The sequence below is a fragment of the Lycium barbarum genome, chromosome 1, assembly GCF_019175385.1.
Source record: "Lycium barbarum isolate Lr01 chromosome 1, ASM1917538v2, whole genome shotgun sequence".
Classification (NCBI taxonomy): Eukaryota; Viridiplantae; Streptophyta; class Magnoliopsida; order Solanales; family Solanaceae; genus Lycium; species Lycium barbarum.
The window spans coordinates 156992107-157057541 of record NC_083337.1 but is presented as its reverse complement, the minus strand read 5'-3'; the positions used below and the strand labels follow the sequence as shown (position 1 = coordinate 157057541).

The window sequence follows — 65435 nt, the reverse complement described above, 5'->3', positions numbered from 1 at the left end:
GGCAAAAAGGTCTCTAGACCCGTCATCAGCTGTCGTGAGATCACACTTCTTTTGGCCTGGAGAGGAGTCTGACGTACTTCCAACACTCAGAGAATGCTTAAGAACTGGCCAGCAAACAAAGAGATCTGATGCTCTCAACTGCTAACAGTTCCAAATGCCCAAACAGGGAAGAGGCTACTATAGAGGCATATAATTTTCCGGGTGTTAAGAAAGATATTGAATCGAAAGCGGACCCCTACCTCTGAGTCGAAGCAACTCCGCGCTCTTTTGGCAGATGCCATCAAATAATTGTTCTAAGTCAGGTGGAGCGCTTTGCGCGTATCCCCCTTTTCCGCTTTTCTTTCTTTCATCTTCCTAATTCCTCAGGTAAGCTTCATGCCAGTCTGACTAAGGTAAGGGGGGAAGACCGTGAAAGTGGGTTATGTGAAAGAAATAAATCTTTGTCTATGATGGCAATGGTGGTTTTAGGGAGAAGTGATGGTGGCGCAGTGGGTGTAACGGCGGCGGCTCCGCCCATGAATCTTCCTCCTTCCATTAATTTGATGCTTTGTTTAATAACACAATTGAAAAGGGGCCAAAAATTTGATTAAACTAATTCTTCCTTGGTGACTGCTTAATTAAATTATGAAGAGATAATTTTGATGGTGCTGCTTCCTAATTATTCATTGCAATTTTGATAAATGAGAGTGAGACAACTTTTATATTGCCACGAGGAGAATAAATGTGGAAAAAAGAAAGAAGAAGAAAAGCAAAAATATTTTCTTTTTAAAGGTGGTGGTGATGGTGGTGCAAGAGGTGGAGATAGTGGTTGAAGGAGACCGAAGTGAAATGTCACGACCCAACCCCGTAGGCCGTGACTGACGCCCTACTTGGGCACCCTGACATACCTATCCATATTTGATCACACACAAATAGCATATACGGCCATAATTACTATATGCCGTCTCAAACTATATCAAACTGTTCAAACACATCTCAACGCAACCATATGCGGATATATATGTATAGATGTCAAAAAGCCGGCAAGGCTATCAAATATGTCAAAAGCCGACAAGGCTGTCAAATGGCACAACGGCCCAAAACGCATATACAAATGCACGCCGACAAGGCTGCCACAACATATACAAAATGCACGCCGACGAGGCTGCCATAACGAATAGAGTCATGCAAACACATCCGTACAGAAGTAGGCATACACACCCACAAATACGTCTACAGACCTCTAAACAGACAAACCGAATCATATGGCGGGACAGGGCCCCGCCGTGCCCCTGAACAAATACATATATACATAGCGAACGAATATATACCAAAATGTGTGCTCTGAAATGAGAAGAGCACTCCAAACAGCAGAAGAGGGTGTCCTAAATGGGTAGATCACCAAACTGTGCGTCTGTACCTGCGGGCATGAAACGCAGCCCCCCGAAGAAAGGGGGTCAGTACGAAATATGTACTGAGTATGCAAAGCAGAATATACAGAAAGCAAATCTGAGACATAAACGAAATGGAAGTACCAAACATAAGTGCAAATCCAACATATCAAAATTTGCTTACTTTCAAAAATATGTAAGTAATGCATAGGGTACAGAAGAATATGGTCGCCCACCCGTCGATGGCGCCATAACACAGCATAACACCAGAAAGTTTCAAATCTCCGTATCCCCGTCACATATCACATCACCACATAACGCCATACACAGCATAACACCAAATATAGGTGGAACCCGACCCTCTTTTGCGAGTAGCTCGGTGAACCATAAACACAGCATAACTCCGGAGTATATCAAAGTGCGCACGATAACAGAACCGGCCCGGGAACCGGCGAAAGATATAACAGAACGCACGAGCAGAGTCATGAGTAACCATATGCATAAAATCATTATCATAGACTCAAATATAAGTAAAATGATCATACTTGAAAATCGAAATAATAGTCATAACGAATTCTTTCAAAAGTTCCCGAATTACATAAAGGAAAGTCGCGGGGCCCACGAACGGGTATTTACCCGAGTCGGGCCCGCCTATGGAAAACATACTCATTATATGCCATATAAACTTCTACAAAAATTATTGAAGCAATCCGAGCCTTTCTGTGAAAGATATGGCGTTTACAAATTACGAAATTCTTTAAAGTGAAACCTTTTTATGCAAAGTTCGGAAAGCGATTATTTCAAAGACATAATGGTTCATATTTCATCAAATCATACATAAGAGTGCCAAGGAATATTTATAAGGCTCATAACATGCTCGGATTTCGAATCTTAGAATTTTCCTCAAGGCTTATAATCTAGCCTATTGAAAACTAAGGCATGCCAAAAGAAAGAAGGGTTGCGCTTTACATACCTCGTACGCGCTCCAAGTTTTCCCAACTAAAGTTAATCCCAACCTACGCCTCGGGCTCCCCAAGGCCTATGAATACGCCAACGAATATCAAACATTAGCCATAGGTACTTAAGCCATTCATTCCAAACTAATTCTAAATTCTACAGAAATTTGAGCAGCATTTCCCCTGTAAATAGGCCAACCCGAGAATTTAACTCGTCCAAAATCAACAACAACAACCACAATAACCAACCTAGTAACATTGATAACCAATTCGAAAGGCAAAATAATAATAGTAACTCTCTTTTACATCATTCAACAACTTTCATAAATTCAACTCGACGACTTACCTTCAAGCCAACATCGATGCTTATATATTTAAATACTAACCCGAATCCATACCAACAATACTTAAAGACATTCTAAGCAATTCATACAACATTTCCAACAATCCAAAAATTTTCCCTTCCTTTCCACATAATGTAACTCTTCCATTCTAACTTCACACCATCCAACTAATATCAACATTTTTTTCCATATTCATTAACTAACTCAAGATTACCCAAACATATTTCAATAACATTTTAAACAATATCCAAGGATTCGAACCATTCCGCCCATTTCCATATTCCATTCGAAACTTCTACAATTGCAACGAAACTACCAAATCGCATTGTTTTCTTCCAAATTCATTAATAACAACCATAGTTCACATTTAGCATCTTACTTTCATAATTGCATAAAAATTATATAAAAATCACATAATTTCTCATAACAACATATAACCAATTTCAACACCAACTCAACTCGTTAACCCTTTATCTACGTCATCAATGTCACAACGACACCTCTAACAAGCTAAATAAATTTTAATTCACCATTCTCTTTCATTAATATGGCTCACGGCCACACTCCTCTTCACACACCCACACGACCTCTATAAAGTTTCTAACCATTAATTTCCTTCATTCTCATCAGATAACCCATGATAACAACAACAATAATCATATGAACATAATCATACCCTCAATCCTTTCAATTTAGCAAGGATAGCAATATGTCCATAAAACAACACAAATTTAAATTTAACCATTTAATTCCTACATAATGCTACTAAAATCAATTCCTCATTCTTACTCAAAACACCCCCCTTACACGGCTCAATTTATAATTCAACATCAACATACATAACCCGTTTGTATTCAACACACATCTACCAAGCTATACAAGTCTAAACTACCTCCAAAACATGTAGAAAAGAATTAAATCTTACCTTAGAGACAAGCTCTAATTTTTCACCATGAAATGTCTTCAAGAAAGCCATGGCTACCATGAGCTCCATCTTTTTCCTCCTCTTAATCTTCAAATCTCTCCAATTAATTGTGTAGAAGGGGGCAAAAATGGGCTGTCCGTGAACAGTGGCGGCGTGAACAGTAGCGCCGCCGTGAATAGTCCGCCGTGAACAGTAACGCCGCCCGTGAATAGTGCGCGCGGGAACTTCTTTCTCTCTCTAGGCTTGAGAGCCCTTCTCTCTAAAACCTAATTTGCAAGATTAATTTGTGGAATATGTGATGACTTAGTCATCCACTTATACTTATATATTATCTTTACAAAGTGGACATGTGTCAATTTTCATGACATGTGTCCATCTTTATTCAAGTCCAACCAAATCTCGCCACGTGTCATGGGGGGGCCAACTTTTCGATAATTAGATTAATTAATCACTAATCCCCACTTAATAATCTAATCATGGTAAATTAATCCCAACTTTCCATTAATATTTTTACACTAAGTAAAATTCATAAGCAATTCATTTTCTAATAGAGACCGGAAATTAAAGATTTTTGTTTCGTGCCCGAAAATGATCCCGTCTTTAACTTGAGTCGATTCTCTTGCGAATAACTCGACGTATAAAATTACGGGATATAACATGAAATTTCTACTATATTAGAAGAGTTGGTTTGGGCGTCAACCACCCACTCTTCTAATATAGTTAATTAAAAAAAAATTAAAAAAATAATAAGGTGGGATCTACGTGAAGAAGTAGGAGATGATTGAAAAAAAAATTAAGGCGACATCCACGTGAAGAAGTAGAAGACAATTGAAAAAAAATTAAGGCGGGGTCCACGAGAAGAAATAGGAGACAATTGCAAAAAACAAAAAAAAAGGACACTTAAATAATGATACTAAGTTCAGAAAATTATAAAGATACGCTTAGAGAAAATTTAAATAATAGAAATTCAAGAAAAAAGAAATAAAGATTTAAATTTAACATAAAAACCGCTAAAGAAGTCATAAAACCAAAAGATTTAAACTTATACCTTTGGGTAAGGATAAAAATGCACTAATTTTAGACACATACGTCTCACACAAATAATGAGGAATAACACCAAGAAGATGAAATATAAACGGTCAAGAAACGTATACACATATTTTCTTAAAATGATGAAGTTGACCTATACTTAAAAATTTAATACTACAAGAGATACTAACACGTGAAAGCGTTTTTCAATGTTATTGAGTAGAAAGAGATGATGACATGAAACTCTGTAGGAGAAAGTGTAATTTAAATCTTTCAATTGGAGAACCAAACCAGGAAAGTCATATATGGAAAAGGCGGACTAAGTAGAATAATTTATTGATATTTTTCAATTAATTGAATTATAATACTTTCTATAATAAAAATTCCATAATTATATTACTAAAAGGTGCTCTCTATGTCCTAATTTATGTGACATATTTTCACTAGGCACGAGGTTTAAAAAAGAAAGGAAAGATCTTTTCATTAAAGGTAAAAGGGGAAGTTTTAAGTGAAATGATTTTTAAACATAAAAATATATCATTTTTTGTTAGACAGACTAAAAAAAAATGTGATACTTTTTTTGTGTTGGGCCCGTGCTAGCACGGGCTTTCATCGTCTAGTAATTATATAAAAAAGAAGAAGAAGAAGATTGGGGTCTTCCACTCTCTGAAAGGAGGGTGTACTACACATGTCGTGCCATGTCAGCATAGTGTCCCCAATAGGCACAATATAGTTTGAGTTTAGGGGTTCAATAGGTAAACCTTTTAGCTCAAGTATCTAAATAAAAAAAAATAGACAAGTTTAAAGAGCCACATATGTATGCAGCCCAAATATTAGTAACACATAGGAGTATAAGTTTTTGATTGTTTGTTCCATTATTTTTTAAAGGGATAACTACATGATATAACAAACATATAGTGGGTATTCACATTTAGTAGCTATAGTTTAACTTAATTACTTCTCATAGCAAACATTTGTGTATTAATATCATTTAGTAACTATATATATATATACACACACAAAATAGAATACTCATCCCACTATTCACTTCCAACCCATCCTTCCCATTTCTCTCCCCTCTCTTCTCCCCACTGCTCCGCCGCTGGCCACTACCGCCGCCGGAGCTCCGACGAAAATGCCGTGCATCTTCTCCGGCCAAAATGCCGTCCCTCTTCTCCCCACTGCTCCGGTCAGATCCGGTTAGATCTGGATTCGTCGGAATATCGACGGATCTGAGCATTGTTGGAAGCAAAAAAGAAAAAAAACTAAGATCTATGCCGGAAAAGAAGAAAAAAACTCAAATCTACGTCGGAAAAAAAATGTCCAGATTTTCGCTGTATTCGCCGGAATTTTTTCCGGTCAGATCTGTATTCGCCGGAATTTTTCCCGGTCAGATCTGGATTCGCCAGAATTATTTCCTGTCAGATCAGGAAAAAGTCCAGATTTTCGCTTTATTTTGTTGTATATTTACCGTGTATACAATGTTTTTCGCTTGTATTTGTTGTATACATACCGGAAAATATGGCATCTTTGTTAATTTTTTGGTGTATGAATGTTTTATACTGTATTTTTCGCTTGTATTTGTTGTATACATACCGGAAAATATGATGTATTTGTGTAATTATTGGTGTATATGTATTCAGTTTGTACTCGTTGTATTCATGAATACAACAAGCCAATTTATGAATACAAATAGTTATTTCATGAATACAATGGAAAAAAATTTGTTGTATTCATGAATACAACTAACAAAAAAAAAATTGAATACACATGTGGGAGCTAGGCTGATTTGCTACAAAACGTAAATATTGAAACATTAGCTATGCAGTTTGATTAAACCCCAAATGTTTGCTATTTATGTAAAATGCCCTTTTTTAAATTCCCATGTGTTGTTCCCTACCCCCTCTCGGAACTATTTCAAATTCACACACAGAAGTCCACTTTGAAGGTAAAGTTCTCCCTAAAAAAATCTATTTTCACGACTTTAATCTAAAACTTCTGGTTAATGATAAAAGGGTACTTACCAATCCATCATAATCTTTAATGATAATTTATTATGGTATACTACAACATTAAAAATCTAAACGCTATTAAATTCTACTTTGACTTAAATTTAGTCTTCAAAGCTGCTTGTTCACCTAATTGTGAGGTTTTTAGACCTAACTACTACATACATGTCAAGTTATTGAAAAGCTGTTGGCGAATTTAATCAAAACGTGGAGAAGGCGAAGTCTTTCAAGGAAAAACTACCAAACTATAGTAGTCTTTTACGTGGGGCAAACAAATACTCCTCTCCGTCCTACGTTAGTTGTCACATTTTTATTTTGCAAGTTCCTTAAGAAATCATAATAAAAATATATTTTAATTAATTTTATCTTGATTTATAAGTCAACAAGTATTTCGAGATGGATATTTTAATAAGCAACTAATATGGGAGATATTTTTAATAATCAACTAATATGTGACGGAGGAAGTATATATTGAAAATTTGTCTTAACGTTTTATTTTTATCCTCAAGCTTTTTAGTCTTTTTATTGTCTCATATCATTTGATACCATTCGTATTTAAAGAGTCAAATATTTTTCTTTACTACAAATGTCAAGCATATCCTATTGTTACTATTAACTCCTAAAACACGTTTCATTTCATATTATGTGACTCCAAAATATGTACAAAATAAATTAATAAAGTATGACTCAATTTAAATTAATAAATAAATGCATTAACTTGCGTAATTTGCATCATCACAGAATTTTAAAATCTTTTATCAAATTATATCATTTAAAATAAAAAAATATTTAACTCAATAAATCTATTACGTCAATTCCTTTTTTTTTTTTTTGCGAGGAAACACAAAGGAATTAAGACTATGCCTTATTTTCTCATTTTTATATTAGTAGAGATTTTGGTTTAATTCCTCCCAATTTTGTATACATGTTTTTACTGCTTAATAGTAATAAATTTCTTAAGAAAAAGATGGAAATGTTTATGTTTTCGTTTTCATTTATTTGCCTTTTCTTTTTCGGTGTATGTAATTGAACTCGATTTTGAGAACCCCACAAATTTCAAAGTCCCCCTTATATAAATAGAGAATTCCACGACAGTCAAGTCTTTTCCTATTTGTTTCATTTCAGCCCCCACTACTTTCTCTCACCGTCACCATTTTCCGATTCTACAGTGTCTTTTTCAGTCCAAACTCTGCAAAATCAGTCAAATCTCCATTAATGCTCTAGTCAAACCTCACTGCCCCTCATATGCTTCAATGGGGTTATAATTCACTTCAACAACAACAAGTAATCAACAATCACTAAACCCTATAATCAGCTACTTAGTTTCTCCAAAGATGGTATTTAAAGGTAGATTTTTTTCATCAAAGAAATCCGACCCGTCAAGTCCAGATGGATCCTCCAACAACAACAGTCCAAGATCCATCGGGTCAAATTCCCCGATCCGATCCGATAAGAAGAAACCAAAATCAGCTTCAACTTCAACTTCCAATTCTCCAATCACTCCATCTTCAATTTCACCATCTGCTAAGAAAAAAGATGTTAAAGGTAAAGAAAGTCCGAACCCGAACCCGACCCGTGACCCGGAAGTGAGACCCACATCTGTGACAGTATCACCCATAGTAGCATCATCATTGGGGTTAAATAAGATAAAGACTCGATCTGGGCCGTTACCACAAGAGAGTTTTTTTGGGTATGCTAGTAGAGATAAGGGGAATTTAATAGGTGCTAGTAATTTGTCAAAGAATGTAGGGCCTGTTTTGAGGAAGAAGGAAAATGTAGATAATAATGGGAGTAATTCGGATAGTATGTTGAACGAGAGTGGTCGTTCGAGGGATCAAAGCCCGCGTTTACCTGGCCCGTCGAGGTTGCAGAATGGTGAATCATCGTCCGAAGCAGGTAAAATAGTTGTCTTGCTATTACAAAAGTGTAGTCTTTTTTGCAACTGGCTTGAGCTATGTACAGTTGATCCTTTAAAATGAATATATATATCTGTAGTAAGCACGTAAAGATTAGTTTGTTCTGTGGTAATTAACACCCGCTGGCTTAAAATGTGAGTACTGGAGTTGTGTTTGAAAGGCTAACCTTTTATCACACGGGCGAAGTTGAAAAGAGGCAAATGCTGATCCAACTGAAAAAATCAGTATGTGCTGTTCAGTTACAATAGGAGAGTGTCAGGGGTCGTTTGGTAGGGTGTATAACAATAGTACTGAATAGGGTGCATTAGTAATGCTGGGATTAGTTATGCTGACGTTATTTTTTTATCAACTGTTTGGTTTGTTGTATTAATATCATGCATTGCATAATTTCTAAATAGCACTGAATAGGGTGTATTAGAATAGGAGTAGTACTGGTATTGTTAATGCCACAACTTACTATGTATAAGGCCCATCAAGGTTGCAGAATGGTGAAATCATCTTCTGAAGCAGGTAAAATACTTGTCTTTTTATTACAAAATTGTAGTCTTTTGGCAACTGGCTTCAGCCATGTATAGTTGGTCTTTTATAGTAATGCATATATATCTGTATTAAGCGCGTAAAGATTAGTGAGTGCTGTGGTACTTCACACCCACTGGCTTAAAATGTGGTACTAATAGTAGTTGTCTTTCTATTACAAAAGCTACATGAATTACAGTTGATCTTTTAGAAAGAATATATCTATATTAAGCACGTAAATATTAGTGTTTGTGGTACTTCAAGGCTGCAGAATGGTGAATCATCTTCTGAAGCAGGTAAATTACTTGTCTTTCTATTAAGCTACATGTTGGTAACTGGCTTGAGCTATGTACAGTTGATCTTTTAAAATGAATTTATATCTGTATTAATCACGTAGGGGTCTTTTTGTAGGGTGTAAAAGAATAGTACTGTATAGGGTGTATTAGAATAATACTAATGCTGGAATAAGTTATGCTGAGTGCTGACATTATTTTTTATCGACTGTTTGGCTTGTTGTATTAAATAACATGCATTGCATAATTACTAGATAGTACTGAATAGGGTGTATTAGAATAGGAGTAGTACTGGTATTGTTAATGCACGGCTTACTATGTATAAGATTAGTACTCCCTCCATCCCAATTTATATGACACTTTTTCCCTTTTAGTCTGTCCCTAAAAGAATGACACTTTTCTATATTTAGCAACAATTTAACTCTAAAATTCTCATTTTACCCTTAATGAAATGATTTCTAGCTACCAAAGTTTCTATGGCTTGTTTTAGACCACAAGATTCAAAAGTCTTCCTTTCTTTCTTAAACTTCGTGCTCAGTCAAACATCCTCATATAAATTGGGATGGAGGGAGTATTGAATAGGGTGTATAAGTAATACTGGTATTGATTGTACCAGACTTAAATTGCAACCAAACATTGTACTGAAATTTTATACCAGCATTATTCTTCCTAATACACCCTACCAAAAGACTCCGTAAAGATTAGTGAGTGCTTTGATACTTCACACCCACTAGCTTAAAATGTGAATACTAGTAATTGTGTTTGAAAGGCTAACCTTTTATCACATAGGGGAAGTAGATGTAGAGAAGTAGCAATGCTGATCCAACTGGAAAATTCAATATGTGCTTTTCAGTTACAATACAAGGGTCTTATTTCCAAATCAGTTGAACTTTCTTGGTATTAGATGATCTAACGCTTGAAACACTAGATAGATGCCCTGAAACTCAGTTTTGGACTCTGATTTACTGGGTTACTCCTTTGACTCGCATTAGAAATTGAATCATGCAGACACAACATGGTTTCTCATGGTGATCTTGATTGTTAGAATATTAATCTTCTAATCGAATCGAACTATACACTATTAGACAAGGAGGTAGAAGCTAAGGCTTAATGGAATTGTCAGAGGGTTCTACTTTTGAGTGAGATATCTAGTTTGCAGAGGGCTGTGCTGCTATTGTCCAAATAAGTAATTGTTTAATTGGAGTCAAATTGAAGAAAGACGGGGCCCTTTTTGTTTGTGGAGAAATTTGGTTTGGTTTTGAATTCCATATTATCTCGGTGATAGTTTTGTTGAAGTGCTTTCTGTGAATCTATTGATCTGTCAGGTGATAGTGACAGCTGGTGTGCCAATGGTATTTCGTTTGAGCAAGTTTTCTTCAGGGACGAGGAGAACATGGTGGCTGCAGTGCCTCTCATCTTGTAAACTTTTCTTAGTGCCTTAGATAGTGAAGGAAAATTATGGAGGAATAAGACTTTATTGCTAATTAAATCTGACACTACAACCTAACTTTTGGGGGTCACTAATACAAAGAATTGATACTTTTGTTTTCTGCCTTGTCACTTGTTTCCCAAGTGATTTCCACGGAATAGGAAAAGAGGAATGAAACAACTGTATTTCTTGTTTAGAGTTTCTACTAGAAAATTTAGTGGGTTTCTTAGTTGGCCCCATCCTTTTTTTGGAAGGGGGGGGGGGGGAGGGGTTAGGATGGGTATGCCAAGATCTAATCCTCCAAGGATGATCCCCATTGTTCTAAGCTATTACAATGAGTGGCTAAGATGAAGTGGATGGGGCAGCCCTGCTGTGAACCAACAAGGCCCTGTTGCTCTTGGTTGATCGCACAGGCTGCTCCGCCCTGATTGGTACTTGGTTGAGATGCTGCACGCCCATGCGTGCCACCTCGCCCTGTGCTGTCGCTCTTGTGCGCAGTGCCGGGCTCTCCTATGTGCGTCTCATTGAAATATTCACCCCAGATGTGCCATTGACATAGCTATTCCGCCCACGTCCTTGACATTCTAAGTGGCTGACATGGTGCACCGCCATAAATGATAACACCAATAAAACTGTATGAGGGTAATGCATTGTTATCATCCTAGAGTTTAACTTCTAGTTGTTTTGTGATTTAAAAGACTTCTGTTGCAGTAAGTTGTTTTGGGAGAATCAAGATATACATGTGGACTGCACTAGTAAAGTTCATGTCGTTGCTTGAGGTGTAAGTTTTGTTCTACTTTCTTGTGTTTTGGTTGTTATGCAGGCCGATTCAGTTCATCTTGGGGCTATTCTGGAGGTCTGAGGAGCTCAGATGCTCATACTCCAGAATTGAAGGTACAGAGGATTAACCTGTTGCATTTATCGATTCTTCTCTTGCTATTGCGTTATCCTTACCCTAATGTTAGATGTACTTTCTAGACATCTTTAGAATGCGACAACCCAAAGGAGTCTGAATCACCGCGCTTTCAAGCTTTACTCCGGGTGACTAGTGCTCCTAGGAAAAGGTTCCCCACAGATATAAAAAGTTTTTCACATGAACTAAATTCCAAAGGTGTACGGCCTTTTCCACTCTGGAAACCTCGAGGTTTAAATAATTTGGAGGTAAAATTCAACCTTTTCGCTAAGTTCTTGAAGTTTGTAAATGATCCGCGTACTTTTCTCAAGTGTTGATCTGTATATTGCAATTTCAACAGGAGGTTTTAACGATGATTAGGGCAAAGTTTGACAAAGCAAAGGAGGAAGTGGATAATGATTTGCGTGTTTTCGCAGCAGATCTGGTTGGAGTTCTAGAAAAAAATGTAGAAGCTCATCCAGATTGGCAGGAAACTATTGAAGATTTGCTGGTTTTAGCTCGGAGATGTGCAATGACAACTCCGGGGGAATTTTGGCTTCAGTGTGAGGTCATTGTTCAGGAACTGGATGATAGACGCCAGGAACTCCCCATGGGTACGCTAAAGCAGCTGCACACTAGAATGCTTTTTATACTTACAAGGTGCACACGATTGCTTCAGTTTCACAAAGAAAGTGGATTTGCTGAGGACGAATCTCTACTTCAGCTTCGTCAATCATTGCAGCCTGTTGAAAAACGAAGAGACGGGAAGATGTCTGGTCCTTTGAAGTTCCCAAAGTTGCCTCCTACAAAAAAATCTTACAGTCAGGAACAACATGGCTCTGAATGGAAGAAGAGAGATCAAGCTGTACTGCCAGGTAACCTTCAGACCTCAGAAGCTGAAGCCGAAAAAAAATTGGATTCTCCGGGCAGTAGAAATCGGATGACATCCTGGAAGAAATTTCCAACTCCAACTGCAAAAAGTCCCAAAGAAGTTTCTCCAATAAAGGTGGAGAACATTGATAGCAATATTGAATCAAAACAATCAATGGATGAAAGAGGACCGTCTGATTTAGACATAGCTACTGTCAAGCATCCTGATCTTTCTTCTGCTAGGGATTCACATGCACACTCTTCAGTTCCTTCCAAACACCACCGGAAAGTTTCCTGGGGTTACTGGGGTGATCAACCATGTGCTTCTGATGAGAGTTCAATAATATGTCGCATTTGTGAGGAGGAGGTCCCTACATTACATGTAGAAGACCACTCCAGAATTTGTGCAATTGCCGATCGTTGTGATCAAAAGGGTCTGAGTGTTAATGAACGCTTGATAAGGGTTGCAGATACTCTTGAGAAGCTCATGGAGTCATTTGCACATAAGGACATCCCACATGCTGTTGGAAGCCCAGATGGTGCAAAAGTATCAAACTGTAGTGTAACTGAGGAATCTGAACTTCTATCTCCAAAACTTAGTGACTGGTCTTGCAGAGGTTCAGAGGATATGCTTGACTGTCTTCCTGAAGTGGATAACTCTGTTTTCATGGATGAACTTAAAGGTTTACCTTCTATGTCGTGTAAAACCCGGTTTGGATCCAAGTCCGATCAAGGAATGACAACATCATCTGCTGGCAGCATGACACCTAGGTCCCCCTTGCTGACACCAAAGACCAGCCCAATTGACCTGCTATTGACAGGAAAAGGTTGTTTCTCTGAGCATGATGATCTCCCTCAGGTAGATACAACTGTGATTTTTCAGTATGTTTGCTGCTCAGTTCACTTCTTTTTGGTGATACAACTAAAAGAACTCTGTTGCTGCTAGCAGAGTTTGCATGCATTTGCATGTATTTTCTTTGGTTGTGGATATGTTGGTAAATGTAGCCTTTCTTAAAAATGTTATCTAATGTGAAAAATATGAATTTTAAGTTTAAAAATTTGTGCTCTTTTCTCTTGGTTCAGTCACAGATTTTGTTCCCTATAGTTTGAGAAGCTTTTGCTTAATATGGAAGGTTGATGTCCATATAGTTATAGAAGACTAAATGTTAGCAGCCCGAATACCATTAAGAATATCTAATAATTTTGTATTTCATTTTGCGTGTGTGTGTATTTTCTTTTACATAATGAAAGGTAATTTACGAAAGAACATATAGCATCCAGCTAGAGAGAGAAGGCATAGAAGAGAGTGAGTACTAGAACAGAGAGGGCACAGAAGAAAGAGGGCACTGGATCGGGTACATAAGTATTAGGTCCATCAATTCTGACAATTATTCTATTATTACCTCCTGCCTTCTTAACTACTCCTAGAGACATTTCTGATGATAGTCCTTGAATTATAGCATGAGGAATCTTTTGGAGAGAACCATATTTTGTAGGTTTCTCCTGTTTGATATACTTATTGTATATGGCCAAGTTGGCCTTGTTAATATCAATGAAACCTTTTACTTGATAAAAAATAATAATAAAAAAAAAAAAATAGCATGAGGAAACCTCAATTGCCTAACCCAACCTTTTGGACTGTTCCTCAGTGATGAGGATACTTCCTCCTCCTTCTTTTGCACTTTTCCCTTTCCCTTCTGCTTCATCTCTCCTCCAAGTTACCATCATCGTATACAGGAGTGCCACATTTTTAAGACAAATGCAAGTTCTAATTAGGGAAGAACTGATGGATTTTTCTAGTTGAGTGGAATGAAGTTGCCAGATCTCTAATATTACCTCATAAACCGATGTTGGCGGCGATGTGAATATTTGTGCTCAAATGTCAAAAGAAATGTATTATGGTTTGTGGAAAAAATGCATTGATTTTCCTGCTGTGCGTGCATGCATAAGTCGAAAGAAATGCGAGTTCATCCCTTCTCTTTACATGAATTCTTTTAGTAGTTGGAATTACAGAAGTATTTGAGCTTTTGCAATGTGATAATGATAAGCAACATGTATTTTTTCCCTGTCCCCGCAAAGACATGGAGATAGAAAGCAAGAACCTCTTCCATTGCTCTTTTCTTTCATTTGTCTGTTCTTTTCCTCCCCTTCCCCCTCCGCCCCTCATTTTTTTAGGAAATAAGAGGAGCATAAGAAGGTGAAGGTAGGTACAAAGGAGAGAAGTGGCTAATTTTATTTTATTTTTTTGGGCCGGGGGGGGGGGGGGGTGCAGAATTTTTTTAAATTCCCATTTTTGCTTGTGGAGTTCTCTCAAATCCCCCCCCCCCCCCTCCCCCCCAACCCACACCTCCCAAAAAGAAAAAAGAAAAACTAATAAAAGAGGACTTACTACAATATCCAAAAAAAACTGTTTGACTTCTTTTAATGCTTTGTTCTTCTTCTCTTTTGTTTATTCCCCTGGACGTTTGGATTGACAGTTTTGTGTTGCTTTTTCTGATGTTGCAGATGAATGAACTTGCCGATATTGCTCGATGTGTGGCGAATACGCCTATAGATGACGAACGCTCTTTGTCTTATTTGCTTTCCTGCCTTGAAGATTTAAAAGTTGTGACTGAACGCAGAAAGTTAGATGCACTTACAGTGGAAACATTTGGAACTCGCATTGAAAAGCTGATTCGGTAATTTGACCTTTCTTCTGTATTATCCGTATACTGCTGGGGGTACTCTCAAAAGAAAATGATGAATAGTAAGAACCATGAAATGGAGAGGGGGCTCAGGGAGAAAACATAGGAAGGAATCATGCCTTTCTCTTTTTTCTTTCTACTCCATCTTTCAGAAAGTGTCTTTATCTTAAGTTCACAACTGTCCAGGGAACAGTATTTGCAGCTGTGTGAGCTAGTCGATGATGACAAAGTTGATCTAACGAGCACTGTCATTGATGAAGATGCTCCCTTGGAAGATGATGTTGTACGTAGCTTGAGAACCAGCCCAGTTCATTCCAAAGATCGTACGTCTATTGATGATTTTGAGATTATCAAACCAATTAGTCGTGGAGCATTTGGTCGGGTTTTCTTGGCAAAAAAGAGAACAACTGGGGATCTCTTTGCAATTAAGGTACTATAGTAGTTTGGTGCTTGAGTTTTATTTCAACATTCCTTGAATCATTCAGTATTTTCTTTTTGAAGTGATTTTAGCTTGATCTGTTATAAAGCACATCGAGAACCCCCTTCCATAAACCTGTTCCCTGCCCAAGAGAAAACCAAAAACTATATCTCTATCTTTAAGGGATAGCTCCTTGTCCCATGTCTTTAACATCTATTTCCGTGCAGGTCTCATCTCTAGCAAACAGATATATCGTGTAATTTTTGGGAGTTTATATATAAGGATTACGTTACGGTTTCGTGTATCTTGCAACTTTGCTTTAAAAAGAAAATAACCCAAGGATCTTTTGAAACCTCCATCTCCTATTGCCTTTGGCAATTAATTGGAAAATTGTCCTGTTATAAATTTACTGTATTTGGATATCGACATGTGTATTACATGTACTTTCTGAAAAGGATGTCTGTGTGTGTTTACAGAAGGAGGGGTGGGATTCCTCCAGTTCTAACTATAGGTTTCCCATTTATGTCTTTCATGGTATATGTTTCTTTTGTTAGGTCCCTTAGTTTCTCTGATGAAATCGTGTAATTCAGGGAGGTTTCTGGTCTCTGGTACCAAGTAAGAAACCAAACATTCTGCTGTTCCTCCTGCAGAGATAAGAGAAGAGGAGCTTGTATAATGCACAACTTGATTATTCCCTTAAATTATTGCGGATTAAATAGTGTGTTGAAGAATCCTAACAAAAAAGAAAACATATATTACATTCCTATACTTCTCCTAATCACCTTACAACAGGAGTGGGAGTTCGGGATCCATTCAATATTTACAAGAAACCTAAATTTGATTACTCTTAACAGGCATGGTTCCCTGTGGCCATGCTTCTATATGGTTTAATTCTTTATTGACCATCACGTTATAGGGTTTTTTTTTTTTTTTTTTTTTTTTTTTACGCTTTTAAATATGGAAAGGTTCATCTAGTTGGAGAGTTGTAGTAGGTTAGGTCACAAGAGTCCCTCACTCTTTGTACCGTATTTATTATGAATAAAAATGTTTTGGCTCATAATTATAGAATTTTCAATTTCTATTCATTTCTGGGTAAGGCAGATAGTAGCCATTATCCTAATGGTAAAGCTCTAATCTTGGGTATGCTATAGCATGCTTCTTTGTGGAACTCCAACTTACATGTTTAGTTACAGGTCCTGAAGAAGGCAGATATGATACGCAAGAATGCCGTTGAGAGTATTTTGGCAGAACGTGATATCTTAATATCCGTTCGCAATCCCTTTGTGGTGAGCATGTTGAAATGGCAAAGCACTTTACTGAAGATATGATTGTACCTCTTTTACTGATTGTATTTTGCATTAGGTTCGCTTCTTCTATTCATTTACTTGCCGTGAAAACTTGTACCTTGTGATGGAATACTTGAATGGTGGGGACCTATATTCATTGTTGAGAAATCTAGGCTGCTTAGATGAAGAAGTTGTTCGTGTTTATATAGCTGAAGTTGTGAGTATCAATGTCTCTGTCTTGCTCTCTAAAGTTCTGCACACTATGGTGAAACACCTAAATCTGAAGTTCTGAGGTTCCAGGTGCTTGCCCTGGAATACTTGCACTCTCTGCATGTGGTTCATCGAGATCTGAAGCCTGATAATTTGTTGATTGCACATGATGGTCATATCAAGGTAAAACTTGTGTCTGAAACGTACATTCTTCATAAAATTACATGTATTGTCATATTCCTTGTTTAGGTGGGCGTATTTCATCTATCAGGCTTAGATATAGTGTTTAATAAGTAAGGTGTGTTGGTCTTTCCGAAATCCACCTTGTTTGCTCCTACTTATCTTAATAACTACATATCTGGAATCAAGTGTCAGCATTATCTTTCTTAGCTCAAGGACATGTGTTGGTCCATGATTTAGAATCCTTCATTTATTGTAGAATTTCAAGAGTGACTAGGGTTAGCTTTGTAACTTTTTAAATTTACGTATGAGAAAATGAAAGCCAAAAAGATTTTAAAACACCCTCATTAGTTTGGCATTTTGAATTCCAAATTCGAGCAAATGAAGGCCACAATTTTTTTTTTTTTTTTGAAACTGGTAACTATATCTATATTCCATAATGAGCCAAAACCATATTTACAAAAGTACTCCAAAGTTCTACTGTCCTGTTCTATATTGAATCTAAAACATCAATGATAGAGACAGTATCATTTCAGTATAGCTAATTACACCAAAAACACAGGATCAAAATACAATTCAGTTTGATCTTCTGCATACTATTCTGGGGAGCAGGTGGGTCAATTATGTTCAATTAGAAGCTAGTGGGACAAGAGGGGGGATAGTAATTATGTGGGACAAAAGGGATTGAGAAGGGGTGATCAGTAGTGAGGGCATGTACTCTGTTTCTTGTAGTTTCACTGGAAAGAGTCAAGATTTCAGTTGGAACATGACTGGAGTTTATGCACCAAATGATAGAATGGAAAGGGAGGAAACTTGGGGGGAAATAGGTGCAGCAAGGAGTCTTATTCCGGGGCCCTGGGTCCTTTGTGGTGACTTTAACACAGTTAGATATCCATCTGAAAAGAAGAACTGCAGAAGAATCAACAAGGCAATGACTGATTTTTCTGATTTCATTGAAGACATGGAAATGGTGGACTTGTCCCGGACAGGAGGGAAGTTTACTTGGAAGAAAGGAGACAGACACAATATTGCAGCAAGAATTGATAGATTCCTGATATCAGAAGAATGGGATGCTAGCTTTAGGAACATCAGGCAGTCCATATTACATAGGGTGACATCTGACCATTCACCTTTGTTACTTCAAAGTGGAGAATGGGAGAAAACCAATTCTTATTTTAAATTTGAGAACTGGTGGCTAAAGACGGAGGGTTTTAATGACAGAGTGAAGACATGGTGGGAATCCTTCAATTACAGTGGAAAGCCAGATTTTATACTGGTAGCAAAGTTGAAAGCTTTAAAAGGAAAATTGAAAGAGTGGAGTAAAACAGCACAAGGGAATTTGGGAGTGCATAAACAAGTGGTATTGGCTCAGCTTGCTGAACTGGAAGAGATACAAGATCATAGAATCCTGAAAGAGGAGGAGATAACTTTTAGACTGGCCCTCTAACCATGGAATTTGAAGACATTGCTAGGCATGAAGAGACTGCTTGGAGACAGAGATCAAGGGCAACTTGGTTGAAAGAGGGAGACAGAACACAAGTTTCTTTCACAGAACAACAAATGCACACAGAAGGGCAAACACTAAGTGAAGAGTAAATGGAGAAATTCTGGAGGATCCTGGAGAAGTGAAGGAAGAAATTGTGTCATATTATGAGAAGCTGTATTCAGAGACAAAAAACTGGAGACCACAATTTAATATGAGGAATTGTCCTAGGTTGGATGCTGAAGATAATGCAACTCTTATGGCCCTTTTTGAACCTCAAGAGATACTGGACTCCATCAGGGCATGTGCAGGGGACAAAGCTCTAGGTCCTGATGGATACTCTATGGCTTTTTTCAATCAGTGTTGGGATATCATAGGGATAGAGCTTGTAGCTGCTATACAGAACTTTTACTTTGAAGGTTATTTTGAAAAAAGTTTGAATGTCACTTTTGTGGCTTTGATTCCAAAGAAAGCTGGAGCTATAGAGCTCAATGATTTCAGGCCTATTAGCTTGATTGGGGGAGTCTAAGATCATTGCTAAATTACTGGCAGAGAGGTTGAAAAAGGTAATACATAAACTGGTGGACAGGCAACAAATGACATTTATTAAAGGAAGACAGATCATGGATGCAGTTCTTATAGCTAATGAGTGTGTGGAGGCTAGACAGAGGAGTAAGAAACCTGGTGTTCTATGCAAGCTAGACATTCAAAAAGCATATGATCATCTGGACTGGAGCTTTCTAATCAATATGTTGGAGAGAATGGGGTTTGGAACTAGATGGATCAAATGGATAAAACATTGCATTAGTTCAGTTAAGTTCTCAGTTTTGGTCAACAAAACTTCTTGTGATTTTTTTCCTTCTCAAAGGGGATTGAGACAGGGTGATCCTTTGTCCCCTTTCTTATTTATCCTGGCAATGGAGGGCATGAGCAATATGTTTCAGACAGCTAAGGTGAATGGCTGGATAAGGGGATTTCAGGTGGGTGCAAGAAACTTGGAGATTACTCATCTGCAATATGCAGATGATAATCTTGTCAATTGTGAAGCACTGGAAGAGAACATTTTAATCCTAAGAACTATCTTCATCATCTTTGAAGCAGTTTCAGGATTACACATTAATTGGGGTAAAAGCTTTATTTATCCAATTAATGAGGTTGCAGAGGTGGAGAGCTTGGCAGAGAATTAGGAGGTAAAGTAGGGGAGCTTCCAACTACATATTTGGGCATGCCTTTGGGAGCCAAGAGCAAGTCAAAAGGAATATGGAATGGAGTTCTAGAAAAATGTGAGAAGAAGCTGACAAACTGGAAAAGCCAATATCTTTCTCTTGGGGGAAGATTGACCATGGTCAATAGTGTGCTAGATGCCTTACCATCTTATATGATGTCTGTATTTCCAATATCTGTCAATGTAATCAAGAGAATTGATACCCTTAGAAGGAACTTTCTGTGGCAGGGCAATGAAGATAAGAAGAAATTTCACTTAGTCAAGTGGGAGGAACTGACTGTGAGCAAGAAGACAGGGGGATTGGGTATCAAAGATTTGAAATTGCAAAACCAAAGTTTGATAATGAAATGGCTATGGAAATTTGGTACAGAGGAAAATATGCTATGGAAGGAAGTCATTACTGCTAAATATGGTTTGGAGGACAAGTGGATGGCAAACATGGTTAATACTCCGTATGGATGCACTGGAGGGCAATCAGGAATCACTGGCCAATAATGTTTGCAAGAATTAGATGTAAAGTTGGTAATGGTTTAAAAATATCCTTTTGGAATGATATATGGTTGGGTGACACAGCTCTAAAGGTGAAATTCCCTGACTTGTTCATTCTTAGCCAAAAGCAACATGCTACTGTTGCTGAGATGTGGACTGGACAACGGTGGGATCTGGATCTGAGAAGACACTTGAATGATTGGGAAATGGAGATGGTAGCAGAATTCCACAATACAATGGCAGCATTCATCAACTTAACAGGGGAAAGGGATACTCTGGAATGGAAGAAGGATAGCAAAGCAATTTTTACTGTAAACTCAACATACAAAGACCTGAATGTATCAAGTTTTCAAGAAGAAGGATGGCCATGGAAGATGATATGGAAGACAAAAGTACCTTATAAAGTGAACTGTTTTAACTGGCTGTTGGCAAAAGAGGCAGTGTTGACTCATGAAAACCTGAACAAAAGAGGTTTTCACTTATGTTCGAGATGTTTTTTGTGTGGGGATCATAATGAGACAATCAGTCATCTTTTCTTGCACTGCAAATGGACAGACCAGCTGTGGAGGATGTTTATCAACCTGAGGAAGATCAGATGGGTGAAGCCTGGGAGCATAGAAGGAGTGTTAAATTGCTGGAACAGGGATGGGAATGTAACAAGAAAAGAGGAGAGATGGAAGATTGTCCCATCATGTATCTGGTGGACTGTTTGGAAAGAGAGGAACCAGAGATGTTTTGGGAACAAGCAGAACAATTTAGAGAAGTTAAAGATGAACTGCCTAGCTCTTTTTTATTTTTGGTGTAAGCAGGAAATTCTAGATCAGACAGAAGATATTTTTGATGTGTTAGATCTCTTATAAGAATAGAAAACTGTAGAGATCAATGCTGTTAATGTAACCTTTTGGAGGGGGGCTACATATTTTGATGTAGTACACCTGTGGATATATAGATTAACTGTTACAAGTCAAAAAAAAAATAAAAAAAAATCTAGAATTCCTCTCCTTCCAAATTATCCACCAGATGCAAGCAGGGACAATTCTCCATCTACCTCTATTCCTAGCCTGCAAACCTGCTTCCTCCCAACTCTGAAGTGCTTCTGTTAACTTTCCAGGCATAGTCCATGATATTTGCCTTTAAGATTTAAGAATAATCTCCAAAGTTGTCCTGGGACCTATTCTGCAGTGTAGGAATAGATGGTTAACTGTCTCTGCTTTTTCGCCACAAAAGAAACATCTGGAGCATAAAGGTATCCCTCTCCTCATCAAATTATCTTGTGTCAGGACTGCTTCCTTAGCCAAAAGCCACACAAAGCATGCAACTTTGTGTGGGATTTTGGTTTTCCAAATGTTTTTCCAAGGCCAATTATTCAGCTGTTGATTGGAGCGGTTCATCCTGCTTTAAGATAAATTCACCTTGAAAGGGCCTTTATTACTATCCTGCCACCATAAAACATCTTGCCCTGACTCTAGTCGACTGAACTACTCAATTGTGCTGAAAAAATCAGCCACTCGTTGGATTTCCCAATCATTAAGCTGTCTTCTGAAAGTAAAGCTCCATCCTTGAGGTGTCCACAAATCTGCTATAGTCCTTTGTTGATGTAGGACTAGATTGTGAAGGTCGGGAAAAAGCAATTCCAGATTGCCTGCCTCATGCCAGTCATCCTTACAAAGGTCATTCTTTGTCTCCCTGCTACAAAAAGTTCCTTCTGATGCTATCCAACCTACTGATAATCCCTGTTGCTACAGGCAACAAGAACATCATACATGTTGGAAAGGCATCAAGAACTGAATTAATGAGAGTCGATCTACCACCCAGAGACAGATTCTAAGTCTTTCATCTTGCCAATTTCTTTTCACACTTCTCAGTCACATTATTCCAGATTTCTGTGGATTTAGATTTAGCTCCCAGTGGCATTCCAAAGTAGATTGTTGGTAAGGTACCAACTTCACCACCTAAGACTGCATTCAGAAGCTCAATGAAGGCCACAATTTAAAAAACAATGAAAATGAAAAGGACTAACTTTTTCGTTATTGCCATTTCAAAAAGAAAAAGCCCAAGTTTTTATTTGGATAATTGTTGCAGATATGTAAAGAAACCCTAGAGCTTCAGTACAGTGATGTAGGTTCAGATAATTTTATTGTGGCAAAATTAACTGTGTATTCTAGATGGTTACAAAATTAACTATTTATTCAAATGAATATAACTGTGTATTCTAGATGGTTACAACAGCGAACTGGATGCCAAAGGAGACTTTGCGTTATGACGTCAAGAGTTTTATGTTTTACACAAAAAGGTCGTGGTTCATGTTGACATAATGACCGGTAACTTGTCAAATCATGTTGCAAATAGTGGTTTGCCGTTGTTGTAAAGCAATTCATATAACAACTATCCCTCAATCCCATGCAGCTCATCATTGGATAAAATTGCTCTAACTGTATTCATTTATGTTTCTGCTTCATTGTTGAAGTTCTTTTCTAGCAATTTTAAGGTGTCGTCAAGCTTGCAGTGGTAAACATGTCGATGACCGTTTTCTTGTGCTTTCTGCTTTAAATCACATTGGTTTCAAGCTGATGAATAAGTTTTTAATTGGTGTAATTTTCTTCAGTTGACAGACTTTGGGCTTTCTAAAGTTGGTCTTATCAATAGCACAGATGACTTATCTGGTCCAGCTGTCAGTGGAACATCCATGATGGAAGATGATGATTCTCAGCTATCTGCATCTGAGCATCAGCAGGAAAGGCGGAAGAAACGTTCTGCAGTAGGTACACCGGACTATTTGGCGCCTGAGATCCTTCTAGGAACAGGGCATGGTTTGTATCCTTGTTTTTCCCTTCTTTCTTCATTGACAGTGAATAGCTGATTATCTTTCTACTTGGCAGATGAAGCAATCATTTTAAGTGATCAACTTGATAATGTTGCCAAATAAATTCTCTTTTCCCTGTTCTTCACAATTCCCAATTCAGCAAAGGAGGATTGCAGTATGTTGAGTGTCAATGTAAAAAATAATCTAACGACGATGAATTCCCTGAATACTGAATTTGCTGTGATGATGTCTGCCTAGCCACGTAAAACATTGCTACTTCAGTGTAAATTTTAATATACGAGGAGTTCCATGGACGTGACTCTGAGGGATTATAAGGGTTCTCACACTATAGAAAGTGGAGGGTGCAAAATAGTTAGTATCAACATCTAGATGTGCTAGATAGATTTTTTTTCCTCGTATCGTATGGGGTAGAAAGCTAAATGACTTCATATATATAATTAATCCAATTAACTTGGGGTTGATTGATAAAAATGGATATCGTACTATACATGGCTGTTTAGAAGACCTAAGAGAAATATGAGAGGTCGTGTGGGTTGGAAAGGTTAGAGAATGACTTTGTACATTTGAGTAGTCTTATGTCCATTGTTAGTTTTGGTGCATCCATGAGACCCGGTTTTGTATAGAAGAATGGGTGTGTTTTGGAGAGCCATATTTTTTTAGCAGGCTCTACTTTTTGGCATACTACTTGTATCTGAGCCTTTTTTCACATCAGTAAATTGTTTACTGTGGTGAAATAAAGTAGATATGGTACTATGCGCTCATGCATACCATAGAGGTTAAAATATCTTGGAACGTAGAAGGGAGCAAGGGTGAGTTGGGCTAGTAACTCGAATATATATCTAACCTGGCATTCTAATAAAAACAATTTGGATTTGACAGCATCTTTTTTTTTTCACCCTTCTGTTTCCTATTTAGTTCTAATCATAGGTTACATACATTCTTTTCAGGTTTCACGGCTGATTGGTGGTCCGTGGGCATTATTCTCTTCGAGTTGATTGTTGGCGTTCCTCCTTTTAATGCAGAGCATCCTCAGGTTAATATGTTGTTTTCTTATTTGTATCTTTGTCCTTATTCATCCGTGTAGTTTGTTGTCCCTGAGGTCATAAGGAGTTGTACTACATTACCCATTTAGCTTTAGATTAGTTTATATAAACAAGAAAAAGAAAAAAAGCCACTAATGTTGCTTATGCTTTCTATTAAGGGTTTTCTCTTAAACTTCCTAAAATGTTTTAAAAGATAGTACAGTGTAAGTTTTCTCCCTGCAAATGCACCAAATATGAAGCCTTCAAAGAAAGTATGTAATGTTGTAAATCCTTTTGACTGATTTATGCACATTAGCTCTTTCTGGATGTGGATACCAGTTCTCTATATGCGTATGTTTTGCATGTGTGGATTACTTGACGATTATAAAGCTAAGTAGCCAACTTCTATGCATAGTCTTTATGACTAAGAGGGTGTTTGGATTAACTTTTTTAAAATAGCTTATAAGCTAAAAGCTAAAATCCATAAGTTGGAAATATCCAACTTTTGGCTTTTAGCTTGACTTTGTACGTTTTTGGCCTAAAAGTGAGTGCTTAAAAGCACTTTTTATCTTTCCCAAACACCACAAACAGTAGAAAAGAGCCCAAAAGCCTAAAAGCACTTAAAATAAGCCAATCCAAACTCCCTTTAAAAATTAGTGCCACCTTGATTCCTGTTTGGGTTATGAGATTCCATTGATACAAAGCTGATCCCAAACAACTCAATGAGGGGTTGTGCTGGCATGCTTTGAATCAACTATAGCTAAATCCTAAGCTACTTAGATTTTTCTATAAGAAGCTCAGTTAAAATCAAAACCAAATACTATTATAGCTTTGGATATTACATGTCAGACCAATTGGAATTGACTTATAAATTTGCGCTCTATGAGATGGGTGCTTAAACCACTGAGATACGGATGCTCGATGGCAACCTCGTACATGGTGTGAATAAACAATTCAATTGAAATGGAATCTTTTGTTTAAGTCAACGCAATTAAGGAGGAATCAAGGAAAGATGTTGACTCAAATCTGGTATTTCGATGGGAGCGTTCGGAAAGGAAAAAAAGTGGGTTAAAACATAGATCTTCAGTTTTACCTCTTTTATCTGATGTCGAGCAGTTTGATGTATGTAACATTGATATCATTATCAAAATGTATGTAGCACTTGGTATATGCTTTTTTTTTTTTTTTTGCTTACAGTAGTATTCTGTGAGCAGTTTCTCTCCTCTAGATGTACTATGTTGATGAAGTTAATATTTTATGAAGCACTTCTGATGTCGTGCTGCTCTTTCTATCTTTTTTTTTGGGGTGGTCATTTTCAGAAAATATTCGATAATATTCTCAATCGTAAGATACCTTGGCCACTGGTTCCGGAGGAAATGAGCGATGAAGCACAAGATCTGATTGACCGGTAAGAGAATCATTCTGGTTGTTATTTAAAGTCCCATTTTCATCTTCTTAGTTTTCAGTTGGCAAGTTCGTTTTCCAAGAACCTTCAGCTTTTAGCCAGTTCTCATTTATGGGATGAGGAAATATAGATGGAGGCCCTATGTTACTAGGCATGCTTGAATTATGAGGAATTAATTTGGTGAATTTGAGAGAGGCCGTGGATCACTAGAATGCACTCGACTTTTGACTAAAAAAGCATTTTCAGTTATAATGAAAAGCTTGTCTATAAATACTCTAAAATCGATTAACAATCTTGACCCTCTATTAGATGCCAAAAGCTTTTAGTTAATATTTTTCCATTCAGGAATTCTTCTGTATTTACAAAGAGTAGACAGTACTTCCATCTAGCGTGAAGAAAAACACATCCTTCCCAATGGAACAGACGAAGAATCTTCTATGAAAAGGATAATCGTGATAATTATATATTTGGAGTGGATCTGTTCTGCCAAAAATGTGAACTGGCTCGGTTTTGAACAATAATTAGTTGCTGCTGAATTGATTCTGGAATTTTCAGGTGTTGCTACTAAGATTTGCATCATCAGGCTTTAGCAATAATAAACACAATATTCTTATCTTTGTAACTTATCTATTGTAGAAATTTTTGTTTGTTTCTCAACTTTTGAAAGCTGCTATCGTCGTAAATTTCAGATTACTAACAGAAGATCCTAATATGAGACTTGGAGCTGGAGGAGCATCAGAGGTGATGTTCTGTTTTACAACTAACTTTGATATTGAACCTAACTCTGTTCATTCGAGATCTCGAGAATAAATTGTAGAATGACTATGACCCTAATGCAGGTGAAGCTGCATCCATTTTTTAGAGATATTCACTGGGACACACTTGCTAGACAAAAGGTTTGACTGCGATATACTTTATTTATAGAAGTGATTCATTTCCATTTAACTGTAACTGTACTAGCAGATGGTTCCTATTGCCGAGACATGAAACATAACTGACCCGTGTTGTTGTCGTAGTTGTATTAGTAGATGGGTCAATCGAAATTTTTTCTACTGATTCGTGTTGCATCAATGCTTGTACTTTTTCTCAGGCTGCATTCGTGCCTGCATCAGAAGGTGCTACGGATACTAGTTACTTCACAAGTCGTTTCTCTTGGAATCCTTCAGATGAACAAGTATATGCAGCCAGTGAATATGAGGATTCTAGTGATGATGGCAGTGTTAGTGGTAGTAGTAGCTGTCTAGATAATCGCCAAGATGAACAGGTGTGTTGGTTATCACCCACAAAATAAATAAAAATAAAGGACTGGCATGTTAAGTCTCAACGTGTCTTGATCTCTCTTGATTTTTCATTAAGTAGGTTTAATTTTGATGAAATAATGTGCAGGGTGATCAGTATGCTGGTATTGCAGAATTTGAGTCAGGCTCTTCTGTCAACTATCCTTTCAATAACTTCTCATTTAAGGTTGTTTCTTGTTTTATAACATTTTATTCATGATTGTCTACTTTTGATGGGTGGATGTTATCGGGGTGAAGATGCCACATCAGTTAGAACTGCAACACTTTAAGGCTTGAGTGAATACATGAAAATTGTCAGGTTATGGCTGTCTGCAGTTGCAGCTGTTGGCCTTGCATTCTTAAATCACTTTAACAGGATGACATACTGTTTCAATGTTTTCTGGATCCACTTTGATCTTCGTTTTACCTTTGTGCTGCAGTTTGTTGCTTATGATTAGGAGATTACTAAGTTTGATAGCTCTAATAAAGAACTTATAACATTTCAGCATCCTCTAACTTTGTTCTCTCATTTGTTTTCTGCTTTGGTTAACCAGATTTTACTTATCTTTAATTACATGTGATACTTTATTCGGTACTCAAAAAAGTTGATGGTATTGGATTTTAAAATCTAATTTTCTTCAACAGAATCTGTCTCAGCTTGCATCAATCAACTATGATTTGCTTACGAAAGGTTGGAAAGATGATCACTCGTCAAATCCCAATGTATAGCTCCAGGAACCGTGCCTATGAGAATATTCAAACTTTTGTTTCTTTGCTGGTAGAATCAAACAGAACACCTGCCAATCATCTCCCTGTCTTTACACCTTGTAAATGTATGTATCTGACTTATCTATGCAATATATCTTATAATTACTTCTTTTCTCTTAACCGGTTTTAATTTTTCCTTTTTGTTCCCCTGCAGATATAGAAGCAGCTTAAAGATCATGATCGCGACTAGTGGGGATGTGATGTGTTTTCATGATACAGAGAAATCTCATGCTGTGAGGTTGTGCTTTGAATCGTTTTATTTAGTGTGACAACCTTGTATCTCTTTTTGTTCTCATGCATGGCCATGAGATGCCTTGTGGTTTTTGACTTCAGGCTTTTGATTGTGTTTGTAATTGTCCCCCACAGCAATGAGAACACATCTCCTGTTTTGAAAGGGATTGGACTTGTTGCCTCAAATTTTGGTGTTTACACTCTTTTCCATTCCCTTAATACTAGTGAGGAAAGTAAAGTGGTACTTTCAACCATCACCTACTTCTGTTTCTTCTGTGAAAGTATCTGCTAATTTTGCTGCTCTCTCTTGGTGCTGGCTAATTTCTCTGAGAGAAAAACTATTTTGCCTTTAATAGTGGAAAAAGAAGAGATTTAAAGCGAAAAAGAGGTCTCCTAACACAGCTAAAATCAATCAACAAGAACCATAGTTAATGATTTTGCCCCCAAGAATCATGGTTATAAAATGTCAGTCAGTAGCAAATCTCTTATTGTGTTTTGGGGTCAAGGGAAATAAAGTTTCAACATGTAGAAATATCTTGAATGAGCTTTTAACAAAGAGATTGATTTGTTCACTTCATTAATTTAATAAGTTCACTTTATCATACGGGTGAATAATGAAGATCAAGCTAGTATAACTATCAACAAGTCTTTTCATTTGTTAATAATATCGTTGCGTGTACCTATGATTTAATTATCCTTTATAAGTGATTGAACTGAATTTCTCTTACTGTTGTAATGGGGATATACTTCAAGATTATGAAAACTTCACATGTCCCACTTTATCGTTTAGAACAACTCTCAATGTTATCTCCTTGCTGGCTTTAGCATATCCAGAATGAATCACATGCACGCATGCAAAGCCAGCAATGAATCACATGCACGCATGCTTCTTATTTTCAGATAACTGCCATTGACAGTAAGAACAGAAAAAGCAAAAATTAAAAGCTGAAGTAGTAATAATTACAAAAAGCATTATCAACCCAACAAGAATAAATGGTACAGATATTGGCCCCCCAAAAGAAAATGAAAGGTGCCACTACGAGCCCGTTTGGATTGGCTTATAAGTTGGCTTATAAGCTGTTTTTAGCTTTTTTGAGTGTTTGGCTGACCAGCTTAAAGTCATTTTGTATTTAAAATAAGCTCAAAAAAATAATTGAGTCAATTTGACTTAACTTATCTAAAGCAGCTTATAAGCTGAAAACAACTTATAAGCCAAAAAAAATAAGTTGGGCTACCCCAACTTATTTTTTTTGACTTATAAGCTGTTTTCAGCTTAAAGCCATAAGCCCATCCAAACAGGCTCTACAATAGAAACTTTGGAGGAAAATGGGCCATAACCTGTAAATTCAAACTGAAACAAGAAACAAGAAGTTCAATATGCTTAAAAAATTGGCTCAGTATATTATATTGGTGATGAAACTGACTTTTAGCTTAATTACTACACATCTTGAGGGATTAATAAGGACCACTTCAATCTGTTGCATTAGCAAGATCAGAGTGTGCATGATTATCATCATATAAGCTTGAACGTCGAAGCTCTTCAATTTGCTTAGATATCTCGACCATTGAAGGCCGGTTATCAGGATATTGAGCTGTACAATCTATTGCTAGCTGCAGTAGTTGCACCATCTGTTCTTCAGCAGTTTGGTATCTTAGGAGTTCAATATCGAAAACTTCAGAAGGCCATTCTTCGCGAACAACCGATTGAACCCATCTTGGCAAGTCAACACCTTCTTCATTTAAAAGGGCATGAGTTGGTGCCTTCCCAGTAAGAAGCTCCAAGAGTAATACTCCAAAGCTATAGACATCTGCCTTTTGGGAAACCTTGCGAGGATCGGTTACTTCTGGAGCACGATATCCTGCTACTCGAGTTGGGGAGGATGGAGGGCCAACTAAGTTGGCTAGGCCAAAATCTGAGACGCGTGCTTCATATGATTTGGTGAGAAGAACATTGGATGATTTGATATTCCCGTGGGAGATGTTAGGACCTTGAGAGTGTAGGTATTCGATGCCACGGGCAATTCCGAGGGCAATACTGGACCTGATTTCCCAATTCAATGGTGTTCTACCAGCCCCCTTGCTTCCTAGTAAATTAAAGAAATTGTAGTGAATAGAAAGTAGGCTCCAAGCAACAGTTCCTTTCAACTCCTTAGCTAACTTTAACATTTTTCAAGTGTTGCAGAGGCAAAACTGTATGATAAGTTCATACAAAAAATTCACATGCCAGAACAGTTTGAACAATTAGAAAAAGAGCATATTAGACCTACTAATTATTAGGGCTAAAAGAGAGATTATGTTTGTGCTTGTGCAACTTCACCTGTTTATGGTTAGACAGGGTACCTACAAAAAAACACAAGGACCCTTTGGCTATAATGAAATCACCAAATCAAATGGAGTACTACTTATTGCTTTTAATTACAAACAACTTTAGATTTAACATACTTATATTAGAAGCATGTTTTACATGATGGCCTAAGGTAAAGATAAGAAATTACTGCTTAATTATAGCCTCTAGGATCACATTTTCATTGGATTGAGGGCCCAAATATAGACATTGCATGTTACACTGTAAGCAACAAGTCAAACTAATTACTCTGATACTAAAGAAAGAAAAGAACAACAGATTGCACTGGTACTCCCTCAGTTTCATTTACTTGGCCCTTAAAATAAAAATAAATTTTCGTTTTATTTTTTCATCTTAGAAAATCAAGAGAGATTTATAGTTTTCTTCCATGTAACCTTTATCATAAAGTAACTATATAAAGAAATAGTAGTCTAACTTATATTTTCAAAGCATAATTAATAAGGTTAATTTAGTAAAACAAACCTCTCTAATATATAATTTCTTAAGGGGAGTGCCAGTCAACAAGGGCTAAGAAAAATATAAGGGGGGAGTAATTAAGTAGCATGGCTCCAACAAAATATTAAAAGCTGGAACAAAATACAGTGCATCTACAGAATAAGGGAAAAAGAAGTAAAAGCACCACCTATTGGTAGCTATGTTACTCCTATTCTTTAAAAATATCGCAGAGGGCATGTTGAACTCTCTAAATATTGTGATTTTTTTAGGATTCATGCCGTCGATGGGCTCCAGATCCTCCAAAAGTAGTGAATTTCTTGAGGATCCAATTAGGGTAGGTAACATTTTTAAAAAGTCTTAAGCAACATAGATTGACACCGAAAGAGTTTAACTATAACTTACCATGAAGAAGTGCAGACAAGCTCCCCATAGGCATATAGTCAAAGACAAGAAGTTTTTCCTCCTTACTGAAATAATAAGCTCTGAGAGGCACCAAATTCTCATGATTCATTGCTCCAACAGTTTCAATTTTCTCCTTACACTCCCTTTCAGATATAGCCACATCTCTCAATCTCTTAACAGCAACAATTGTACCTATCTCCAAAACTGCCTTATAAGCTGTTCCAAATGTCCCCTTTCCAAGAACCTCTGCAGAAGCTCTCAACAAATCCTCCAAATCAAATGCCTTATAATAATCACCAAAAAACACAAGCTTTTTAGTCCGAGTTTCAACCCAATTCTCATCACCACTACTCAATGATGCACCAGCAGCCACTAAATTCCCATTGTTTACACCTTCATTTTCAGGTTTCTCAATTTGCTTCCCCTCAGTAACTTCTGTTTCATGTTGCTTAATTGTCTGAACATCTAAAGACCTCGTTTTTTCGCCAGTTTTCGTCCTAAATAATACCAACAAAATCGACAAAAGAATTAAAAAACCTGCAGCAGAACCAATGACAATCCCTGCAATAGCTCCACTTGAAAACTTCTTTTTCTTATCACTGGAATTCCCCATTTCAATTCCAGCAGTAGCTATAGCAGGCGGAGTCTTATTATTTCCTGGACAAACACCAAGAGGCTTTCCACAAAGTGAATTTCCAATAAAAGCACTCACAGGCATTTTCTCCAAACTTCTCGGAATAGAACCATTTAGTTTATTAAAAGACACATTAAACTGTTCAAGATTAGGAAACTTTAACTCAGGTAAAGACCCAAAAAACTGATTTTTCTGAACAAGAACTGTCCTCAATCTAGTCAACTTGTTAAACGAAGATGGAATTTCACCAGAGAAATTATTATCAGCAATATTCAACCGAACTAAAGAGTGAAGCCCAGATAGAGAAGAACCAACAGGGCCAGTAAAAAAGTTACCATGCAGATAAACGTTACGTAGCTCAACACATTTTGAAAGATCATTAGGGAGAGGACCTGAAAGGCGATTGACACGAAGACTAAGTGTACGTAAACGAGTGAGGTTGGAAATTGTGTTCACTGAAAGTGTACCGGAGAGAGCGGATGCCGGTAACCTGAGTACAGTGACACGGTTGTTTTCGCATTGTATGCCAGCCCAGTTGCATGGGGAGGTACTGGTGGTGTTCCAGAGTAATGTACGGCCACCCACAGCGGAACGAAAGGCTAGAAGGGCAGTGCGATCGGTGGTAAGATCAAACGAAGTTGTGATAAACATGAGAGAATGAATGAGAATGAGCAACAACAGCATTGTCAACATTTTCAGCATTGTGTGTGTAATTAAATATGGTGCAAGAAGTAAGAAATGCTACAAGTTTATACCAGAGAGAAATGGAAGGAGTGATGAAAAATGTATAGTAGTAGTACAATAAAAAAGAGAGTGGAAAAAAGAAAGAAACACAAAATTAGCTGTTAAATCAGCATTTGATTATGGTCAACTACCAGTTGATGGATGTCATGATTGAGTACTGTCTCTGCTCTCGAGAGCAAGTATCAAATCTTGCTCTTTTTCTTTTTCTTCTTTTATTCCCTTTTCGTTTAATGTGTCTTAATTGATTACATATATTTTAAAAGTGTTTGCTAAAACCTTGTGATTTTAGTTGTTAGCGGGATGCTTTTTGCATCAGATGTTATTTCGATAGTAGAGTATCATTAATTTAGAACTAGAGCAACAATAACAATGTTTACACGCTTTAATATTAAACAAGTTAAAGTGTTATATGAATCTCCACTCCTTTATTTAAGCATAAATATACTAATGATGCTCGCTGCATCAAGTTCAAGTTTCACCTGTTGCCTTTTATCTTAATAGGAGTAGGTGCTTGTAGTGTGTACTAAAGAGGAGTGACATAAGTTTTCCAAAACGTGTGTATGTTAAAATAAGAATATTAAAATGAAAAGAATATTTGTTTTATACCTTGGTCACTAGAAATTTTTGGTTGTGAAAAAAGAAGAAAAACAACAAAAATCTACTGAAATGAATACGAAGACAAATATTAGAAGATATTAAAACCTTTTATCGTGAGGATAGGTTTGATAGAAAGAAAAGATGGCAAAAGAAGAGTGGGAGCCAATTCTGCCTGTTTTGTCCAAAGTCGTCCAGCATCATATCGTCCTTACGAGGACCCAACAAATCCAAAACGATCTTGATACAAAAATTTACTGACAAATAATGTGAATAGGAAATCTCTTGGTAAGAATGCTTTATCCTCTAGCTAGTTATAGTAGATCATTCTTGTTTCTTTTTTTCTTTCTTTCTGAATTTCCAATTATATCAAATATAGGACTTCTATTGAATAGATTCGATGCACTGTATTTCAAAACTATTGAAATTCATATTTTAAGTAAAAGACCTATCTACATTTCTCTTCAAAATTTCCTTCATTACATACTCGAGAATTAATTCCGCGTATATAAACTTGCACAAATGGTCAATTCTAAGTTCGACACGTAAGGAAAGTTGCGGTATAATTAAAAATTGACAAAATAAACCAGAGCTAACAGCTAACTATATCATCATCCAGATCAGAAAATAATCAATATAAAATTGTAAATCAACACTCAAGATCAACTAACTAACGGTGACAAATGCTTTTCAGGAAGGATAAGAAAAGAGAATACACGGTGGCGTGATTGGTGAATAAGCTTTGTTTTCTTAGTCATTTTCTTGGTTGAATTAGAACTTCAAGAAACCCTTTTCTATTCCATCAATAATATTTAGGTCTAAGTTATATATATTGATAGTGTAATGATATTTTACATTATTAGCATAGTTTATACTATAGTGTTATTTCTTTCAGATCACTAATTAGTGTTTATTATAGAGTTTTACTACTAATTACCTTACAAGTGATCGGATTGCAATGATGAGTTAGAGGGGCGGAAGAAGTTCATGTAAATCCCTTCGCCGAAAAATCATTAAGGTTAAATTTTTTGCATATCTATATATATATATAGCAGAGTATGAATTACTCTCTCGGGGAAAATACGATCTCCGTTACTATATTGATTGTGTAAATAATTTTCACATCACCAGTTCAAAGAGCTTAATAACAATAATTACAAGGATTCTTCTTTCCATCTTTTCTTGACAAATTTCTTTCTTCTTTTATTTTTTTCCTACTTTTCATGGTTGATCAAAAGCTATTGTCAATGAGCGAACAAAATTACCAAAGTACGTTCCCACATGGATAATGCAGAAGAGAACTGCCATTATATATGTCTGTCCAAAAATAGGAATAAGTGAATTTACCATTCATCATTCTTTATTTCTTTTTCATTTTTCCTTTCCCCCCACATACGTATAAAACTGACATTTATAAAGAATCCTAAAGTGCATGGTTGCATCCAGACTAAAGACTATTCATACCCTTTTCCACATTCGATCCTCAGCCTTTAGCTTTTAAGGGGAAAAAAGAAAAAAAAAAAAAAGAGAATGCTGAGATACTGTTGTTGCATTAAAGTCATCAATGGTAAAAATTTGTTGCCCGAAATTTACATCAAAGTATACTAGTAGTAATTATTTATGATTAAGACATTTTCTTAATTAGGCGTGCTTGTTTTATGAAGAACAAATTTGACAATTTGTTACAAAGTTAGTTTGTTCAATCGAGTGTAATTAAGCACAAGGAATCCAATCGATTTCTTGTAACAGAGAGAGAGAGAGAGAGAGTTCATGTACTGGATGAATGAAGGGTCTTACCAACTAAAGATAGGTGGAGAAAACAAAGCAAATTATGAATAACAAGACTTAATAGCTGTTAACGTAAATAGTACTTCAGTATTTGTAGTAAAGATTTCAGTTCCAAAAGTATTACTACTTACTAGTACCCACTTGAAGCTTGTTAGCATAAGCAGAGTCTTGTTCCTTCTCTCTTGGTGTGCCCTTAATTTTAACATATGTCATGTGTCTCTAATCTAAATTAAAATTTGAGGAAAATGAAGAGAAAGGAATCGGAGAGGAGCCCGATCTTGTCTTCATGCATCCATTTTTTCAATTATACTCTTAAATACTAATATAATCGATCCATATTATTTATCTTTTAGTCTTTTTAGACCCTTAGAAATATTTAATTAATTATAATAGTATATTTATCTAAAGTATCCTTCATTTGTTCTTACATGTCCTACTTAACAAATACGCCATTGATTACACTAGTAAAAGTAAATTTAGAAGGCAAAGAGTGACTAATACTCCCTTTGTTCCATTTTACTAGTGCAACTTTGCAATCCCCTCAAAAAATATTTATTAAATGTTTATTTTACTAAGTTCCACAAATAACTATGCTTTGAAGATCTAAATTTGGTTACTTAGTACTCTACTAAATTTTAGAAATAATTATTTAATAATAAGGGTAAAAGTGTAAAAAATAAATAAGTCTCTCTTAATTTATTAAAATAACCAAATAAAAGACAAATTTAGTCTAGTATTCTCTAACTCCACTAGTAAAAAATAAGGAGAGAACACGAAGAAACGTACACTATTTTGACCGTTTTATTATGGGACACGAAAAGAACAAATGATTAATTAGTTAGTAGTAATGGGGAAGCTGGTGCCTAACGGAAATTACTAATCTTGTGAAAAACTTCATAAATTCACCTCCCTTGGATCTTGTAATCATGACAGTGTCACTTAATCTTAATGAATGTGATGAGAGGAAATTCTTTCTCTTCTAATCCAAGTAATAATACGGCTTTTGCAACTTAATAACTATACTACTTTTGCTATGCTGGACGAGAATGGTAAAGAAATTGGGTTAACCTCTTTGTATTAAAGAAACACGCATCTCCAAGTTCATCCAAAAAGAAAGAAAAGCAAACACTTATATATTCGAAAGAATTAGTCGTTGTAAAAAAAAAACTTTTTTGACCTCATCAACTTTCTAATTTAACTATCAAGCAGGAAAGTATTCAACATGAACGTGAAATTGTAAAACAACAGTGCTTTATTTGTCATCAGGCACTCAATTATGAGTAATATAGCTGTTGTAGTCGACACAGAAAGAAAGGAAACTGATTTGGCCAAAGGATATATTTTTCCTTACCTTTTGCATAAACAGTATGATTGAGGACTTCAAGATTTTGCATAATCATTCCGACGAGTAAGGTTTCTGGATATGTTATAAGCCAATTGGTCCGTTACAATTTCATCACTAATCTGTGAATATTTTTTCCACCAAAAAGTCAAATAATTTTAATTAAATTTTGTCATGTTAAAAAATTTGTGGCGGGGTTCACGGGTCCGTCACAATTTTATCCTCGATTGGTACGTCCGAAATTTTATTTTTCTCCAAAAGGCTAGTGAATTTTCAATATGTCTGTCAAATTGGTGACGAATTGTAATAGACCCTCATTTTGTTATAAATTAGTGAGATACTATTATTTACGTGTTAAATTTGCAACTGAATCGTGATAGATTATCAATTTATCATGTTTGTCATAAATTACATGCACATTGATGAATTCCGTCACAACTTGTTCATCAAAATATTTCGTCACAAATTCGTATTTTTTTCACAATAATGCCAAACAGGCCAAAGACATGTATGTACATATCGAATAAATTAAAAAACTAAGCGACCACCTACACCTATACGTTGGTGGTAATTTGACGTATGATTTATGATAGTAAAATCACAACACTCTTTTATCATACATTAAAATAACTGAACTGCTTGTAAATTCTCCGTAAATTTATCTGAAAAGTTAGAATGACAGTATGTGAAATTAACCTCTTATAGCCCTAAGGATACGCTTCACTTTGTTCACTCCTGTGACTTGTTTCCTCTACTTTTCTGGTCATCTAAAGATCTAATGCTCTGTATTGCAACATACCGCGCATGCACAAAAAAAAAAAAAAAAAAAAAAAATTGGACAGGGCTAGCAGCAAACTGGTATTCTTGAAACTAAGGGACACAATTTAGAAGGTTCCACAGAAGATTAAAAAGAGAAAAGGTGCAAATATATCTTTTAACTTTACGATTTATAGTAGATATACTTCTTATTAGAAAAGTGGTGCATATATACCTCTGCCGTTACACAAATGATGCAGATATAACCTTTTTACCGACGGAACTTTTTTTAAAAAACATTTAGCTTATTATTTAATTAAAAAAATGTCACGTGGCTTAAAAAAAAAAAATCTACCCATTTATTTTTGGTAGACTTTTTAAAGCCAAGTGATAATTTTTTTTCTAGTGGATCGGGTGTAGTTCGTTTAAAAAAATGGGTAGACTTATTTTTTTTAAAGCCACGGAGATATTTTTTTTAAACGAACCAGACCCGACCCATTAAGAAAAAAATTACCATGTGACTTTAAAAAAATAAGTCTACTGAAAAATGGGTAGACATTTTCTTTAAAGTCACGTGACATTTTTTTATTAAAAAAATAAGCTAAATGAATTTTTTTTAAAAAATTGTCAGCGAAAAGAGTATATTTGCACCATTTGTGTAACAACAGGGGTATATATGTACCGCTTTTTTAACGAAGGGTATGCCTGCTCTAAATTGCAAAGTTGAGGGGTATATTTGCGCTTTGCCCGATTAAAAAAAAACTTAGGACTCAAAGGAATATTCAAACTTGAGAAGCTGGATACTCACAGTATTTCAAACTAGCAGGCAAGGCAATGTATAAATCAAAGCAGGCGAATCTGATCGATAAACTTAGAAGAGCTCATGATTGTGATAATGTAAATTTTCAAGCAAACTGAAAGCTCTATTTGCATTTATGAGTTGAAATTTATGACATGTAATTTAACTTGTGATAGCAAGTTAGTAATGCTAATTATTTTACCAGGTTACCAATTAATGCTTATGAAAGAAATTCATCCATAATTTCCTTAAAAGTGACATGACTATGTAAATATACTTTTGACACCCAAAGTACATGGAACTTAAACTCTTCTGTATTCTTCCATTCCCATCAACCATATGTCTTGAGTTGGTATTTTAACAGATTTTTGTTGGACAATGGGCATGCATGTCCTCGTGAACTCCCAATAAACATGTCTGAGGCATCATTCATTTAAGGAAATCATATGATTCTTGAAGACAATAAAGCTAATCAAATAATGTATGAACCTCAGTGAATTCAAGAATGAAGGAAGACTTTGTACATTAAACTCGTCTAAATCTCTTTGCCCCTGAATGAACTCAAGCTTAACCTCTTTCTTTTATTGCTTGAATTTACATTTTGAGTGAGTGAATTCCAAGACTGTTTTTTCTTTGTTTGCAGGCTGAAGATACAGAGATAGTAAGTAAAATCATACACATTAAATATGTCAGTCTCTACACTCATAATATATTGGTGAAGGAGTATTTACAACAAGGAAAAGAAGAAAGACTATGCACCTTAAGTCCCTAATCTATTTACATTTAACACATACTTTCATATACTATCTTCATTCCTGGCACCTTGAGAATTCTACTGAATAGGCATCCCTGATTCTTGATCCTTGCTTCAAGCTACAATGCCTACTAATATTTCTCAGCGGTGCTTCAGGATCGAACTAATATACATATGCAAAACGCAAGGGTATATATAGATTTAGAGATACATTTCAGAACCCAATATCGTCTAAATTTCGGATTCGCCACTGTTGCTTCTTAAGCTTGTTGATGTTTCTCCTTCCTTTCGTTGCTAGCTATGAGCAGTAATGCTTATTCTTGTATCTTCATTGAACATTGATGTAGCTACACGGCTTATTCCCAGTTCTTCACTGAACAGTGGCTCATTGAACATGGAATGAGCTACGGAATTAATTAACTGTTCATCGTTGAAGATTGGATTGATGCTTGGTTCTTCATGACAGGTCAAAGGATTAGCTTCAGCATTGTCCATTCTTGGCTCTTCAATATTGTACATTTGGTTAGCTATAGTACCAATATTGTTTGGCATTGCTTCATTTGATAATTCCTTGAAAGGGCATGTCTGAAGCTCTTCTTTGTTTCTCTTCGCAAGCTTAGAAGCAAAGACGTCTAAAGCTTCTTTCATCCATGGATGCCAACATATTTCTCTCGCTTCATCAAATTTCATCTGCAAATTTAATCAAACATTCCGTTACTTTCCACCAGCACGGGTACAAAATAATTTCGTCCGTCATAACTTAGGCAGATAAAAGTAAATCGCCTTTACCTAAGTTTTAATGAGCAGAGTTACGGTATTTGAAATAAAAAAAGGATCTATACAGAGGCAGATCCAATATTGAGGCAATGAACCTTAAGGTCCAACAATATACATGTATTTTAAAATTTATCAAATTTTGTCGAAATGTATGTTAAAGCATGCGTTTACTGATTTTAAATTTTGATCAATCTGCCTCAGTATTGTCTGACCTAATTAGAAATTGAGATCAAAGGGATAACAGCAAACTAGCACTATCCAAAACAAACCCATAAACGTTGCCGGGCAGATTTCTCTGGCCAATCTTCTAATTCCTCGGTTACAAGCAAAGGCAACATGTGTCCCTCATGAAATGTGCCTTGGCTTTTGCTCTTGAAACTCCAGGTACCTAAATAGTCCTGCATCCAACCATGACACATCTTTAATTAACCTGAATCATTTGCATCTGGTACTATATTCAGATTTATTTCATTCCAATACAAAATTGTGTCTTAGTTTAATGACTTACCTGAATCTCAACGTCACCAAGAACTCCAGCTTCCTCGAAGGTCTCTCGTAAAGCTGCATCTTTCAATGATTCATCAATTTCCCAACCACCCTGTTATTTCATTGCAAAACCAATTATGTCAACTGAGGGATGATGGAACAATAATCTAATTGGCTAAATCAATAGGAAAACAAAATATTATAGACTTGTCCAAGATATAGTGTGTACCTTAGGGAACATTAATCTTGGACTCTTCTGTGAGCTGATTAATAGAAACTCCAAGTCATCAATATTAGAACCTGACTGGTAATTATCCCTGTATCTGTACGGAATGCATCTGCACCACCATATGTAATTGAGGAAAAATAACCATATCTACTTCTTAAAGGATAAAACACAATAGCAGGCTGGATTCGCTGTTTATTTTTCATAGCTGGTATACATAGATTATACACTGATTATATAAGGTTATACATATGTTTTATATTCGCCTGCTTTTTTTTTTTTAAGCGGTTGGATGGACGGCTAGGTTATTATATCCAACAATCATCAAGAACAAAGCTTTCCCATTTTCTTTGGGTCTCAAATACAAATCAAGAAAGTAATTTAAGGGGAAAAAATTCAATCCCATTTGAAAAGTTTAAATTTTCTATTAATCCTGAAAGAATTGAATTTCAAAAGTAACAAGAATTAAAAGGTAACGCACCCAACAACTTGACGACAACCTTCATTGTATCTCTGCAAGTCTCTTCCCATTCGGGAGGACATAGAAAATGTCTTGAACATTTTCTTCAAATTCGAAGAAATAAATAAAATCCAACTACAATGTTCTTCTTTTTCTCTTTATAAACAAAAAAAGGTTATGGAAGAGAAGTCAACTATATGTAGGATTATTATAATTTGGCGGTTATGGATAGAGAAAATAAGAAGCAATGACTTGTGAATGGTCAACTGCCTAAAAATGGAAAAGAGTTAGCTATTTCTTTGGGTTACATCTCCTCCTTTAATATACATATGAAGTTAGAAGCTAAATCTAACCATTTCTCCCCTAAATAGAGGGCATCCTCTGCTATTTTTTTGTACGTCCGCTCCTTTAATAATTGAAAAGAGGAAAAGATAGATAAATAGATAAAAGAAAAATGGTTATACGTGGTCAGTCATTATTTTTGGTTTTGTAATTTCAGAGTTGTTATATATAATTACTTTGACTGGGTTAAAAACTAAAATGAACACTCACACGATTTACGAGTAAGATAAGATAAAATAGATGTAATTGGGGTGTTTCTTTAAGTCCATTATTTAAAGCATAGAAGTTTAATTAAATGAACTTTTCACTAAGTATAGGTTATTACAGTGACGACATTGGTAACTCTTTTACTTGAACTTTAAATAATATATATGCTTATTTATTACAATAGTCGCACCCATTACTACAAAATAGTTGTGAATAGAGTGATAAGCTAGAATATATTAATTGACTTAAAATTTGAATCCATTTCTGAATATATACTTAGGTACGTACGAATATTAAACTGCAACATTGAGCACAAAAAAGGCAATTTTATTGTAATGCTTGCATCATTGCATGCGAAGTGCGAGCTAGGGCCTGGGAAATACACAAGGTATCTTCCTATATTGCAAGTTGGGCAGAGAAGACATTTTTGACTGCATATTGGATTAATTTGGGAGGAAACAACAATACAATTTTGAGCTTATTAAGACCAAATATACCCACTTAAAGCTTAAAAACAGTCTTTTGGCCTTTGGGGACATCCTCTTTAAGGAAGTTGTGTGACCACTAGTACAAGAAGCTTATCCAAGCTTTACTTGAAAGAAGCAAAAGAGCAAAGGTTTTTAGAATGAATGGAAGTTCTGCCCATCATGTGTCATTATCCTTGAAGATGGGATTCCCAAAATGATAAGAATCTCTCTTTAGCCCCATGTTCAACTTGATTTTATTAAGATCAATCGTATTTAAACAGAGTGAGTTGTAAGTTTGAAAATATGAGTCAGGAAATATATATTTGACATTATCTATATACTTGTTTTTTATGCTTATACATAAGGTTCCGAGCGGACGCACGTTACGTGAAGTAGTATCATCCAACACTGATTCGTAGAATTTTTTTATTAAATATTTATATGTGAATAATATGAAAAATAAAATATTGGTGAAATAAATATATATGATAACAAATAATTTGAACTCATTCTGGAAAAGAATACTTAAGCGAAACTAAATCCTAATTTCAACACCTCTTAGGACAAATTCTGAATAAGTGTTGGGTTTAATCCCTTAAGGTTGCGGGATTGAACCCGACTAAATGCACTTTTGCGCCATTTTAAAAAAAAAAAAAATCTAAGCAGCCTTTAACCTTTTTCTCGCCAAGTTGATGTCACTATAAAATTTTATATCTTATCGTAAAGCAATGGTGAACCCATTCTTTTGAAATTCTGAATTCCCCTATGATCGTAAGGTTCAAGTCGTAAGTTGTGGCTTGTGCCATATCCAAAATCTCATGCTAAATTCGCCACTGGTTTTAGACCACTAATAATAAGAGTTATCGGAATGCAATAATTGGTGAGTGCGGCCGGCTTTGGCATTATATTGTCCATTTGACTAGTTCTCTTTGATTCTTTTTTCCTTCTCTCGGTCTGAAAGCGAGTTTTAAATCTCATTTTCCAACAATAACTAAAAAATATACGTGTTTTGTGTACTTTGATAGACTTCAACACATTACCACCATCTGGACCAACAAACAACAGTCAACAATTAGCCAATTTCACTGCTCCTCACATCACAAGTCACAACCCCACGTCATAAACAATAAAGAGAAAATTTTAGAAATAGCTATATTTTAGGGCGTAATTACAAAGTATAGCTAGCCGGAGAGCTGTATCAAGCGGGTAGTAGCTGTTTCAGCGAAAGAGTTGTACTGGGCGAGTATCAATTGTATTAAACGGGTATCAGTTCTATCGACGCATATTGTATCAGCTGAAAATCGCGCTAAATAGTTGTATCAACACATACAGTTACGCTTGTATTGTGTATTTACTAGAAAACCCAAAACGTAGCTACCCTTCGTAGTTTTTTGAAACTATAGCTACGTTTCACAAATACAACCTAAATATTTATCAAGTCGTGTAATTTTCCAACCATAAGCGAATGGTTTCTTTTGTATACGACGAAAAGTATAAAGGAATAGTAAAAGGCTAATAGCCCAAGTCATACGCACCCCGCCTATGCTTGTTGCGTGGTAAGCTTATCGTTTCTCAGTGTCGTGGAAAGGATTTTGGGCTTTAGTTGTGTCCAATCCATATTGAGATTTGTTGGACCACAAAAACAACTCAAGAGTTGAGCGTCAAGATTGCCCAACTTCGTTCCCTTTACCTTTTTTGAATTGTTTTGAGGGTGGGATGAACCCTATGAATACCAATGAAGAAAAAGTAGAAAAGAAGATAAATGAAAGAAAGATTTAGGACTTTTAATTTGATGGGTTTGTCTTTTAAAGTTCTTAACGTAACATATTGTGCTTTATGAGTTCATATCTAATATTTCTTGAAATTTGTAAGTTTACTTAAAAATCTGTTCTCCACATTGAAATTACTTTATTCAGATGAACCTGAAAACTTTGGATCCACCCCCAGTAATAATCGTGATGAGATTAGAGTTATGCGTTTCAACCGTAATCTCAATGTCATCCAACTTCGTTATTCATTTCATGTTTTTCTCAACCTGTGACTCATGTAAATTCCATAAAACATTTCTGAATTGTCCATAAATATTATTTTAAATACTTGGAAAAGAAGTTTCAAATAATTTCGAAGCGTTAGTCTCATGTAATAGCTGTGTTTCTGTAAATTGTGCAAACGGAATAATATGCTGCTTTTGTTTGGAAGTTTCAATAGAGAACCTTCAAAGCCCTCAATTAGAATGTGGTTCGTATTGGGCCTTTGCTCCAAAATAGAGAGTTCAGGAAATTTGAAGATGAAACTTTTCTGTTGTTGAATAAGGTTATCAAAGTTGCGTGACATACTTTTAAACGGCAACACTTATAGGACTACTAAATTATAAAACTCTAGCTGAATTTGTGTAACCATTGTTGGGTAAGCCACTTCTCTGGTTGATATGTTGGACCAATCAAATGGAGAAACGTAGTCACTTTTGAGGTTTGACATGTCACAAGCTTTTTAAGTAGGGAAAATGGTCAAATTTACCCTTCAAGTATAGTTTATAGTTTAAATTTGTCATCCGTTAAAGTTTGAGATCAAATTTACCCTCTCCGTCAAAGTTTGGGATCAAATTTGTCCTCTTTGTCGAAGTTTGGGATCAAATTTGCCCTTCCCATTAGCATACTTGATAAATATGCCCTTATATGGATGAAAGTCTGACTTGGACTCCACAACACAAAAAAATTAGTCACGACGGATATACATAGGCTCCAAGTAGACTCCCAAACCCAATTCTCTTTTTAACCCGTTTCCCTATCCCATTTCTCTTAACGCGTCTAGACTATTGCTGACACTAAGGCACATGTAGTAATGTGAAAAGCCGGAGTTTTAATCGCATCGAGGTACACACGTAATGCATAAAATAGGAGGCATGTAAGAAAAATTCTGCAGCAGCAGCAACAAATGCTTAATACGACCAAAGATTCGTTGTTCTCTCCAGAAACATAGAATTTATCTGACCAACAAAACTTTCTTGAACATGACATCTATCTTAGGTGAACTTCGATGAAGCTAACTTAACTCATTGTTGTCGCCTCCCTGTCAGAAGCTCTCAAAAACTATTCAAGAGAACTGAAAATGGATTTTCGTTGAAGAGAACTGAAAATGGATTTTCAAAGCTGAACTGCACAAATTTATTTTGTTGTCTTGTTATCACGTTTGCAGGATCATAACTTTTCTGATCTTACTTTCGGTATACGTTTAGGAATGTATTCTGAGAAAAAATATTTTCCTCTGTTCAGAAATGCTCTGAAGAGTTCATGAAGAAACCTTCACTATGACAAAACAAATGTTGCAAGGGCACTTTTTTTTTTTCAAAAGAGAATTGGGTTAAGAGAATTGGGATTAGAAGACTACGTGGATCCAACGTGGCTAACTTGTTGTGTTGTGGACTCCAAGTCAGACTTCCATACATATAAGTGCAAATTTATCAAATATCCTAACGGGGAGGACAAATTTGATCCCAAACTTTAACGGAGGACAAATTTAAACTATAAACCATACTTGAAGGGTAAATTTGACCCTTTTCCCTTTTAAGTATCACTTCTTGGAGTCCCATCCCACCAAGGCACCAATAATTGATACTACTTTTTAGAAATTTCTTATTACAGGTGGGTGAAGAGACGAGAAATGATTGAACCAAGGCACCAACAATTGATACTACTTTTTAGAAATTTCTTATTACATGTGGGTGAAGAGACGAGAAATGATTGAACCAAGGCACCAACAATTGATACTACTTTTTAGAAATTTCTTATTACAGGTGGGTGAAGAGACGAGAAATGATTGAAGTAAGAAATCGAACCTTCATCAATATTATGAAAGCTAATTTCTGAGTGCACTGTGCTGACCGTGTAGTTCTTTTACATTATTAAAACAAATTGACATCTCATAATAGGTGATCGATATAATAATCAGGAAAATAAGTACATAACCTATTAAACTATATTGGTGTTGTAAAAATTATTTATCCTGTATGTGGAGTGTAACTACTTCTTCATTCTTAATCAAAGTTCTCAAGTTCGAGTTACCCTGGGTACGGAGTCTGTTTGTATGAAAGCGCTTTAAAACACGCTCCCACCCCCCCATCCCACCCCCAACCTCCAACTCCAATGTGGGACTTCCTAACGCGAATTCGGATTTAATTGGACCTTAATATGGATGGGACACAGGGGTGGCTCAATAAATTTGGTGGCCTAAAGCCAAACTGCAATACGAGGCCTTAATTTATTTTGTGTCATGTATTCCAATGACAAACGTAGATGACCCAAAAAAAATTATATTCAGAGGTAATGTAAAGATTTAAATGAGTTATTTTTTATCAACACTAATATCAATCATAATTTAAAAAAAAAAAATCTTTTTTATACTCGTTCCATCCCAACATACTTATCATATTTCGTTTCTAAAGAGTCAAATCGTTTACATTTTGATCAACATTTTTAAGATGTATTTTTTCATCATATTGATATGATAAAAATTGCAACTTACAATACTTTTCGTATAGTTTTTGAATATCTAACTTTTAATATGTTGAATTAATCAAATCTAATTTAGCTTCGAATATTAACCGAATTGAAACTCGAGAAGTGAAAGATTTTGGAATGGATGGAGTAAATATTTCATAGTTCTACACTACACCTTTTAATATATTTTTAAGAAAAAAAAAACATATACACATACTATAATTTAGAAAATGGGGCCCTCAAAATTTGGGGGCCTAAAGCAATGGTCTTACCCTCTGGCCGGTCCTGACCTGACACCAAATGGAAAATAAAAATAAAAATATAAAAATCAAAACATAAATCCCTCTGTGATAATGGAGATATGATTAAGCAAAGAATTTCAGTTTTATCTGTGGATAGCATAAACATTAACCATTATAAATTTGATTAATTCTGACATGTTACTCTCGTCGTGATCCTAAATGGTGAATACATGCTTTACTAAGAGATGTCATTACCATAAAAAAAAAAAATGATTCAGCTCCATTTCGTAGTTCTCAACGAGCAATCAAATTTTCTTTAGAGCATCTTCGGAATTAGGTATGGTTCCTCTATTGAGTTTAATCAATATTCACCGATGCTATAAAGTTTTTTTTTTTTACACAATCAGTTAACAATAAATTTCAAATATTTTCACTTTTTCAATATCTTGTTTTTAAATAAGGAAAATAGTGATATAAGGCACCTTGAACTCTCCATTAACATTTATTCTCGGAATCTGTTTAGAATTTTGACATTATTTATCGAAAAAATTCAAGTAATTCATCATCTCTTCTTTGTTTTCGGTACATCCAGTTTTACAATTTATTTATTGCTTCAAACTATTAATGCAAGAACCAGCATTTGTTGAAGAAAATGTTATAGCGTTATAACCACTTATTCATGTTGAATAAGTATTTTTATGTTTATTATATGTATATCAATAAGATTTAAATAAAAACATCGCAATGTGTGAAGAGGTTGAGATTGGATACAAGAAAGCTGATAGACTGATTGAAAATTGTAGGAATCTCTTACTGAAGGTATACATCAATCGCATCGAAAGAAATACATATTGGAAAAGATATACTCCTATTTATATAAGTTTAATTTAATTGTACACGCATAGAAGTTTAACAAAAAACTTTAATCCAAAGATGGTTTGTCATCAAATTATAACCAAATCCAGTACCCAACATGAGCGTTCTACCAAGCTACCTTAATATTTACTTTGTTGGTGGGGGTTCGATTCCCTGCCTTGTAAATCCTCCTCATCTCCGCTTCCCCTACCCCAATTTTTAAAAAAAGAGGTCAAATTTGACTAAGCTTGTGTTAGGACATGATTCTGCAGATCTAAAGATCTCTTCATTCTAAGTTCAAAGTGATGGAGGGAGAGAGGGGGAATTACGGAGGAAGTGTTAAAAGGGTAGAAAATAAACGAAAGCTAAAAATTAGGAACATAGGATGGTAACAAATTAATGGGTAACCAGCTATTGGAGGTAGATATTACCTGGAGGTAGATATTACCTGATTGTGTAAAAAAAGTTTACCCCGTCAGTGAATATTAGTTAAATTCTCCTCTATTTTGACATCATTTAGTAACAAAAAGAAAAATGTATAGTTGTATACATACACTACGCTAACACCGCCTGAAAGATTCAAAGTAAATATTAATTTGAGAAGTAAAGTCTTAAAACAACTACGTAGTAGTTTTTTAAGAGACTGGTAACATGAAAACAAACTATGTAGTAGTCTATGATCCCAATCACTTAAAAGTTGAATTATGATAGTAATAAACTAATACAAATAGTGCAAAATGACGTGTATGCCAGTGGTGGTGATCCGTGCTCATTATACATATTCTATATTTACATGCTATTAATTTTTAAATAATATAAAATCTCTACTTGGAAACAAAATATAACATGCGAAACTGAAAATCAGTTCACGCCTGTTCTCATATGCCGCTATCACAAGATAATAAGTAGTCAAACAACTAAAAAAATTGGCCCACTTTGCTAAACTTAATGGCATAATCTTCAAGTTTACCAACCAAAAAAAAATGGCATAATCTTCACCGGCCAACTGCCCGCACCTAAAAATTGTCCATAACAAAAATAAAACAGCTAACTAAAATCAAGAACTACATAGTGAAGCTGGTAGCCTAAATTTATCTACAGTTTACGTTTAAGTGATTTTATTATGTAAATATTTTTATATTGTCATTATATTAGCTTAAATTCTTCTCACAAATATTGTTGAAGTCAATATGTACTCGTGTGAAAAGGAGAATCAATCAAACCTCCACAGTAAAATGCAGCAATTTGGTTAGGTATAAGCAACGTTGCCACCAAGGATTGGCTAATTGGTCAAAAGTCAAAAAAGTATTACTATGTCAATTTCAAATGAGATTAAACCGATTGAGCTAAGGTTATATGACGGATCAAGTTTCCTTTTTGCCCTATTGTAAAAGGGGGGCTTTGAATCTTTTCTTTCTAGAAAAGTAAAGATTTTCCTTTCCTGAATTCGAAGGAAGAAAACTCCAGGTGTCTGGATACGGTGATCTTCTAATGATGTACCCAACTGCTTGGTCAAATCATAGAATATTTGCGTTTGACCTAAGTCAGCCAAACCTAGGACTCGATTCAGTCTAATGTTGACACGTTAGGAACTGTAAATCTTTTTCCAATGAACCAAAAGAAAAACTTAAGGAAATTTAAAGACGCGTGAAGTGAAAAGAATCAAACCACCTCAAGCACAAAAATCTAACAATAAACTAATTCAATAGTCAATACGAAACAAGTAGGAATAGACTATATGTAAAAGTTGTACCGTCTCAATTTATGCGATATAGTTTAACTAGGCATTGAGTTTAAGAAAGAAAGACTTTTGAAACTTATAGTCTACAACAAGCTATAAATATTTGTGTGGTTGTAACTCATTTCATTAAGGGAAAAAAAGTTTTAAATTAAATTAATTTTAAATATAGAAATGTACCATTCTCTTTTGGACAAACTAAAAAAGAAAGTATATCACATAAATTGGGACGGAGGGATTAATTGTTTAAGAGATTTATCATAATTTAGCTGCTTATATGTTGATAGTAAATCTACCATAACTGTATTTTTTATCCGGTCCGGGACTAATTAGTCTTTGCAAAGCTTACATAAACAGAGTTTGGTATCAAATTGACCATTATTCACGAGAGGAGCCAGGTACTGTATAATGGAGTTGTAATACGATGTGGTTTAACTTTTATATATTAATATAATAAAATAAAAAGATTACACTATCAAATTTAAATTATTTAAAGACAGATAAAATATCTATTACTTATATCGATTTAAAAACGTGATAAATTTTTCACGATTTTTACTACTTATCCAAATTAAAACATGACAATGATGAAGCAGATTTTGAAGAGTACGCGTGGTGATAGTAGCTTAACATTCGGTCAAATATTCCTGTTATATGGTCTTAAACAGTCGTCTTACCTGTGAACTTATCCATTTAATACGCAATAGACTAAGCAATTTCCACATTTTGATTCGTTCCCCTCTTTTACCGACTGATGAATCACGACCCACCCCCCTCGTTAAGCACTCGTGACTATATTAAGCGGTTGGGGGCCAAACTCACTAAAAATATTAGAACTAACATTTTAACATTATAACATTTCAAAAGTCCTATATAAGGTAACAGACTCTTTCTATTTGGTCAGTTCATATGGAGGAGAAGAAGAAAAGCAACATGGCAAAGAAAGAAGAGAGATTGGAACAAAACCATAAGGGTGATCGTCATCATCCTTATCATCTTGTTCACAGCCAAGTGAAGAAGATTAAGCAGGAAGAAGTGTCCAAGAACCATATCATAGATTGGTATCTGAGGCAACCAGAGATGAAAATGGCTGTAGCAAGGGACGCTGTGACCAGGCAACACTCTAGATCGCGCCTTGGACTAAACTCCGGCCAACCCATCTTCGTCGGCGACAACTAGCTAGCTAGAAGTAGACAGTTTATTTAAGATTGTTAGTTTTTGAAGGCTGCTATCTTAGATTGTAGTACAGGATTACAGGTCATGCAATAGGGTCTATTGTTGGATTTTATTTTCCGTATAAAATATGATTTTTGTAAGTATTTGATGGTCATGATCTTCTAGTTTTATGGCAGTTCCTTTTCACTTCTTTGCTTTCTGTTTAATTTTGGTTTGTCCATCCCTCTTTCTATAAGTTCTGCTGAGAACTTCAAGCTGACAATTTAGATTCTGGCTGAGAGCAGAGCAAAATTCTGTGTATTTCCCTACTCATCGGTACCTTCCGTTTTCTCTTTCTTTGTGCATTGGTATTAAAAAAAGATTCACTTCGTTTGCCTCTTAAAATAAGGAGATGAAATCGTGGTTATACCTATAAACACCGCAAAATAGCAAATAGAAAGTATTTTGTACAGAAACTAGACTTCAGAAGTCCACGATGCTTATGTCGAAATTTATCATGAACATGTTGTATGGTTATTGGTTAAGGTTCTTTGTATACAGATACTTCCGGTATAGCCAAGATCTTATTTGTTGCCTGAAGTTTTTGCTTTTCTTTCTTTCTGTTTTTTCTCTTCTTCTTTGGACAGAGAGGAAACACAAAAAGGTTCAATTGTGCTCCTGAACTCTATCACGCTTATTTTGCCTTTCATTAGAAGTTGCCATCAAAAATACCTTGAATGTTACCTTTTGTATCATATTTTTCCTTATCGAACGGCCCTCCACTTGGACCAGTTAATTCCTTGAAATAAATGATTAATCAATTTATAAGTTTTTCTATTCATTTCGTGAATCCGTGTTTTTAAGCAGTAGAGTTACAATGGAATAAATGGCAAGAGAACTTCGTTTTCGTGCAGTCATTATAGAGGTACGTGCAGCGCGTAAAGAAGCTTATAAGAATATCTAGCCTTCTATAAGCAACTTACGTGGCAACATATATGGCAAAAGACATCAGATTGGGAACAAAATTCAAATATCCTGGGAAAAAAAATCTCAATTGAATATAGCATCAAAGAGTTCCACACGAAAGCTGCAGTCTTATTTAAAAATTCTGAAATCAGAAAACTAAAAGCTACGTGGTGTTATCTGCATTCATTTATTATATCCAGGATCACGATAAACAGCACCAAAGTTGTCCTAGGTCGTAATTTTATCACATGGAAAACTAAGCAAGCAGCTTTTCATCAAATAATTTCCTTTAAGGTATTCTTTTCCCCCTGTGGAACATGAGAAACGTTTTTGTTACTTTTCCTGAGAACTTAGATGCTAATGCAGAAAACGTCTATTACCCAGCAAACAGTGAAATAAGTTACCTCCTGGAAAGTTACTTCAGTTACGGCACCAGGTCAGGATTCACCATGGACATTCTGAAGTAGAGTTTTAGCATTTAGCAAGAGAGAATCAGCCTCCTCATTTGCTGTGTCAAGCAGGCGCACTTCCTTAATCTCTTCTTGCCACTTTTCCATCTGTTCCTTGTGTATTCTGCAAACAAATATGCTTCAGAAAACGGGGCTAATCTTGTCTTAAGTATTTGGTACTTGGTTTCAACTTTCACTTACTGAATCAGTCGTTCTTCAAATTCATTACTCAGATCCTTAAGCATGGACTTCCCTGATTCGAGCAGTTCAGATACCTAGTCAAATTGATAACAGAAAGAATGTCAACCATATAGACATGTGGAACTATAGCAAATCAGTACTTACACCAGAGTAGTCAAGATCGAAAAACACAAAAATGCCCCAAAGTGTGTTGGAGCTTTAAGGCTAAAACGTGGGCTTTAGCAAAAAAAAAAGTGTCAATGAAGAAGAAAAGAAAATGTAACTACAAACAGAAACAATCATTATATGGACAAAAGAATGGAAAATTTATAATTAAGCTTTACACATATCGTTGTGACCTTAATGAAAAAACTCATAGGTGAAGGTGAACATGAATTAGCACCTTGACGCTACACCAAAAGCGCCAATTAAGCGACGCGAAGCGCAGAGCCTGGCTTCAAGACTTGAGCGCATTTTAAGTGAGCCTTTGACAACACTGATTTATACAGACTTCCTAGCTAACTTATATACTCAAAACGCTGTAAGAACATCATACACTTGATTATGCGGTGTTTTCAACCATCTCTTCTTATTTTTCATACTCGTGTCGACTTCAACCTATTGGATATAACAGTTAGTACATATACCAGGTTAGTAAAATGCTCCATCTTTTGAAAAATATTGGCAATCTCTGCCTCCATTTGTTCAGAAGCCATAAGCACGGGTATCGATGCATTTTCTTCATCTGCATCCTTTGCAACTTCAATACCGCTATCTGTTGTTTCATTACCTTCCACCTAATAGCAGATTACCTTCTGTCAGTCAAAATATCAAATAGTAGTGTTCAGAAAAGTTAAAGGTGAATAGAGCGCATACAGAAGGTTTCATGCGCTTATTTGTGCGATCAGCAACTTCTATTTCCATTATGGATCTGTAATTTCAGAAACTGGACAAAAATATGACAAGTATAGCAAGTTGTCAAAAAAAAACAAGAAGAGGAATAAGATAACTATGTGAAACCTAATTAGTGATGTATCTCAGCTGCTTGCTCATTTATTTGATATGCTAATACTTGACTAAGAGCCCGTTTGGATTGGCTTATAAGTTGCCTATAAGCTGTTTTCAGTTTTTTTGAGTGTTTGGCTGGCCAGCTTAAAGCCATTTTGTGCTTAAAATAAGCCCAAAAAATTAATTGGGCCCGTTTGGCTTAGCTTATCTAAAGCTTATAAGCTGTTTCCAGCTTATAAGCTGCTTTTTTTAAGCCCATCCAAACAGGCTCTAAGCAAATTGAGGATTCAGTTACGAGCTCATCTGTGAAAACTAGTTCATATGCCAATATAAAAAGCAAACACAATTATATCAGATATTGAAGAAATATTCCGAGGATAGCTTTGAATTTAACTGTGAAGCTTTAAAGCAAAATAGAAAACACCGATTTATTAATCAGTGTGTCATGAAATAATTAACAGTTAATTAAAAGTTTTCATCAGAACATCCACGGATCAATGTATGGTCAATCATCACAAAAAATTACTGAAATTGCAATTTGTTAATCGGAATAACGCAAAATGGAAATCGAAATTGATGTAAGCTTGCATTAGAAACTAATATCACTTTCTCCTACTTGTAGTTAAAGAGAAGTGAGTAAATTCATTTTCACTATGATTCTTCATTGGAAGAAGTAAGATGGGATAATTGTTGAAATTAGTATTCATGAAATTGACAATGAACTGAATTTCCATAATTTTTTGCCAATGCACTTCTTATTTAACAAGCAAAATCAAAAACCTAAGAGGCAATGTAGATGAAGGAATAGAGAGGGAAAAAAGGGAACTTACATTGATTTCGCTGTTAAAGTTGAAAGTGGGGGAACCAAAGCTGAATAAAGTAGAAGAAACTCGCGCGTAAATTCAAAATGGGCCGTTATCAAATCAGATTTGTGGGTTCAAGTCCAATAGTCATTGGGGTCATTTGCATTTTTGTTCCTATTTGGTGCTGATCTTTAATTTTTGTCCCTCATAACAAATAATTTTTCTGAGGGTATACGTTTATATTTTCGCATCATAATATCCCACATGTTTTGCCTCGCGCGGTCGCGCCTTTAAAGAACTTATGCTCCACTAGGCACAAGTTCGATTGTTAAGGCAAAACTAAAGACTAGCCCATTTGAAGGACAAAAATAAGAGACCGGCCCATTTGAAGGGGAAAACCTGCAATCCCTTCTTCTTCTTCTTCTTCTTCTTTTGCGTGGATTGTCCTTCATTTGGGGTGATCTTTAATATTTGCCCTTTAAATTGGTGGTCTTTAACTTTTGTCCTTCGCCTAATACCCCGAGGTTGTGGGTTTGAACCCCATTTCGGTAAAAAAAAAAAAACGCAAGGCAGAATTTTGCAAATTCTATCCATGTACAAATTCTGCTTTTAAGGCTCAAATTCTGCAGCGAAATTCTGCCTGAAGGACAAAAGTTAAAGACCATCATTTTGAGGGACAAAAATTAAAGACCACCCCCAGCGAAGGCCAATCCTGCAAATTGCCCCAATTTCTTCATATTTATCAGCAAATCTCTACATTTATACATTAAAACTGTTACACTCAAAATGCAGGTTTTATTTTTGTATGTTATTTCATTTTCTTCTTTAAACATAATAAGTAGGTTGCTATAAAAGTGAACTATTTTGAAACATTAAAAACATTAGCCGGTAATAAGTTAGAAACTAGAATGATTTTAGATTGAAATAAGTTTAATTAAAGTAGAAGTACGGAATATTATTTTCTTAATTTTGTTCTTCTTTTATCAAGTTTTAAATAATTAGTTTTACGCCTCATAATTAGATTAGTTTCAGAAATAGCTACCAACCCGCGGTAACATTTCTCTATCCGAATTAGAAACATACTACACTTTGCGAAGTTGACATCATGCTAGTTATTTAATATGCTAACATGTTCTGATGCGTTTGATATGACAGATTTCATTTTTAGGAAAAAAATGTTTTATTAAAAATTCATTTACTGGTATTTGATTACCATACTTGTTTCCTCAAGAAAAATATTTTTCATTAGAAGTGGAAAAATATTTTCCCGTACTTATCGAAGAATGTCAATCCTTATAACTATCGTAACTTTTAATATCATATCTGTATACGGTAAAAATCGGGTATCTGCTGAGCCGGTAATACCGGTGACCGAGGGAAGAAAGAAACAAGCACATGCGCGAAGACTTTCTTTCTGGATCGGAGGAGTGCTTGAACCGAGGAAAGGGAGGAACATCGCTTGGGCCGGCTTTGCCATGGCCGATTCCGTCGTGGCCGTTGTCCGTTCCATCGTGGCCGTTGGTCCGTTTTGATCGTGGCCGGAGGTCCGTATGATCCGTTATACGATCGTCACGCGTCGGTAACGTGCTGCCATATTCAACTGCCAATCGTACGGGTGTCAGACCGTACGATCAACCTAATCCAACCTACTCCACTTCAGAGTTTTTTCTTTATTTTTTAGACACACTTGTTGTATGAAGCTCATGGGGCAATGCTATAAATAGGGGTCATTGCCCTACTTTTAAAGGGTTGGCTTCTTGAACTTCATTACACTTGTAATAGCAAATATATATACAAATTCTCTCTATCTCCACACTAGATTTTGGTCCGGATTTTTGCGCTCATTACTCAAATCTGTTCAATCAAACAATCTTCATGCATTACTAGATACAAAAGCTATAGTAAACCGTTGATTATAAGTTGCTTCTCCATAGCATACTCATATATTTCTTTCCTCTATCAAATAGACCAAGGCACAACCACATATCCTATACCTCACTCAAAAATTCAATTGATTATCCGAATTCGGGGTAAACAGTTTGGTGCCCACCGTGGGGCTAGGATAATAGTGGTCTTTGATCTTGATCCCTATCTTGCCCATAAAACCAAAAATTTCTTCTGTTCGTCTCTGGAAAAACGGACTAGATGGCTGACAGTGGGCAATCTGGTCACGTCAACAACAACGAGATCGTGGCCGAAAATGAAGGCAGCGGGCCACGAGGATTACCAAACCCCGCTGACCCTAACCCCGTTAATTCGAGGAAGGGCCTCAACCGTCAAAACACCGTGGACCAGGAGAATGTCGCCCAGCCGGCCACTGACCCTTTAAATACACACAATTCGATTACTTTGTCCCGGACTCAGGGCCGGAAAGAACAGGATACCCCGAACGATAATATTGACTTACGATTAATTTTTGAAATGTTGCAGGAACAGAGAGCGGTGATTGCCGAACAAGGAGCCGCAATAGCCCGGTTGCAAAACGGAAGGGATAAAACGACCTCGGATGAGGCGAAGGGTGTTGCTGAACCTAAAAGAGAGGAGGCACGGATGGTTGAGAGCGATGGGTCCGGAGCTGGTTCTTCCACCGAGGTTCTGAGAATGCTCGAAACTTTGGCAAAACGGGTAGACTCGACCGAGAAGAGGGTGGAAACATACAACTCTCGGGTGGACCATATCCCGGGAGCTCCGCCTTTACTGAAAGGGCCGGATTCGAAGAGGTACATCCAAAGGCCTTTTCCTCCCAGTGCAGCTCCGAAACTGATCCCGAAGAGGTTCAAAATGCCGGATATCCAGAAATATGACGGCACAACGGACCCACACGAACATGTAACCTCATACACCTGCGCTATAACTCAATGCTCGGAGCTCAACGACTTCGTTCAAATTAAAGGAAAGCTTGCTGGAGTACGAGGCTGTGACATGGGCTGATGTCCATAACTGATATGAGTCGAAGATTCGGGTGGAGGATGATCAATAAATGTGAACAAAAGTTTTGAGAGACCAAGGAAAGGTTACCAAACGGAGGCCGGATCGTCGAGGGAAAGGTATCGGCCATACTCCCATTCGGAGAAGCCAAGCTTTAGGTCGGAGAAATCCAGGGTTGGCCCGAGCCATTTCTCCGGTCGGGGTGATAAACGGGTCGAGCGCCCGTCAAACAGTCGGGGTCTTTCATTCAGGAGCGATGCCGGAAGCTCTGCCGGCAACAAGGATTTGCCAAAGATATCGGAGTACAACTTCAACGTCAGCACCTCGGGCCTCGTCTCGGCTATTGGCCGTATCCCGGATGTAAGATGGCCAAGACCTCTAAGGCAAGATCCGGGCCAACGGGACCCGAGCATGGTGTGTGAATACCATAGAACCCATGGTCACAGAACCGAGGATTGTCGCCAGCTAAGAGAGGAGGTAGCCCGGTTACTGAAGAATGGTCATCTCCGAGAATTGCTGAGTGAACGAGCCAAAAGTCACTACAAGGAAAGGGAGACTCATAAAAGGGCCGAGCCAGTAGAACCCCAGCATATAATCAACATGATAGTTGGGGGTACCGATGCCCCTCGAGGGCCGGTGATGAAACGGGCCAAGGTTTCTGTTGTTCACGAAAAACGCTGGATTATTTACCCGAGGGTTCTATCTCTTTCAGCAACGAGGATGCAGAAGGCATCATTCAACCGCATAAAGATGCATTGGTAATTTCTGTACTTATCTTTAAAACTCAGGTTAAACGTATTTTGATTGACCCAGGTAGCTCGGCCAACATCATCCGGTGGAGGGTGGTCGAACAGCTACGGCTGCTCGATCAGATCATACCGGTAGCCCGGGTACTCAGCGGGTTCAACATGACGAGCGAAACCACAAAGGGGGAGATCTCATTGCCGGTGAACATCGACGGCACTATCCAGCAAACTATGTTCTATGTAGTCGAAGGGGACATAAAGTATAATGCACTGCTGGGTAGACCTTGGATACATAGCATGAGGGTCGTGCCCTCAACATTGCATCAGCTGCTGAAATTCCCAAACCCGGAAGGGATAAAAACCATCCGAGGTGAACAACAACCCACTGCAAGGGATATGTTCGCGGTCGAGGAGGCGATACCTCAACCCAAAAAATCGGATCACAAGGAAGAAGATCCAACCGGAGGACCGGACGCCAAATAGCAATCAGAGCACACGGGGTTGGACCCGGGGTATGAGGAGGATGATTTCGATGTACCTAGGTCATTCGTTATGCCGGATGACTCGGATGAGACCAAGTCAACAGTAGAGGAGCTGGAGCAGATCATCTTGTTCGAATACCTACCGGACAGAAAGGTATACCTGGGCACAGGGTTAACCTCGAAGCTCAGGAACGAGTTAATTGAATTTCTTCGAGCTAATGCAGATTGCTTCGCGTGGTCCCATATAGATATGACAGGTATACCACCAGAAGTAACAACTCACAAGCTCAGCTTAGACGGGAAATTTCTCCTGGTGAAGCAGAAGAGAAGGCCCATGGCGGAAGCAAAACATGCCTTCGTAAAATACGAGGTAACTAAGCTTTTGAAAATAGGCTCTATCCGGGAGGTAAATTACCCAGACTGACTAGCTAACGTGGTAGTGGTTAGGGGTGGGCACAGTTTGGGCCAACCCGAAATCCAAATCGAAATCCGAACTTTTTAAATATTTGGTTTGGATATTTGGATTATGAATTGGACTTCAGATTTTATTTTTAAAATTTATAGATTTCGGATTGGATATGGATTTAGTATTATGGATTTTTGGATATCCGAAAATCCGAAATTTTTATACCTTTTATCTAGACCTACCTATATCATATGTACCCAATACTAATAAGTCTAGTTTCTAAATGTACAATAGATTAGTACCTAAGGCCCTACCATTAAAATATTAAATCCAATATACAATTTTTTTTTGAAACTGCAAAATTATAAATCGTTGAGAGTGGAAAAATTCAATATATAATTCTCTACTAAATCAAATATAATATAGGGTTTTCTTACTTCTCAAGTCTCACATTAGTGTCAACGACGATATAGTTCTTAGTTATTTTCTAGATGACTACTTAGATTTTATTTTGTTCATTTTCACTTTTCCAGAATGCTTTTATTTGGTATGGATTTTCTATGTTGGACATGACTTGGATTTGTTAATCCTAATTTGAACTGGAAGGCTTTTTTTACTGAGCAATTAAGATTTAGATTTACCTCTGTGGAACTACAACAACAACAAGCCTAGTATAATCCCACCATGTGGGGTCTGGGAAGGGTAGAGTGTACGCAGACCTAAACCCCACCTTGAAAGGTAGGGACCTTTCAAGGTGGAACTAACACATGAATTTCGTTCCTAACAAGTTTGCCTTAAGTCTAAAGAGTCAAATCCGAAAATCCGAAATATCCAAACCGAATAATCCGAAACCAAACTTAAAATATCCAATCCAATCCGAACTTATTTGGATTGGATTTGGATTGTAATTTCTTCAATTCAAAAACCGAATATCCAAACCAAATATTTCATATCCAATCCGATGGCCCGAACGCTCACCCCTAGTAGTGGTGCCGAAGAAAGGTAATAAATTTCGAATGTGTGTTAATTACCAGAATTTTTACAAAGCATGCCCGAAGGATTCATTTCCGTTGCCTCACATCGATAGTATGATCGATGCGACGGCCGAGCATGAGATGTTAAGTTTTCTCGATGCCTACTCCGGGTATAACCAAATTCGGATGCACCCGGAGGATCAAGAGAAAACATCCTTCATTACCCGATATGGGACTTACTGTTATAATGTCATGCCTTTTGGATTAAAAAATGCCGGTGCAACTTATCAACGCCTAGTTAATAGGATGTTCGAAGAACAAATAGGGAAAACAATAGAAGTTTATATTGACGACATGGTAGTCAAGTCCCTGGAAACAGAGGACCATTAAAACATTTGCAGGAAACCTTCGACGTGCTCCGCAAGTATAGCATGAAGCTCAACCCAGAAAAATGTGCCTTCGGGGTCCGGTCCGGCAAGTTTTTGGGTTTCATGGTGTCAAACAATCAACCCGGATAAGATCAAGGCCATCGAGGATATCGAGGTGGTGAATAACGTCAAAGGAGTACAAAGGCTCACCAGGAGGATAGCGGCGTTGAGTCGCTTCATATCGAGATCCTCGGACAAGAGTCATCGCTTCTTCTCCTTACTGAGGAAGAAGAACGACTTTGTTTGGACACCGGAGTACCAAAGAGCTTTACAAGAATTAAAGAGATACTTGTCCAGCCCACCGCTGTTGCACACACCAAAGGCGGACGAGCAACTCTTTATCTACCTTGCTGTCTCCGAGATAGCAGTAAGTGGCGTTTTGGTCCGCGAAGAATCAGGTAAGCAATTCCCTAACTATTATGTAAGTAGAACTTTGGGGGATGCGGAGACCCGTTATTCCCACTTGGAAAAATTAGCATTGACATTGGTAAGTGCTTCTAGAAAGCTCAAGTCCTACTTTCAATGCCATCCGATATGTCTAGTGACTACTTACCCCCTAAAAAACGTTATGCATAAACCGGAATTATCGGGTAGATTAACTAAATGGGCCGTAGAAATTAGCAGATATGATATCGAATACAAACCTCGAACGACCATCAAGTCCCAGATCTTGGCCGATTTTGTGGCAGATTTCACCCCGGCTATGGTCCCCTAGGTCGATAAAGAATTTCTGCTAACCTCGGAGAAAGCCTCGAGTATTTGGTCGCTACATACGGACGGGGCCTCGAACCTTAAAGGTTCCGGGCTAGGAATCGTCCTTAGAACCCCGGCCGGGGATGCCATTCGGTAGTCCATTAGAACTGTTAAATTGACTAACAATGAAGCCGAGTATGAGGCTATGATTGGAGTTAGCCCGGAGTATGGGGGCCGAAATAATCGAGGCAAAGTGCGATTCGCTCTTGGTCGTAAACCAGGTAAACGACGTCTTCGAGGTCAAGGACGAACGGATGCAGAGGTATCTGAAAAAAGTCCAAGTGATACTATACCGGTTTAAAGAATGGACCATACAGCATATAACGAGGGAGCAGAACAGCGAAGCCGATGCATTGGCGAATTTGGGATCTTCGGTCGAAGGAGAAGAAATCAACTCCGGGACTACGGTGCACTTGTTGAACACGGCGATAGAAAACGGACATGCCGAAATAAACACAATGGGTTTAACTTGGGATTGGCGCAACAAATACATCGACTACTTGCGTGATGGGAAGCTCCCGAATGACCTAAAAGAATCACGGTCACTAAGGACCAAAGCTGCGCGTTTTTGCTTGGTAGACGACTAATTGTATCGACGGTCTTTCTTCGAGCCCCTGGCCAAGTGTTTGGGTCCCAGAGAAAGGAGTATGTGATGAGGGAGCTGCACGAAGGAACATGTGGCAATCATTCCGGTGCTGATGCTCTGGTCCGAAAGATTATCAGGGTCGGTTATTATTGAAATCGGATGGATGAAGACTCAAAGAATTTTGTCCGGAAATGTGACGGGTGTCAGAGACATTCTCCGATGATTCATCAGCCCGGGGAGATGGTGCATTCGGTGGTGTCGCCCTGGCCCTTCATGAAGTGGGGAATGGACATTGTCGGTCCATTACCATGGACACCAGGTAAAGCCCGTTTTATTTTGTTTATGACTGATTATTTCTCCAAATGGGTTGAAGCGCAGGCTAATCAGAGAAAAGGAAGTCATTGACTTCATATGGGATCACATCATCTGTCGTTTCGGCGTCCCTACCGAGATAACTTGTGATAAAGGTCCTCAGTTCGTGGGCGGCAAAGTCAACGATTTCCTCGAAGGGTTGAAGATCAAGAGAATTGTATCAACTCCATATCACCCATGTGCGAACGGACTGGCGGAATCCACGAACAAGACAATAATCCAAAATCTGAGGAAAAGACTTGAAGCATCAAAGCATCACTGGAGGGAAATATTACCGGAGGTGTTGTGGGCTTACAGAACCACATCGAAATCAAGCACGGGGGAAACTCCTTTCTCGTTGGTCTACGGGGCTGAAGCCCTTATTCCCATGGAAGTTGGTGAACCGACCCTCCAGTTCAGATATACGACCGAGGATTCAAACGAGGAGGCCATGGCCATAAAACTCGACCTCACGGATAAACTTCGCGAAAACGTGTTGGTCCGTATTGCAACCCAGAAACAGAGAGTGGAAAGGTACTACAATCGGAGAGCCAATTTTAGTCATTTCCAAGTTAGGGACTTGGTGCTTCGAAAAGTTACCTTGAACACCAAGAATCCCAACAAAGGAAAACTGGGTCCGAACTGGGAAGGACCATACAAAATAACCGAGGTAACGGGTAAATGATCATACCAGTTGGAATCCATAGACGGGCAACAGTTGCGCAATAACTGGAATGTGGCCCATCTGAAGAGATACTACTGCTAAGGTATGGACTCCCCGTGTTTTTCTATTTGACTTCTCTTTTTTGCAGGAAGTCGAGTACCGGGTAAAGAAAAGAATCTAGATCTGAAAACACGTGTTGCACTCTTTTCCTTAGTACAGTTTTGTCCCAAAATGGGTTTTCCGACAAGGTTTTTAATGAGGCAACGAGTACAACATGTTACTCGGCGAAGATAAAGGGCAAATGTCCGGATACTCGGGGTCACACCCTACGAGTGGGGACTTAATAGCACTCACCCGATCTTGCAGCTCGGATTAGCGCTAGGGGACTATAACACCCACTTCAGAGTTTGCCCCGGTTAGCGAAAATCGGAGGAGCTCAACAAAACAAAACGGACCTAAAATATTAGGCTCCGATGTAAGGACCCAAAGATCAGAATGAATCGTGTCCACGCAATATTTGCTACGGCAAAACCAAGAACCGGACCTTCTGCATTAGGTTCCGATGTAAGGACCAAACGATCAGAATGAATCATGTCCATTTAGTATTTGCTACGGCAAAGGCAGGAGGAAAAATTTCATTCTCATGTATATAAATACTTGCAATGTAAAAATTATCGAAAGTTTGGATAACGATGTCTCGGATGTCTTCCTGGTAAAACACTTTACCCCGATGATTACTGCCGTATTTCGGCACTACTTCATTCATGTACCCGATACCGGGCACTACGGTCGAAATTCGACAAAGGCAACAAGGTCATAGCGAACCGAGCCAAAATCGTTAACCCCACAAACGGGGACTTTTACATCAAAATTTAGCTAAGGCTGAGACTCAGGTGTCCGAAATATACCGGCCCTAAAAACGCCCGTCGTGATTCGGAGACGTCCAAATTCACAAAGCGTAAGATAAGTCCCATGGGCAAAAACTCCATAAAATTCCCGGACGTCATACACCGGAGGAGGAGAAAAAACTTACATGTAGGCACAGTCAGAAATAATGACTCCTTAAAAACGAACCGACAATTCGGGCGAAAGTCATAAGAAACATTCATTCAAAGAAAAGAATCAAGGAAAATGCATGTTCTATTTATATAAAGAATTTTACATCGGAGACCACTACAAAGGCAAAAAATAAAAAGGCTAAGTACAGGCCCTAGCTTATCCGGAATGGCTGGAGCCGGAGTGTTCAGACACTGTCCGCTCAGAGTCGTCGGAGTCATCCCCGAGGGCACCCTTAGCCTCTTCCTCTATTCTTTTAGCCTCGAGAATAAGGGTCGGAAGATCCGTAAAGCCATGCTCGGCTTGCTCAAGGGTGATCCTCCGAGATTTCCATTTTTCGTACTCAGCAACAATAGTGGCATGAGCCTCGGCGGCCTCCACGCTCTTCAGAGCTTCCACCAAATCGGCCTCGGCCTGGGCTAACTTTGCCTCCAGAACATCTCGAGCTTCTCCGAGGACATTTTGCATGTGGATGGCTGACTCGAGCTCGGCCTTCAGAGCGTCATTAGCATCGACCGTCTCCTTAAGCTCGGTTTTCAGATCATCACATATCTGGGCCCTCTTTTCCGCCTTCTCCTCGAACACCCTTATATGCTCTTTGTACCGGGCACTCTCAGATTCGAGTAGCCGATTCCTCTCTGCCAAGCTCGTAGCATCAGACTTCACCGAATCCAGCTCCCCCCGGAGTTGAGAGAGGGTGGTTTCGAGCTCTCTAAGCATCGAGGAAAATTGAGCGTTGTCTCGGCTAAGGCCGATCTTGTCCGCTTCGAGACGACGGTTATATTCGACCATCTCGGCCAGCTCACCCTTTAATTGACGATTCTCGGCCTTTGTTGCATCGAGCTCGGGTCGGAGGTTGGAAAGAGCAACTGCTTGGTTCAACTCATCCTCCTTCACCCGCAGGAGGTGCAAATATTTCTCCGTTTTACGGCTTTGAGCATCCAGTTGGCCCTTGAGATCATCCACCTCTTGCTGGGCATGAACGAAAGCCTCGTTGACGAGCACCACACTCTGCAAATGAAGCAAGTTAAAAGCTTGAACAAAAGAGACTAAAATTCTCGACGAAATTACGCAAAGGTGGCTGATAGGTTTACCCGATTGCCCGCGTGCATACCCTCGTTAATGAGGCATTGCCAAGGGACCCCGTTCATCTTTCGCTTGTCCGAGTCCGAGACCAGGGGCCTCAGGTAGCTTTCCACACCCACCGGTCGAGAAATAAAGCTGCAGTCCTCGGGAACAGTGATAATAGCCAATCTCGTCCTCCTCGATTCCACACTTGGCGCCGGAAAGGGTCGCACTAGGCTATCTCTGGCACCGGACTCGGTAGTCCGACTAGCCTCTCTCATGGTCCGGCTGCGGACCCACATCCCTGGGGACTTCCGCCTCGAGGACCGGCTCAGTCCTTTGACCGGCCTCGGCAGGAGCCCTCTCGGACCCTCTTATCCTTTGCAAAGGGGTTTCTTCGGGCGAGGCATCACCTGAAATATCGATGAATTCAACCGACCTTATAGGAAGCGGACAATCAATTTCTTCCAAACTTGTGTATAACGCCGGAGCTGAAAGCGCTTCCCCGGCCGATGGAAGCGGTGAAACGGTGACAGCCTCCTCTGGGATCGAAGCTTCGGAAGGGGCAGCGCCGACTCTCCGAACGATAATATCGGGCTCAGTTTCGTCCCGTAAGGTCCGAGTAACGCTCCTCGCCCTCTTCTTCGACTTTTGCCCTTTGTCGGAGGGCCTTATTCTCTTGGCAACAGCAGCAAGGATACGAGAGGCACCTGCTGAATCGAACTCGGGTGCCGACGTTGCTGGTTTTGCTGCTGACTCCGGCCTTGGATCTACCGAGCCCTTAGGTAAGCCTGAAAATCAAAGGTGTTACAGAAAGGTAGAAGACGCAATGGGTACGGATAGAAGCGAAGTATTACCGTGGTTCTGGGCGATCCATCAGCCACGAGACAGATGACCCCACGTCCGATCGTCGTGAGCATGTTGGCTAAGGAGAGCAGTAACCCATTCGTTAAGATTCCGGACGACCGGAGGAATCCAACCCACGACTAATGGAAATAAGAAGACTAAGTGATGAGAAAGTGGAACTGAAGTTCGGCAAAGCGTACAAAGCAATTATTAAAAGAATTCAGACTTACGCTTGTTGTTCCACCTTTCCGAAAAAGGCATGTAGTCATCCGGGACAATGTCCGAGGTCCGCACCTGGACATACCGCTCCAACCATCCCCTGTCTCTATCTTCGTCCATTTTTGAGAAAAATGGATTTCGGCTACGCTTAGCGAGTTTTATTACGCCACCCCGGAACAACCTCGGGGAATATAAGCGTATCAAGTGGGCCAGTGTGAGCTCCTTCCCGACATTATTGGCCAACAGCCGGAGGCAGGCCACGACCCTCCAAACGATCGGTCCAATCTTTGCCAAGGTTACGTTATAGGTCCAACATATGTCTAAGATGACCAAATCGACCGGGGGTCGGGCTTGAGAGTGAAAGGGTAAGTATAAATGTATAAGAAACCTTCCCGATGGTCGGTAACTGA

General features: G+C 37.5%; 4 protein-coding genes and 1 long non-coding RNA gene across 8 annotated transcripts; 1 reads left to right on the top strand and 4 right to left on the bottom strand.

The window, feature by feature from the left end:
* Positions 1-1003: 1003 nt before the first annotated feature.
* LOC132622563 (uncharacterized) lies at positions 1004-3721 on the bottom strand. Of its 3 annotated transcripts, none has more exons than XR_009575942.1 (2): positions 3596-3721; positions 1004-1399 (listed from the first exon to the last, which is right to left on the bottom strand). It is a non-coding gene; the product is annotated as an uncharacterized LOC132622563 (long non-coding RNA). The 3 variants fall into 3 exon arrangements; XR_009575951.1 differs by lacking the exon at positions 3596-3721 and adding an exon at positions 2344-2417; XR_009575954.1 differs by lacking the exon at positions 3596-3721 and adding an exon at positions 1555-2335.
* Positions 3722-7713: 3992 nt separating this feature from the next.
* Positions 7714-28308, top strand: LOC132599703 (probable serine/threonine protein kinase IREH1). Its single transcript, XM_060312971.1, has 18 exons — positions 7714-8529; positions 11611-11681; positions 11766-11948; positions 12041-13408; positions 15055-15227; positions 15420-15663; positions 16845-16937; positions 17014-17154; positions 17238-17330; positions 23130-23334; positions 24296-24381; positions 25690-25778; positions 26465-26516; positions 26615-26671; positions 26866-27039; positions 27162-27239; positions 27698-27885; positions 27975-28308. Exons 1-17 carry the CDS (start codon positions 7968-7970, stop codon positions 27779-27781), a joined length of 3753 nt encoding a protein of 1250 aa, XP_060168954.1. The 5' UTR covers positions 7714-7967; the 3' UTR covers positions 27782-27885; positions 27975-28308.
* A 681-nt stretch (positions 28309-28989) lies between these two features.
* On the bottom strand, positions 28990-32951 carry LOC132599688 (probable inactive receptor kinase RLK902). The gene is made up of 2 exons (XM_060312968.1): positions 31254-32951; positions 28990-30135 (listed from the first exon to the last, which is right to left on the bottom strand). Exons 1-2 carry the CDS (start codon positions 32587-32589, stop codon positions 29522-29524), a joined length of 1950 nt encoding a protein of 649 aa, XP_060168951.1. The 5' UTR covers positions 32590-32951; the 3' UTR covers positions 28990-29521.
* Positions 32952-38569: 5618 nt separating this feature from the next.
* Positions 38570-41010, bottom strand: LOC132599677 (nudix hydrolase 18, mitochondrial-like). The gene is made up of 5 exons (XM_060312962.1): positions 40635-41010; positions 40157-40265; positions 39950-40039; positions 39711-39839; positions 38570-39354 (listed from the first exon to the last, which is right to left on the bottom strand). Exons 1-5 carry the CDS (start codon positions 40712-40714, stop codon positions 38959-38961), a joined length of 804 nt encoding a protein of 267 aa, XP_060168945.1. The 5' UTR covers positions 40715-41010; the 3' UTR covers positions 38570-38958.
* Positions 41011-51148: 10138 nt separating this feature from the next.
* LOC132599660 (uncharacterized) lies at positions 51149-53585 on the bottom strand. 2 transcript variants are annotated; one of them, XM_060312957.1, is made up of 6 exons: positions 53549-53585; positions 52587-52656; positions 52358-52507; positions 51732-51805; positions 51486-51654; positions 51149-51389 (listed from the first exon to the last, which is right to left on the bottom strand). In XM_060312957.1, the coding sequence occupies exons 2-5, from the start codon at positions 52632-52634 to the stop codon at positions 51519-51521; spliced, it is 408 nt and encodes a 135-aa protein (XP_060168940.1). In that variant the 5' UTR covers positions 52635-52656; positions 53549-53585; the 3' UTR covers positions 51149-51389; positions 51486-51518. The 2 variants fall into 2 exon arrangements, with proteins under 2 accessions (XP_060168940.1, XP_060168935.1); XM_060312952.1 differs by lacking the exon at positions 53549-53585 and having other exon boundaries at positions 52587-52959.
* Between the last annotated feature and the right edge of the window lie 11850 nt (positions 53586-65435).

Excerpts from the sequence above, each read along its gene's own strand:
- LOC132599688 (XM_060312968.1), bottom strand. The coding sequence starts at position 32,589 with ATGCTGAAAATGTTGACAATGCTGTTGTTGCTCATTCTCATTCATTCT. Across the intron at positions 30,136-31,253 it reads CTTGTCTGCACTTCTTCATG|GAAGCAAGGGGGCTGGTAGA; the intron begins GTAAGTTATAGT and ends TTAATTTACTAG.
- LOC132599703 (XM_060312971.1), top strand. The coding sequence starts at position 7,968 with ATGGTATTTAAAGGTAGATTTTTTTCATCAAAGAAATCCGACCCGTCA. Across the intron at positions 25,779-26,464 it reads GCACAAGATCTGATTGACCG|ATTACTAACAGAAGATCCTA; the intron begins GTAAGAGAATCA and ends CGTAAATTTCAG. Across the intron at positions 27,040-27,161 it reads ATAATCGCCAAGATGAACAG|GGTGATCAGTATGCTGGTAT; the intron begins GTGTGTTGGTTA and ends AATAATGTGCAG.
- LOC132599660 (XM_060312957.1), bottom strand. The coding sequence starts at position 52,634 with ATGGAAATAGAAGTTGCTGATCGCACAAATAAGCGCATGAAACCTTCT. Across the intron at positions 52,508-52,586 it reads ATAAGCGCATGAAACCTTCT|GTGGAAGGTAATGAAACAAC; the intron begins GTATGCGCTCTA and ends ATCTGCTATTAG. Across the intron at positions 51,655-51,731 it reads TTTGAAGAACGACTGATTCA|AATACACAAGGAACAGATGG; the intron begins GTAAGTGAAAGT and ends ATTTGTTTGCAG.
- LOC132599677 (XM_060312962.1), bottom strand. The coding sequence starts at position 40,714 with ATGTTCAAGACATTTTCTATGTCCTCCCGAATGGGAAGAGACTTGCAG. Across the intron at positions 40,040-40,156 it reads CAAGATTAATGTTCCCTAAG|GGTGGTTGGGAAATTGATGA; the intron begins GTACACACTATA and ends ATGAAATAACAG. Across the intron at positions 39,355-39,710 it reads CTGCCCGGCAACGTTTATGG|ATGAAATTTGATGAAGCGAG; the intron begins GTTTGTTTTGGA and ends TTAAATTTGCAG.